The sequence below is a fragment of the Pelophylax lessonae genome (assembly GCF_965119305.1).
Source record: "Pelophylax lessonae genome assembly, chromosome: 3".
Classification (NCBI taxonomy): domain Eukaryota; kingdom Metazoa; phylum Chordata; class Amphibia; order Anura; family Ranidae; genus Pelophylax; species Pelophylax lessonae.
The window spans coordinates 53,758,339-53,830,427 of NC_138770.1; the positions used below are offsets into that span (position 1 = coordinate 53,758,339).

At 43.3% G+C, this 72,089-nt stretch overlaps 1 protein-coding gene across 1 annotated transcript; it reads right to left on the reverse strand.

Annotated features, from left to right (window-relative positions):
• Nucleotides 1-33,288: 33,288 nt before the first annotated feature.
• Nucleotides 33,289-58,341, reverse strand: LOC309550316 (integrator complex subunit 9-like; the record flags this gene model as incomplete). Its single annotated transcript, XM_082250713.1, has 5 exons — nucleotides 33,289-33,545; nucleotides 36,729-36,866; nucleotides 41,747-41,845; nucleotides 55,718-55,888; nucleotides 58,300-58,341. 5 exons carry the CDS (start codon nucleotides 58,339-58,341, stop codon nucleotides 33,369-33,371), a joined length of 627 nt encoding a protein of 208 aa, XP_082106839.1. The 3' UTR covers nucleotides 33,289-33,368.
• Between the last annotated feature and the right edge of the window lie 13,748 nt (nucleotides 58,342-72,089).

Genomic DNA, 72,089 nt, shown 5'->3' on the forward strand with positions numbered 1-72,089 from the left:
TATCCAATATATTTGTCATATATTTAGGCCAAAATATATTTAGCTACATGTCTTTGACAAAAAAATTCTCAATGAGCGTATTTTTATCCACATTAAGACCGGAAGATTTTACCCCATTCCTGACCAGGCTATATTTTGCCATTCGGCACTGCGTTACTTTAACGGACAATTGCGCGGTCGTGTGACGCTGTACCCAAATTAAATTTACGTCCTTTTTTTCCCACAAATCGAGCTTTCTTTTGGTGGTATTTGATCACCTGTGCGATTTTTAATTTTTGAAAAAAAAGAGCGACAATTTTGAAGAAAAAAAACAATATTTTTCACCTTCTGATATATAACATTCCCCAAAAAAGAATTTCAAAATCAAAATTTTTTAACATTTTAGGGCAATTTGTTTTCTGCTACATATTTCTTGTAAAAAATATCGCAATAAGCGTATTTTGATTGGTTTGTGCAAATGTTATCGCGTTTACTAACTACAGGAAAGATTTGTCATTTTTATTGTTTTTTTTTTTTTTTTTTACTTGTAATGGCGGCGATCTGCGATTTTTTTTTTTTTTTTGCGGAACTGTGACAGATCGGACCCCTAACTCACATTTTTGACACTTTTGGGGGTACCAGTGACATTACTACAGTAATCAGTGCTAAAAATATGCACTGTTACTATAATAATGACACTGGCAGGGAAGGGGTTAATACCGTTGGTGATCAAGGGGTTAAATGTATGCCTCATGCTTACTGACATGTGTGGGGGGAGGGGGTTCTGTGTACAGGAGTGACCCCAGTACATTGCAGAGTCTCAGATTATAAAGATAACACTGCAGGATGGGGGATGGTAATTTTAGAAAAATGTCAGTTATTTTCAGTTGAGTCCAGTGAGATTTGAAAATGAGACTCCCATAGCTTTGTGAATGTTGCCTAAAATAGTAATATGTTTCTATAATGTGTGTGTTCTCCATTGGGACACATAAATGACATGTTTGGTGACATTATATATAAATGATGTCAATTTCTGGTTTATTTTGTGTACAGATATTGTAATGGTAATGGTGGGGCTCAGTCAGTGGATGTCAGAGTTATTATTACATTTCACTCACCATCCTCACCTGTTGTAATTTCCTCCTTCTCTTTTTTCCCAAAACACGGGAAAACACATTTAAAAATTCTCCTTGCTCCGCGCTTAAACGCCCGCCACTTCCCCTTTTTTGGGGGGGTCGTAGCATTTGGCATTTCAGCGGGCTGGTGATCCTCTAACAAGGAATCAATTCTATCTGCAGGTTTCTCTTTGGTGATGTTCAGAGAAACCTTTTCTTCCTTCTCTATTCTGCGATAAAATGTCATTCTCCAATTCTGAGCGATATCAGATAATAGAAAACACGACACACAGCGATCGCTTCCTCTCTGATCACAAGACACAGAGTGAATGACCACCAGCTGCTGCGCAGCTCCTTATATAGACCCACAGTGCCAGTGGGAGGGGCTTAGTCACATGACCATGCAGTGGGCGGGCCTGTGCAGTGGGCGGGGCTTAAATTCACATTACCATGCAGGTACCTTGAGTGTGTAAACAAGTCTGTTAACAGACTCAATTCAAAATAGGCATAACATTGTTTTTTTTTTTTTTTAAACAATGTCAGTTATTTTGAGCTGGGGATTAAATCTGAAAATGACACATGGCTGAAAATTCAAATCTTTATATTTGTATAACAGCTCTATGAGTGTCTGCACATTGTATCTCTATTTAAAGTAATTTTACATTACTTTAACCTTAAAGTAAATTTTTTTTTTTTTTTAAATGATGACACCTCAATGCCATTTTTTGTACAATACATAGATTGGTGAAATGATGTACAATTGATATAAACAGATTTATTTATTCTTTTTGCCTATGGATATTTTAATGGTAATTATAATGGTGATTGGATGAGGAGGACTGGACTAATACACATACAGGGATCACTTCTATGTATACAATCAGGTCCATAAATATTGGGACGTCGACACAATTCTAATCTTTTTGGCTCTCTACACCACCACAATGGATTTGAAACGAAACAAACAAGATGTGATTTAACTGGAGATTCCAGCTTTAATTTGAGGGTATTTACATCCAAATCAGGCAAACGGTGTAGGAATTACAACAGTTTGTATATGTGCCTCACACTTTTTAAGGGACCAAAAGTAATGGGACAGATTAACAATCATAAATCAAACTTTCACTTTTTAATACTTGGTTGCAAATCCTTTGCAGCCAATTACAGCCTGAAGTCTGGAACGCATAGACATCACCAGACGCTGGGTTTCATCCCTGGTGATACTCTACCAGGCCTCTACTGCAACTGCCTTCAGTTCCTGCTTGTTCTTGGGGCATTTTCCCTTCAGTTTTGTCTTCAGCAAGTGAAATGCATGCTCAAATCAGATTCAGGTCAGGTGATTGACTTGGCCATTGCATAAAATTCCACTTCTTTCCCTTAAAAAACTCTTTGGTTGCTTTTGCGGTATGCTTCGGGTCATTGTCCATCTGCACTGTAAAGCGCCGTCCAATGAGTTCTGAAGCATTTAGCTGAATATGAGCAAATAATATTGCCCGAAACACTTCAGAATTCATCCTGCTGCTTTTGTCAGCAGTCACATCATCAATAAATACCAGAGTAACCAGTTCCATTGGCAGCCATACATGCCGACGCCATGACACTACCACCACCATGCTTCACTGATGAGGTGGTATGCTTTGGATCATGAGCAGTTCCTTTCCTTCTCCATACTCTTCTCTTCCCATCCCTCCTTCTCCATACTCTTCTCTTCCCATCACTCTGGTACAAGTTGATCTTGGTCTCATCTGTCCATAGGATGTTGTTCCAGAACTGTGAAGGCTTTTTTAGATGTTGTTTGGCAAACTCTAATCTGGCCTTCATGTTTTTGAGGCTCACCGATGGTTTACATCTTGTGGTGAACCCTCTGTATTCACTCTGGTGATGTCTTCTCTTGATTGTTGACTCTGACACACATACACCTACCTCCTGGAGAGTGTTCTTGATCTGGCCAACTGTTGTGAAGGATGTTTTCTTCACCAGGGAAAGAATTCTTCGGTCATCCACCACAGTTGTTTTCCGTGGTCTTCCGGGTCTTTTGGTGTTGCTGAGCTCACCGGTGAGTTCTTTCTTTTTAAGGATGTTCCAAACAGTTGATATGGCCACACCTAATGTTTTTGCTATCTCTCTGATGGGTTTGTTTTGTTTTTTCAGCCTAATGATGGCTTGCTTCACTGATAGTGACAGCTCTTTGGATCTCATATTGAGAGTTGACAGCAACAGATTCCAAATGCAAATAGCACACTTGAAATTAACTCTGGACCTTTTATCTGCTCCTTGTAAATGGGATAATGAGGGAATAACACACACCTGGCCATGGAACAGCTGAGCAGCCAATTGTCCCATTACTTTTGGTCCCTTAAAAAGTGGGAGGCACATTTATATCACCTGATTTGGATGTAAATACCCTCAAATTAAAGCTGAACGTCTGCAGTTAAACCACATCTTGTTTGTTTCATTTCAAATCCATTGTGGTGGTGTATAGAGCCAAAAAGATTAGAATTGTGTTGAAGTCCCAATATTTATGGACCTGACTGTATATACCAGGTCACTCATTAACCACTTTCAGACTGGAGGATTTAGCTGCTCAAAGACCAGACCCCTTTTTTCAACTTGGCACTGCGTGACTTTAACTGACAATTGCGCAGTCATGCAATACTGTACCCAAACAAAATTTACGTCCTTTTTTCCCCCACAAACAGAGGTTTCTTTTGGTGGTATTTGATCACCTCTGCACTTTTTATTTTTTGCGATATTAATAAAAAAAAAGCGAATAAATTAGAAAAAATTACATTTTCAACTTTGTCTTTTAAAAAATATCCAATATACTCCATTTATGTCATATATTTAGGCCAAAATATATTTATCTACATGTCTTTGACAAAAAAATTCTCAATGAGCGTATTTTTATCCACATTAAGACCGGAAGATTTTACCCCATTCCTGACCAGGCTATATTTTGCGATTCGGCACTGCGTTACTTTAACGGACAATTGCGCGGTCGTGTGACGCTGTACCCAAATTAAATTTACGTCCTTTTTTCCCACAAATCGAGCTTTCTTTTGGTGGTATTTGATCACCTGTGCGATTTTTAATTTTTGAAAAAAAGAGCGACAATTTTGAAAGAAAAAACAATATTTTTCACCTTCTGATATATAACATTCCCCAAAAAAGAATTTCAAAATCAAAATTTTTTAACATTTTAGGGCAATTTGTTTTCTGCTACATATTTCTTGTAAAAAATATCGCAATAAGCGTATTTTGATTGGTTTGTGCAAATGTTATCGCGTTTACTAACTACAGGAAAGATTTGTCATTTTTATTGTTTTTTTTTTTTTTTTTACTAGTAATGGCGGGGATCTGCGATTTTTTTTTTTTTTTTGCGGAACTGTGACAGATCGGACCCCTAACTCACATTTTTGACACTTTTGGGGGTACCAGTGACATTACTACAGTAATCAATGCTAAAAATATGCACTGTTACTGTTATAATGACACTGGCAGGGAAGGGGTTAATACCGTTGGTGATCAAGGGGTTAAATGTATGCCTCATGCTTACTGACATGTGTGGGGGGAGGGGGTTCTGTGTACAGGAGTGACCCCAGTACATTGCAGAGTCTCCGATTATAAAGATAACACAGCAGGATGGGGGATGGTAATTTTAGAAAAATGTCAGTTATTTTCAGTTGAGTCCAGTGAGATTTGAAAATGAGACTCCCATAGCTTTGTGAATGTTGCCTAAAATAGTAATATGTTTCTATAATGTGTGTGTTCTCCATTGGGACACATAAATGACATGTTTGGTGACATTATATATAAATGATGTACATTTCTGGTTTATTTTGTGTACAGATATTGTAATGGTAATGTTGGGGCTCAGTCAGTGGATGTCGGAGTGATTTACATCAGATTCCATTATTAGATTTCACTCACCATCCTCGCCTGTTGTAATTTCCTTCTTCTCTTTTTTCCCAAAACACGGGAAAACACATTTAAAAATTCTCCTTGCTCCGCGCTTAAACGCCCGCCACTTCCCCTTTTTTGGGGGGGTCGTAGCGTTTGGCATTTCAGCGGGCTGGTGATCCTCTAACAAGGAATCAATTCTATCTGCAGGTTTCTCTTTGGTGATGTTCAGAGAAACCTTTTCTTCCTTCTCTATTCTGTGATAAAATGTCATTCTCCAATTCTGAGCGATATCAGATAATAGAAAACACGACACACAGCGATCGCTTCCTCTCTGATCACAAGACACAGAGTGAATGACCACCAACTGACGCACAGCTCCTTATATAGACTCACAGTGCCAGTGGGCGGGGCTTAGTCACATGACCATGCAGTGGACGGGGATGTGCAGTGGGAGGGGCTTAAAGTCACATGACCATGCAGGTACCTTGAGTGTGTAAACAAGTCTGTCAACAGACTCAATTCAAAATAAGCATAACATTGTTTTTTTTTTTTTTTTTTTTTTAAACAATGTCAGTTATTTTGAGCTGGGGATTAAATCTGAAAATGACACATGGCTGAAAATTCAAATCTTTATATTTGTATAACAGCTCTATGAGTGTCTGCACATTGTATCTATATTTAAAGTAATTTTAAATTACTTTAACTTTAAAGTAAATTGTATTTTTTTTTTTAAATGATGACCCCTCAATGCCATTTTTGGTACAATACATAGATTGGTGAAATGATGTACAATTGATATAAACAGATTGATTTATTCTTTTTGCCTATGGATATTTTAAAGCGGTTGTACACCCTTAAAAAAAAAAAAAAAACCTGCAAGACAAAGGCATAATGAGCCGGGATGACGTCACTCCCGCGCATGCACGCGGGAGTGATTTTCCGGCAAGCTCCCAGCAAGCTCCCGGCAAACTAAATTGAAGGTCCCCCGGACCTTCAGAGCGCATGCGCCGCTCTCGCGAGCGGCTGCATGCACTGTAAATATCTCCTAAACTATGCCGGTTTAGGAGATATTATTTGTACCTACAGGTAAGCCTTAATATAGGCTTACCTGTAGGTAAAAGTGTCAAAAAGCGGGATACTACCACTTTAATGGTAATGATAATGGTGATTGGATGAGGAGGACTGGACTAATACACATACAGGGATCAGTGCTATGTATATATACCGGGTCACTCATTAAAGGCTCATTTACATCACAATTTCTGCATTTACTGTACCTTTCTGTATGCAGGTTTGCAGTGCTTTATAAGGAATAATTGATTTGTTTATTTTGATTTACCTTTTTTTTTTCTAAGTTACGTTTACATGTGTTTGTTCATGTGCACCATGTCTGCAGTTTCTGACCATCTCATATACCATTCAGGTATATTTTATATTATGTGGCTGGATTTTGGTTACCAAAAATATTTAGCAAAATGCAAATTGGCCAAAGAATTGGCCATACAAAGAAGAATGGCCTGGTCATTAAGGAGAAAATCCTTTCCGGGCCAGAAGTGGTTAAAATGCTGGTTATCTTATTATGCCAGTGCCAGTATGTTCCAACAAGTGCCGTTGTGCTCCCCCCCTTATGTGCCCTTACTCACCGACTAGTGATGGGTTAAACACCTGTGTTTAAAAAATAATCCTCCAGTGGCAAAAAAAATGTTTTTTCTTTCTTTTGTGACTCCAGGCAGGTTTACAGAACCTCATATGAGTGTAGGGAGATAGAATCAAGAGGAATCCGTAGTGTAATTCTGTTTTCTCTTACGTCCTCCGACAGTCGCCGCCACCTCTAAGTCATCACTGTTGGGTATTGACTTCCCATCCGCAGGAATAGCTAGGCATATAGACTTAGTCCAAAGACAAAAGGCATTAGCATATACACACCCATGGGGGCTGTCCCATCTGGTCAATACCCCCCCTGCATCACCACTCCCAACTTTTAATCTGCCTAGCGTCAGGAATAGTCAGGCTTCCCTTGTGCTGGGGCTTCAGTCTCAGCCTTCCTAATCTTTTATTTGATTTTCTTTGAAAATGTCAGTTTTTTCTCTTGCTTTACTAGCTGGTTATTTTGTCAGCTCTAGTGTTAGTCTTCTCTTTGGATGAAGATGGATCATGTGGTGCTGGGATTCGGACTGACCGCCCTGGTTTTCCAGGGCACAGAGGGTCAGATGGACCCCCAGCCCGCCATCGAGCGTTCAGCTATGGTTCGCCCTGGCATTATGAACGACCCATCCCTGTTCGCTACAGGGATGCAGCCGTGAGGTGGCTACCTCACAGGACTCGTCTGCGGTGCTGCAGCGTCATGTCCCTGGCTCACGGCACTCCCTGTCAGATGAGGACAGAGGTTTTCCGTGCATAGAGGCTCCCCCACGTCATCTGGTACAGGTAAGTACTTTTCTGTGTGGGGCCTCTGTCTGGGGTGGCAGTCTGTGTTGCTGTGTGTCCCCATGTCTGTGCCTGTGTGACTCCCTGCGCGGTCCACCATCTTTGCTATGGGCACACATGTGTAGCTCCTCTGGGGGCGCTCCTGCATGTCGTTTTGGCGCCATCCGCCGCCATTTTGTGGGCGGTGGAACGATCGGTCCGGCCTCATGTTGGCGGCCATTTTGGCGTGGCCTCCAATGCATCCCTATGGGGCAGCCATTTTCCCGGGGTCTGGCTTATAGTCCAGCCCTCTCCAGCAGCATTTCCATCAGCAGCAAGGACACTGGTAGCAACGCTCTGCGGGCTCTGCAGGTTATCACTCTCATATTTCCCTCTGTATATCGCTTCTGGCTCAGTTTTCTCTTCTCCTTTTGGGGGTCTTTCATCACTGTTGCAGTAGCTGTGGGCTGCGCACACCGCAGCGTTCTTAAAGGGGACAGTACACTGTTTTTTGCACTGTAGTTTGTCTGATAACTTGAGCCATGGATTCTCAGGAAAGCAGTTTCCTCCAGCTTTAATGGGGTGCCCCAGTTCTCCTGTGGCCCCGCTGCGCCCCGATCTGGCTGCTGTGGCGAATATGGAACTGCTGATGTCTGAACGGGCTGCGAGAAAGAGTCCCAGGTTGTCTCTCTCTTCTGATTCAGATGGCTGCTGCTGCTGCGAGCGTGCCCTTTTCAGGGTCCCGCTCATCTTTGGACCCCCCTGGGGTCTGAGGGGGAGGCTGAGATGGAAGGGGTTGATGCCCCCTCCCCGGGGTCACCTGAAGAACGGGCGACCATAGATGGGTTGATTGTGTCTGTTAAGGACACCTTACATTTGGAGGATGAGCCCTGTCCTCCGGGCGTTGTGTCCCCGTTTGGGACGCACAGGACCCGCAAGTCTGTGCAGGTTTTTCCCTGCCCAGAAGAATTCCATGACACTGTTAATGAACAGTGGCGCATGTTAAAACGTCCGTTCCTGGTACCTAGTCGGTTTAGGTTACTTTATCCTTTTGATCCGGCTACGGAATCACGATGGTGTGTGCCTCCACAGGTAGATCATTCAGGTATATTTTATATCATGTGGCTGGATTTTGTTTACCAAAAATATGTAGCAGAATGCAAATTGGCCAAAACGAATTAAAACATTTTTTTTTTTGGGGAATGTTATATAGCAGAAAGTAAAATATATTGTTTTTGTTTTTCGGAACTGTCGCTCTTTTTTTGCTTATAGTGCAAAAAATAAAAATCGCACAAATGATCAAATAACCACCAAAAGAAAGCTCTATTTGTGGGAAAAAAAGAACATCAAATATATTTGGGTACAGCGTCACACGACCACGCAATTTTCCATTAAAGGTCATCAAGGGGGCAATTCCTTCCGGTCCAGAAGTGGTTAAAGTGCTGGTTATCTTATTCTTCCAGTGCCAGTATGTTCCAGCAAGTGCCGTTGTGTCCCCCCCCCCCCTTATGTGCCCTTACTCACCGACTAGTGATGGGTTAAACATAATAAAATATTTACAAAAATGTGAGGGGTGTACTCACTTTTGTGAGATACTGTATATAGTAGGGATCCCAGTATGTGTAAATAGCAATGTTCCTGGTATGTGTATATAGCAGGGATCCAAGTATGTGTATATAGCAGTGATCCCGGTATGTGTATATAGCAGTGATCCCGGTATGTGTATATAGCAGTGATCCCGGTATGTGTATATAGCAAGGATACCAGTATGTGTATATAGCAGGGATACCAGTATGTGTATAGAACAGGAATCTTGGTATGAGTATATAGCAATGGTCCCAGTATGTGTACATAGCAGTAATCCCGGTATGTGTATGTGTATATAGCAGAGAACCCGGTATATGGCAGTGATCCCAGTATGTGTATATAGCAGTGTTTCCGGTATGTGTATATAGCAGTGTTTCCGGTATGTGTATATAGCAGAGAGCCCGGTATGTGTATATAGCAGTGATCCTGGTATGTGTATATAATAGGGATCCCAGTATGTGTATATAGCAGGGATCCTGGTATGTGTATATAAGAGTGTTCCCAGTATGTATATATAGCAATGATCCCGGTATGTGTATATAGCAGCGATCCCGGTATGTGTATATAACAGGAATCTTGGTATGTGTATATAGCAATGGTCTCACTATGTGTATATAAGAGTGTTCCCGGTATGTATATATAGCAATGATCCCGGTATGTGTATATAACAGAGAACCCGATATGTGTATATAGCAGGGATCCCGGTATGTGTATATAGCAGTGTTTCCGGTATGTGTATATAGCAGTGTTTCCGGTATGTGTATATAGCAGTGATCCCAGTATGTGTATATAGCAGGGATCCCGGTATGTGTATATAGCAGTGATCCCAGTATGTGTATATAGCAGTGTTTCCGGTATGTGTATATAGCAGTGATCCTGGTATGTGTATATTGCAGTGATCCTGGTATGTGTATATAGCAGTGATCCCGGTATGTGTATATAATAGGGATCCCAGTATGTGTATATAGCAGCGATCCCGGTATGTGTATATAACAGGAATCTTGGTATGTGTATATAGCAATGGTCTCACTATGTGTATATAAGAGTGTTCCCGGTATGTATATATAGCAATGATCCCGGTATGTGTATATAACAGAGAACCCGATATGTGTATATAGCAGGGATCCCGGTATGTGTATATAGCAGGGATCCCGGTATGTGTATATAGCAGGGATCCCGGTATGTGTATATAGCAGGGATCCCGGTATGTGTATATAACAGAGAACCCGATATGTGTATATAGCAGGGATCCCGGTATGTGTATATAACAGAGAACCCGATATGTGTATATAGCAGGGATCCCGGTATGTGTATATAACAGAGAACCCGATATGTGTATATATCAGGGATCCCGATGTGTGTATATAGCAGGGATCCCGGTATGTGTATATAGCAATGATCCTGGTATGTGTATATAGCAGTGATCCCGGTATGTGTATATAGCAGGGATCCCGGTATGTGTATATAGCAGGGATCCCGATATGTGTATATAGAAATTATCCCGGTATGTGTATATAGAAATGATCCCGGTATGTGTATATAGCAGTGATCCCGGTATGTGTATATAGAAATTATCCCGGTATATGTATATAGCAGGGATCCCGGTATGTTTATATATCAGGGATCCCGATGTGTGTATATAGCAGGGATCCCGGTATGTGTATATAACAGGGATCCTGGTATACATTATGTATGTGTAGCACCCTCCTTGGTAGGTGCTAGGAAACTGCATCAAGTGGTTTGTTCTGCTTATTAGGGGAGCCAGATCTGTTAGTTTTGCCTGTCACATATTTCCAGGTGTGATTTACTGGGTCTGGAGGAGTGTCCCCACTGTGTCCAATGAGGGATCTTGTTGGACAGTGGAGGAAACCTAACCAGTAGCACACCAGGGTTTATGGCTGTCTCAGTGGGAGGGCATTGCTGCAATGCATCCTGGGATTGGCAATAAATCCGGAGGGAGAATGTGACAGGGTGTCTTTTGGCGGGAACAAAGTCCCAGGAGGAGGTGGATGGCTGTCTCTCCTCCTGCAGGTGTTAGGAAGGTGGTTCAGGTGGTCGGCCTAGTAAACCAGGTGTGGGGCTGAGCTGCAGAAGGATGCAGAGTGCTGACAGTGGAGCTGCTGGCAGAGTCTTGTGGGAAAAACAGTATTGTGAGTACCACAGGATTTGCCTAAGGGTCTGCCTGAGAGAGGGGACCACTCCATAGAAGTCAGGGGATCAAGGAGCCAACTCACACAGGAAGTGTATCAGTAAAGGGGGTGCCGTGTAGTTGACCCTGAAGATTAGGAACAAAGAGGGGGTGCCAGGAAGGGCCCTGAAGTTGTTCAGCAGTACAGTACAGATTACCTTAGAAAGCTCATTCACTGATACTTCACAGCCAAGGGCAAAGTGAAGCAGCGGCCTAGCCGTGACTAGCGTTACTCAGCGTTACTCAGCATTTTCAAGACCTCCCAGCCAATTGTGCTGAGTTGTATAAAGTTGGAGTATCCCACTCATTCCCTTCTCCTATCCAAGTTCCAAATATAAACACAAAAACCAAAGCTACCGGACTGTTTCCTGACTGAGCTAAAACACTTGGGAAAATGTCAAACTCTCATGTTGTTGCTAATGGTAACCCAGGGGAACCCGTAATCAGCAGCTCCCATGGGAGTAGTGCTACATATATATAGCAATGTCCATGTTATGTATACAGGAGTGACCCCAATACATTGCAGAGTCTCCGATTATAAAGATAACACAGCAGAATGGGGGATGGTAATTTTAGAAAAATGTCAGTTATTTTCAGTTGAGTCCAGTGAGATTTGAAAATGAGACTCCCATAGCTTTGTGAATGTTGCCTAAAATAGTAATATGTTTCTATAATGTGTGTGTTCTCCATTGGGACACATAAATGACATGTTTGGTGACATTATATATAAATGATGTACATTTCTGGTTTATTTTGTGTACAGATATTGTAATGGTAATGGTGGGGCTCAGTCAGTGGATGTCGGAGTTATTATTAGATTTCACTCACCATCCTCGCCTGTTGTAATTTCCTCCTTCTCTTTTTTCCCAAAACACGGGAAAACACATTTAAAAATTCTCCTTGCTCCGCGCTTAAACGCCCGCCACTTCCCCTTTTTTGGGGGGGTCGTAGCGTTTGGCATTTCAGCGGGCTGGTGATCCTCTAACAAGGAATCAATTATATCTGCAGGTTTCTCTTTGGTGATGTTCAGAGAAACCTTTTCTTCCTTCTCTATTCTGCGATAAAATGTCATTCTCCAATTCTGAGCGATATCAGATAATAGAAAACACGACACACAGCGATCGCTTCCTCTCTGATCACAAGACACAGAGTGAATGACCACCAACTGCTGCGCAGCTCCTTATATAGACCCACAGTGCCAGTGGGTGGGGCTTAGTCACATGACCATGCAGTGTGTCGGGCTCTGTAGTGGGCAGGGCTTACAGTCACATGACCATGCAGGTACCTTGAGTGTGTAAACAAGTTTTTTTTTTTCTAAACAATGTCAGTTATTTTGAGCTGGGGATTAAATCTGAAAATAACACATGGCTGAAAATTCAAATCTTTATATTTGTATAACAGCTCTATGAGTGTCTGCACATTGTATCCATATTTAAAGTAATTTTACATTACTATAAAGTAAATTTTTTTTTTTTTTTTTTAAATGATGACACCTCAATGCCATTTTTTGCGGGGCTTAAAGTCACATGACAATGCAGTAGGTGGGGCTGTGCAGTGGGCGGGGCTTAAAGTCACATGACCATGCAGGAACCTTGAGTGAGTAAACAAGTCTAACAGACTCAATTCAAAACAAGCATAACATTGTTTTTTTTTTTTTTTGTTTTTTTTTTTTTCTTGTTTTGTTTTTTTTACAATACATAGATTGGTGAAATGATGTACAATTGATATAAAGAGATTTTTTTTTTTTGCCTAAAGTATTTTTTTTTTTTTTAACTCTTTTTATTGCAAGAGATAAAAATGCAGAATACAAAATCAAATAATGCTTAATTTCCATATAAGTTATTGCAATAACAAGGTAAGGTCTGAAAACGGTGCAACAATAAGTGTAAGCAATGAGTGCATACATGACATACAGTGACTATAGTTGGATCCTTTAAAACATCGAGTATTGAGCAAGAAAATTATAGATCATAACAAGTTAATCTATATAGTCAGAGTTGAAGAGGTCCATATTTCCCAAATTTTGTTGCATTTTTTTGGAAATCCCCATTGTTCGAACACCAATTTCTCATAGGGCAGAATTTGATTGACCGGTTGTATCCAGAGAATAAAATGGAGATGGTTGCAATATTTTTTATCACACTGTATTTGCGCATCGGTCTTACAAAACACATTTTTTTTGGAAAAATTGAATTTTTTTAAATTAAAAATCAAGAAAACAGTAAAGTTAGCCCATTTTTTTCTATAAAATGAAAGATAATGTTACGCCAAGTAAATAGATACCCAACATTTCATGCTTCAAAATTGCGCACGCTCGTGGAATGGCGACAAACATTGGTAGTTAAAAATCCCTATAGGCGACACTTTCTTCTACAGGTTACCATTTTAGAATTACAGAGGAGGTCTAGGGCTAGTATTTTTGCTCTGGCTCTAACGATCGCGGCGATACCTTACATGTGTGGTTTGAACACCATTTACATATGTGGGTGCAACTTGCCTATGCGTTTGCTTCTGCGCGCAAGCTAACGGGGACAGAGCTCTTTAATTATTATTTTTATTCTCTATTTTATTTTTCATTTTTAAACTATCCTTTAAAAAAAAAAAATTTTTGATCACTTTTATTCTTATTACAGGCGGGTGTGTTCATCGGGTGTTCATGTGTTCGGTGAACACACAAACAAATGGGGCCTTTCGCAGGTAATTCGCCCCGCCACCGCACCCGAAAAATAGAAAAGAGAAAAAAAATGCTCCCGCCACTTCAGACACCTCCGGCGTAATGAGCTGCTGGAGCTGTGACAGTTCTTTTAAAGGAAAGGGGAAGGGACACCATCCGGTGACACCGCCCCTTCTGAAGACGTCAGTAATTTATTCACTGCACCTGAGCAGTACATTATGGGGCGCTCGTGATGTCAGATTCCTATAAAAGAGCTGTCAAACCCAAACAGCTCATTACGCGGGAAGCGTCTGAAGAGGCAAGAGCTTCTTTTTTTTTCTTTCTATTTTTCGGGTGCAGCGGGCGGCGTGATTGATGATGGATTTACATCGGGGGGACACTATTTTAAATTTTTTTTAATAAAGGACTTGTCCTAAATTGGCTTTTGTCTTTAATTTTTATTGTACACTTTTTTGGTGAATGGGTAGGGGTTTGATGTACCCAAAATACATTCACATGGGGGTCCGGATCTGGGGGCCCCCTTTTTAAAGGGGGCTTCCAGATTCCGATAAGCCTTCCACCCGCAGACCCACACAACCACAGCCCAGGGTTGTCAGGAAGAGACCCTTGTCTCCATCAACATGGGGACAAGGTGCTTTGGGGGGCACCCCAAAGCGCCCTCCCCATGTTGAGGGCAAGTGGCCTGGTATTGGTATGGTTCAGAAGGGGGGGCGCTCGCTCGGCTCCCCCCCATCCTGTCCAGCCAGGCTGCTTGCTCAGATAAGGGTCTGGTATGGACTGGAAGGGGGGTATGGTATGGACCCAAAGGGTCTGCTATGGACTGGAAGGGGGGACCCCACGCCATTTTCATGCTTTTTTTATCTGTATTGCCAGGAGCCGACAATACATTACAGCCGCGAGCAAGTTTACATTTTTTCCTATAGAAATGTCAGTATTGCTGCAGCAGGCTACATACATCGTACAAATGCACCACTTTACAGGCACATTAAGGGGGCCCCCCAGGCACGATATTTAAAGAAATTTTTAATTTTTATTGTTTCACTTTAAACATCATTAAAATCACTGCTCCTGTAAAAATGATTGTTTTTTAAAAAAATGTTTGCATCGGTAAATATCTCCCAGGGCAGTACCCAGGTCCTCATACACTTTGTTTGGGCAATAACTTGCATTTAAGCCTTTAAAATTAGGACTTTTGATTTTTCATGTTCGAGTCCCATAGATTTTAATGGAGTTTGCATGTTCGTACAAACTTTTCCCCCGTTCGCGGTGCTCTGGTGCAAACCGAACCGGGGGGCGGGGGGGGGGGGCTGGGTGCGTTGTTCGGCTCATCACTAGTCTCCACAGAAGCTTTATCACTAATCTTTGTTTCCAGAACAACCCAAAATTTTCAAAATACAGTTGTGATGGGGACAGATAGTGAGGTGAAATCTTGTGAACAGGGGTACAGACAGCAAAACAAATGTTACAAGGGTTTTAACCCTTCCCTATGCTATCCAGAAAACTTAAAATGTATTCTTTTAGTTGGAGTTGCAATTAAAAAATGTACCTGTTCCGACTTACAAACAAATTCGACTTAAGAACAAACCTACAGACCCTATCTTGGTTGTAACCCGGGGACTGCCTGTACAAGTAATATAAACTTCCCTTGTAATGGAAATAAGAATGACAGGGCCTCTTTAATGTGAGATCTGGTGTCAAAAAGACCTCACATCTCACATCTACAGTTATTTTTTTTTTCATGATGAAAACAAAATGGGCTCTTTAAGGCAGTTGCTGGGAAGTGACATATGACATCGCTCCGGTCCTCCAAGGCCATAGAGTGGAGTGGGGGGCCAGCTTGCCCTCACTCGACTTTCTGCCTGAGAGGACAGCGGACAGGATCGTTTTCCCCGCTACCGACAACTCCAGTAAGCAGGGAAAACGACCGGGAAGCAGCGGGGGGGGGGGGGTGGACCCTCCCACCACCCATAAAGGTGATCCCACGGCAAATCTGCCGATGGGACCGCCCTTATGTTAAAGCTATCTGCTGCTATAACCCCGGTATTTAACATCAAAGTACCAACGTAAATACACGGTGGGCGGTCAATAGCGTTCCCATGTATCGTGGCCAGATCTCCTCATCAAGGATACCCAGGAGACAAACCTTCGGTGTTAGGGGCACTTGTATAGACAATACTGCAGATAGAGCCTCTACCACCTTTTGCCAGAACTTTGCAATAATTGGGCGCTGTCATATTACAGGAGCAAAGTCACCTCTAGGGCATTTGTATCTTGCACAATTTGATGAAGGTATGCGATGCGTTGCGTGTTGTCTAATTGGTGTTGGGTAAGATTGATGAAACATATGCATTTGGGTCAGCTTATAAATGATATGGATATTTTTAATGGTAATTATGTTGGTGATTGGATGAGGAGGACTAGACCAATACACATACAGGGATCAGTGCTATGTATATACAGTGAATCCGGAAAGTATTCACAGCGCTTCACTTTTCCCACATTTTGTTAATTTACAGCCTTATTCCAAACGGATTACATTCATTATTTTTCACAGCATTCTACAAACTATACCCCATAATGACAATGGTAAAGAAGTTTGTTTGAAATATTTGCAAATTTATTAAAAATAAAAAACAAAAAAATCACATGTACATAAGTATTCACATTGACACTCAAAATTGAGCTCAGGTGCATCCTGATTCCACTGATCATCTTTGAGATGTTTCTACAACTTGATTGGAGTCCCCCTGTGGTAATCTCAGTTGATTGGACACGATTTGGAAAGGCACACACCTGTCTATATTAGGTCCCACAGGTAACAGTGCATGTCAAAGCACAAACCAAGCCATGAAGTCCAAGGAATTGTCTGTAGACCTCTGAAACAGGATTGTATGGAGGCACAGATCAGGGGAAGGGTACAGAAACATTTCTGCAGCATTGAAGGTCCCAATGAGCATCACCTGTAAATGGGAGAAGTTTGGAACCACCAGGACTCTTGCTAGAGTGGGCCGCCCTGCCAAACTGTTTGGGATAGAAGGGCCTTAGTCAGGGAGATGAGCAAGAACCCAATTGTCACCTTGACAAAGCTCCAGCATTTCTCTTTGGAGAGAGGAGAACCTTACAGAAGAACAACCATTTCTGCAGGACTCCACCAATCAGGCCTGTATGGTAGGGTGGCCATATGGCAGCCTACCTGGAGTTTACCTAAAGGCACCTGAAGGCAGTGGCGGCTGGTGCTCAAAATTTTGGGGGGGGCGCAAAAAGAAAAAATGTAATAGGTATTGCTTTGCGGCAAAAAAGCGGTAAAAAAATGCGTGACTTTAAGGTCACACAAGTGTGAAAGGGGCCTTCAGTAATCAAGGAACAGTGCCTTGAAAAAGTATTCATAGTCACCCCTTGAAATAATCCACATTTTGTCATGTTATTTACAACTAAAAACTTAAATGTATTTTATGTGATAGACCGGCACAAAATTGTGAAGTGGAAGGAAAATGGAAGAAAAATGACAATGCAGATCTCTAGAGGGGGTCAGTGATTAGATAATCTGCAGACCATAAATCTAGATGGGACAGATAGATAGAAGAGAACTATATTGTGCCTATCTATTTATATGTTCGGCAGATTATCCCCATCACTTACCCCTCTACAGATCTGCAGAACATTGCTCTGTCCCATCTAGATTTATGGTCTGCAGATTATCTAATCACACAGACCCTTCTACAGATAGAAGAGAACTATATTGTGCCTATCTGTAGAAGGGTCTGTGTGATTAGATAATCTGCAGACCATAAATCTAGATGGGACAGAGGAATGTTCTGTAGAGGGGATATTCTGCCAAAAATATAAATGGAAGAATTATATTCTGCAGATCTCTAGAGGAGTAATTTGATGGGTAATCTGCAGAACATATATTTAGGTGGGACAGAGCAATGCTCATGCAGGGGTCATTGATGAAGAGAGCGTAATACACAGAGTGCTGGGCTAGGAGAGCGTAATACACAGAGCGCTGGGTTAGGAGAGCGTAATACACAGAGCGCTGGGTTAGGAGAGCGTAATACACAGAGTGCTGGGTTAGGAGAGCGTAATACACAGAGCGCTGGGTTAGGAGAGCGTAATACACAGAGTGCTGGGTTAGGAGAGCGTAATACACAGAGTGCTGGGTTAGGAGAGCGTAATACACAGAGCGCTGGGTTAGGAGAGCGTAATACACAGAGTGCTGGGTTAGGAGAGCGTAATACACAGAGTGCTGGGTTAGGAGAGTGTAATACACAGAGTGCTGGGTTAGGAGAGCGTAATACACAGAGCGCTGGGCTAGGAGAGCATAATACACAGAGTGCTGGGTTAGGAGAGCGTAATACACAGAGTGCTGGGTTAGGAGAGTGTAATACACAGAGTGCTGGGCTAGGAGAGCGTAATACATAGAGCGCTGGGTTAGGAGAGTGTAATACACAGAGTGCTGGGCTAGGAGAGCGTAATACACAGAGCGCTGGGTTAGGAGAGCGTAATACACAGAGTGCTGGGTTAGGAGAGCGTAATACACAGAGCGCTGGGTTAGGAGAGCGTAATACACAGAGTGCTGGGTTAGGAGAGCGTAATACACAGAGTGCTGGGTTAGGAGAGCGTAATACACAGAGCGCTGGGTTAGGAGAGCGTAATACACAGAGTGCTGGGTTAGGAGAGCGTAATACACAGAGTGCTGGGTTAGGAGAGTGTAATACACAGAGTGCTGGGCTAGGAGAGCGTAATACATAGAGCGCTGGGTTAGAAGAGTGTAATACACAGAGTGCTGGGCTAGGAGAGCGTAATACACAGAGCGCTGGGTTAGGAGAGTGTAATACACAGAGTGCTGGGTTAGGAGAGTGTATTACACAGAGTGCTGGGCTAGGAGAGTGTAATACACAGAGTGCTGGGCTAGGAGAGCGTAATACACAGAGCGCTGGGCTAGGAGAGCGTAATACACAGAGTGCTGGGTTAGGAGAGCGTAATACACAGAGCGCTGGGTTCAATACAGGATAATACACAGGAGGGCTATGCAAAGAGTGCACTTCTGCCCCCACATCCAAAGCTTACTCTGCACTAGGGATGATCGTACGGTTCGGGTCCACCATCGGTTCGGCCCGAACATTCGGTGTTCGAGGTTCGGCCGAATTTAGAACTTTTTGCCCAAAAAGTTCGGAATTCGGCAACCAGAACCGACCAAAATGCAATGCTTCAGGAAATGGGCTTTAAAAGCCCGTGATTGGACCAGAACCATTAGCAAAAGCCAATTGAGGGGGCAGGAGAATGCTAGGAATGTGATTGGATTGACTAGGGGGTCCCTAGACCAATCATTATTGAATACGCCCCCCAGTATATAAGATCGCCCCCGCCATATTCCTAGCATTGTTATACTGGACATGGAAGAGAGTGGAAGCAGTTCTGTTAATTTTACTTTAAAAGTGTCATTTAGCATTTATTAGTGTCAGGAAAGGGATATCTAGTGTAGTTAGAGTGCTCCTTTACACTTAAGTTAGCTTCAAAAATTTAGTTTCTGTAGGGAAAGTGTTAAGTGTCAGGGGACCGTAGTGTAGTGTAGGGTTAACTGGCAGTGACTGCTATGGCAGGGTGACAAAACCCTTCCATAGCAGGGTGACCGCTATAGAGAAATGATCATTTCTCTGAATTGCTTCGGCACACCAATATGGCTTCTCACCCACAAGCATTTTTTATGCTGCAGGGGCTGCCACTGCCAGTGCTTTTTTGAGGACATGTTTGATGTCAGACATGACATCTGAACATGTGTATAGGGGGTATATATAGACATATATGTCTGTATATATACCCCTAGACATATATAGGTGTGATAGTACCAGAAATAAATGCTTGCGCTAATGAAATCATTTACAGTAATATATTTCTGCTACTATCACACCTATATATGGCTAGGTGTCTATATACATATAATTATGTGTGTATATATACCACTATACACAAGTTCAGATGTTTTGCCTGCCTCAAAAGAACCCCAAAAAATGCCAAAAAAAACGCTAGCGTCAAAAATAAATGCCCAGGTGTGTTTTTGCTGGCATTTTTTGGGGGGTTTTGGAGGCAGGCAAAACATCTGAACTTGTGCACAGTACCACTATACACAAGTTCAGATGTTTTTCCTGACTGCAAAGAACCCAAAAAAATGCCTGCTTTGAAACCGGCAAGGTGTTACAGCAGAGAAGCCATATTCCAGAGCTGAAAGTTTTCTAATACATACAATCCTTTTTTTTTTCTGGTTCTGGATAGAGATGTATAGAACTGTTCGCCGGCGAACAGTTCCCGGCGAACTTCGCATGTTCGCGTTCGCCGCTGCGGGCGAACATATGCGATGTTCGGTCCGCCCCCCATAATACATCATTGAGGCAAACTTTGACCCTGAACCTCACAGTCAGCAGACACATTTCCAGCCAATCAGCATACCTCCCTCCCACACCCTCCCACCTCCTATAAATAAGCAAGGGCAGCATCCATCTTAGATCATTCTGAAGCAGTGTGTGTAGTGAGAGTAGGGAGAGCTGCTGCTGCTGCTGCTGTTAAGCTAGGGACAGTTAGTCAGTGTTCCTGGTCTTGCAGTGTTCTTGGTCCACTACTGCTGTAAGGACAGCACCCCAAAAAGCCCTTCTAAGGGCTGGTATTTGTGTAATTTTTTTTTTTTTTTTAATATATATATATATATATATATATATATATATATATATATATATATATATATATATCTAGCGTCCCCAAAAGCCCTTTTAAGGGCTGGTAATTGAGTTGTTTCTTCTTATATATATATATATATATATATATCTATCTAGTGTCCCCAAAAGCCCTTTTAAGGGCTGGTAATTGAGGTTTTTTTTTTTATTTATATATATACATATATATATATTTAGCGTCCCCAAAAGCCCTTTTAAGGGCTGGTAAGGTAATAGAGTTTTTTCTATATATATATATATATATATATATATTGTACACTGTGACTGCAGTTGCCTGCCCGCTGTGTGTGAGAGGCCACAGACCTACCACAGACTGTACTGTGTGCACACCACACTCATTTAGGGTGGCACAGGCACAGTACCTGGCATTTTAAAAAATATTTTTTTTTTCCTCTGTCATAATTGCAGTGAGTGCTGTGTCAGGTCCACAGAGTGCACTGTACCCACTGCAGTGCACTGCCCACCACTGATATACGGTGGCACAGCATCTTGTTGCAATAAATTGAAAAAAAAAAATATTTTTTATTATTGCAGTTGCCTGGGCTGCCAGTGACTGTCAGGTCCACAGAGTGTACTGTGCCCACTGCAGTGCCACTGTGTGCCCACCCACCACTGATATATAAGGTGGCACAGCAGCTTGCAAAGTAAAAAAAATATATATATTTTTTAAATTGCAGTTGCCTGGGTGCCAGTGACTGCTGTCAGGTCCACAGAGAGTGTACTGTGCCACTGCCCACCCACCACTGATATATAAGGTGGCACAGCAGCTTGCAAAGTAAAAAAAATATATATATATTTTTTAAATTGCAGTTGCCTGGGTGCCAGTGACTGCTGTCAGGTCCACAGAGAGTGTACTGTGCCACTGCCCACCCACCACTGATATATAAGGTGGCACAGCAGCTTGCAAAGTAAAAAAAAAATATATATTTTTTAAATTGCAGTTGCCTGGGTGCCAGTGACTGCTGTCAGGTCCACAGAGAGTGTACTGTGCCACTGCCCACCCACCACTGATATATAAGGTGGCACAGCAGCTTGCACTCATAGTACAACAGTAACAACACATTTAAAAAAATGACAGGCAGAGGCAGGCCACCCCGCAAGGGCCGTCGTGGTCGTGGTGCTGTGATTTCCTTAGGCCCTAGAATAATGCCCAGTGTTCAGAGGCCACCACAGACCCTGAACTCAAAAAATTCTGAGGCCATAGTTGACTGGCTTACACAGGACACCCAATCGTCTACAGCTTCCGCTCGGAACCTTAATGTACCATCCTCCTCCAGCTCAGCTTCGGGCACCTCTCAATTTACCACTCGCCAGCCCGCCGGCACCACCACCAACACTAGCACCACAGCCACTTCACTTGATCCATCAGAGGAGTTATTTTCACATGAGTTGGAAGAAATAAGTGATGCGCAACTATTAGTGCCAGAGGATGTAGATAACGGGGATATGTCTCAGTCAGGCAGCATTATACACATGGACGTACATTGTGATGATGATGATGATGATGTTGTACCTGCTGCTGCTGCCTTTGCTGAGTTGTCAAGTGAAGCGGCTGATGATGACGATGTGTCTGTGGATGTCACCTGGGTGCCTGCTCGAAGAGCAGAAGAAGAGGGGGAAAGTTCAGATGGGGAGACAGAGAGGAGGAGGAGACGAGTTGGAAGCAGGGGGAGGAGGTCATCGCAAGGAGCTAGTGGCGCAGTAAGGCAGCATGTAGATTCGGCACCCGGGGTCAGCCAGACAGCACGCCAATCAACGCAAGCTGTTGCCACCACCAGAATGCCGTCCTTGCAAAGCTCAGCAGTGTGGCATTTTTTTTGTGTGTCTGCCTCTGATATCAGCGATGCCATTTGTAACCTGTGCCAAAAGAAACTGAGTCGTGGGAAGTCCAACACCCACCTAGGTACAACTGCTTTGCGAAGGCACATGATCTCACATCACAAACGCCTATGGGATCAACACATGAGTAAAAGCAGCACACAAACTGAAAGCCACCATCCTCCTCCTGGTCCAGCATCTTCAGCCACGTCAACCACTGCTGTCCTCCATGCCCCCTATCAACAACCCGCCCCTCCGCCTCTCACCTTCAGCAGTTCCTGCTCACCTGCCCACAGTCAGGTGTCTGTCAAGGAAATGTTTGAGCGTAAGAAGCCAATCTCACAGAGTCACCCCCTTGCCCGGCGTCTGACAGCTGGCTTGTCGGAACTCTTAGCCCACCAGCTTTTACCATACAGGCTGGTGGAGTCTGAGGCCTTCAAAAAATTTGTCGCTATTGGGACACCGCAGTGGAAGGTACCCGGCCGAAATTATTTTTCACAAAAGGCAATCCCCAACCTGTACTCTATTGTGGAAAAGGAAATCATGTCCCGTCTGGCACACAGTGTTGGGGCAAGGGTCCATCTGACCACTGATAGCTGGTCTGCAAAGCACGGTCAGGGCAGGTATATAACTTACACTGCGCATTGGGTAAACCTGCTGGCGGCTGCCAGGCATGGAATGCATGGCTCTGCTGCAGAGGAGTTGGTGACACCGCCACGACTTGCAGGCAGGCCTGCTGCCACCTCCTCTACTCCTCCTACTCCATCCTCTTTGCTAACCTCCTCGGCTGAGTCCTCTTCTGCTGTTGCGTCTTGCTCCACACCAACTGCACCCCCCCAGCTCCCCAGGGGCTATTCCACATGCCGGATACGACAGTGTCACGCTGTCTTGGGGTTGACTTGCCTGAAAGCAGAGAGTCACACCGGACCAGCACTACTGTCCGCCCTGAACGCACAGGTGGATCAGTGGCTGACCCCGCACCAACTGGAGATCGGCAAAGTGGTGTGTGACAACGGCAGCAATTTGTTGGCGGCATTGAATTTGGGCAAGTTGACACATGTGCCGTGCATGGCACATGTGTTGAATCTGATTGTGCAACATTTTGTGCAGAAGTACCCAGGCTTACAGGACGTCCTCAAGCAGGCCAGGAAGGTGTGTGGCCATTTCAGGCGTTCCTACACGGCCATGGCGCACTTTGCAGATATTCAGCGGCGAAACAACATGCCAGTGAGGCGCTTGATTTGCGACAGCCCGACACGTTGGAATTCAACACTGCTAATGTTCGACCGCCTGCTCCAACAAGAAAAAGCGGTCAACGAGTATTTGTATGACCGGGGTGCTAGGACAGCCTCTGCGGAGCTGGGTATTGTTTTGCCACGTTACTGGACGCTCATGCGCAATGCCTGTAGGCTCATGCGTCCTTTTGAGGAGGTGACAAACCTAGTGAGTCGCACCGAAGGCACCATCAGCGACATCATCCCATATGTTTTTTTCCTGGAGCGTGCCCTGCGAAGAGTGCTGGATCAGGCCGTAGATGAGCGTGAAGAGGAAGAGGAAGAGTTGTGGTCACCATCACCACCACCAGAAACAGCCTTACCATCGATTGCTGGACCTGCGGCAACACTGGAAGAGGAGTGTGAGGAAGAGGAGTCAGAGGAGGAATGTGGCTTTGAGGAGGAGGAACACCAACCACAGCAGGCATCCCAGGGTGCTCGTTGTCACCTATCTGGTACCCGTGGTGTTGTACGTGGCTGGGGGGGAAGAACACACCTTCAATGACATCAGTGAGGACGAGGAATTGGACATGAGTAGCTCGGCATCCAACCTTGTGCAAATGGGGTCTTTCATGCTGTCATGCCTGTTGAGGGACCCTCGTATAAAAAGGCTGAAGGAGAACGACCTGTACTGGGTGGCCACGCTACTAGACCCCCGGTATAAGCAGAAAGTCTGTGATATGTTACCCAATTACCGGCAGTTGCAAAGGATGCAGCAGCTACAAAATAAGTTAAAAAGTATGCTTTACACAGCATATAAGGGTGATGTCACAGCACAACGGGAATCCAACAGGGGAAGAGGTGAAAGTAATCCTCCTCCTACCACCACAACCACGCCGGCAAGGACAGGACGCTTTACAGACGTCTTGTTGATGGAGGACATGCGGAGCTTTTTTAGTCCTATGCATCGCCACAGCCCTTCGGGGTTCACCCTCAGAGAACGACTCGACCGACAGGTAGCAGACTACCTTGCCTTAACTGCAGATATCGACACTCTGAGGAGCGATGAACCCCTTGACTACTGGGTGTGCAGGCTTGACCTGTGGCCTGAGCTATCCCAATTTGCCATTGAACTTCTGGCCTGCCCCGCTTCAAGTGTGCTGTCAGAAAGGACCTTCAGCGCAGCAGGAGGTATTGTCACTGAGAAGAGAAGTCGCCTAGGTCAAAAAAGTCTTGATTACCTCACGTTTATTAAGATGAATGAGGCATGGATCCCGAAGGGACTGACAGTGGGGGATGCATTTGACTAAAAAAGGCCTGGTGATGACTGAGATGCCTTGGCCTAAAAATGGTCCACACGCTGCTGTATATAATCATTCTCTGCATGCCGGATGACTTACGTGACGTCTCCGCCACCAACTACGGTTCAAGCCGCAATGTTTTAGTGCACTTTCTGCCTTAAAACCTCAATTTTTCAGGCCGCTGCTACAGCAGCGGCTGCAACAATACCTGCTTTTTCATGCATGTGTACATGCCTAATTTTTCTGGCCTCTGGTGCTACACTGTGGCTGCAAAAAAAACAAAAAACAAAAAAAAAGGCACATACATGTGTCAATTCCCCTTCGTGATCGTTACCTTGTCGTGGTGAAGGGGCTTGCGTATCACAATGAAGCGATCACCTCTAGGATTGTGTTGGCACACCCCAGATGATAAGGTCGTTGCTTCATTGTGTACAGACCAAAAGCGATCCGCAGGATAATTTTTCATAGAAAAAACATTCATTTTCTTTCATTCTTTCTGCGGAGCTGGGTATTTTTTGGCCGCGTTACTGAATGCTCATGAACAATGGCTGTAGGCTCATGCGTCCTTTTGCGGAGGTGACAACCCTGGTGGTCAGTCGAACCCAAGGCAACATCATCGACCTCATCCCATATGCGTTTTTTCTGGAGCGTGCCCTGCGAAGAGTACTGGATCAGGCTGTAGATGAGCATGAAGAGGAAGAGTTGTGGTCCCCATCACCATCAGAAGCAGCCTTGTCGTTGTCAATTGCTGGACCTGTGGCAACGCAGAGAGAGGAGTCTGAAGAAGAGAAGTCAGAGGAGGATGTTGGCTTTGAGGAGGTGGAATACCAGCCACAGCAGGCGTCCCAGGGGGCTTGTTCTCACCTTTCGGGGACCCTTGGTGTTGTACGTGGCTGGGTGGAGGAAGAGACCTTCAATGATGTCAGTGAGGACAAGGAACGGGACATGGCTAGCTTGGTATCCAACCTTGTGCAAATGGGGAGTTTGCGGTTGTGCAAATGGACTGACTGACTGTTAAACGGGGAGTTTGGTCTGTCAGAGTTTGGTCTGTCACTGTGAAGCGGGCGACGGGCGTAACCCTTACACTACTTGACCGATAAAACATCATACCTGATCGTATTCACACACTGGATGTTTTAGTGCTGGTTTACACTGCCGCTACCACTAAAGTAGCGTCGCTTCCAGTGCGACTTTGGCGCGACTTAGCGCGACTTTGGCGCGACCTCATCGCGAGGCGACTTTTTATTTGGCCAATCACAATATCATGTTTTGTGACCGTCACCTAATTTCCTTTTCCTGTTTTTTGTTTTACATATTTCCCCATGTGTGCAGTGTTGTCTGTGTCATAGCTCAACTGATAGGCATGTTTGCCTTGGCATATCATATTTCAGCTTGCCAGAAAGAAAAAAAGACAGCTGGAAAGACACTGCATTAGTTTTCTACTAAAAATTATAAGAAAAATGCTGTTTTTTTGGGGTTCTGGACATACTACAGAGCTGAAACTTGACAGGTACACTTTTTAGACCCCCCAGACACTAAATACAAAAAATGACATGCCTGCCTAAAAAAATGCCCGATAAATGCCTGCAAGAAAAAAAGCCAGCCGCAGAGAAGCCATATTCCTGAAAATATAAGAAAAACGCTGTTTTTTTGGGGTTCTGGACATACTACAGAGCTGAAACTTGACAGGTACACTTTTTAGACCCCCCAGACACGAAATACAAAAAATGACATGCCTGCCTAAAAAAATGCCCGATAAATGCCTGCAAGAAAAAAAGCCAGCCGCAGAGAAGCCATATTCCTGAAAATATAAGAAAAATGCTGTTTTTTAGGGGTTCTGGACATGCTACAGAGCTGAAACTTGACAGGTACACTTTTTAGACCCCCCAGACACTAAATACAAAAAATGACATGCCTGCCTAAAAAAATGCCCGCTAAATGCATGCAAGAGAAAAAGCCAGCCGCAGAGAAGCCGTATTCCTGAAAATATAAGAAAAATGCTGTTTTTTAGGGGTTCTGGACATGCTACAGAGCTGAAACTTGACAGGTACACTTTTTAGACCCCTCAGACACTAAATACAAAAAATGACATGCCTGCCTAAAAAAATGCCCGCTAAATGCCTGCAAGAGAAAAAGCCAATTGCAGAGAAGCCGTATTCCTGAAAATATAAGAAAAATGCTGTTTTTTAGAGGTTCTGGACATGCTACAGAGCTGAAACTTGACAGGTACACTTTTTAGACCCCCCAGACACTAAATACAAAAAATGACATGCCTGCCTAAAAAAATGCCCGATAAATGCCTGCAAGAGAAAAAGCCAGCCGCAGAGAAGCCGTATTACTGAAAATATAATAAAAATGCTGTTTTTTAGGGGTTCTGGACATGCTACAGAGCTGAAACTTGACAGGTACACTTTTTAGACCCCTCAGACACTAAATACAAAAAATGACATGCCTGCCTAAAAAAATGCCCGCTAAATGCCTGCAAGAGAAAAAGCCAATTGCAGAGAAGCCGTATTCCTGAAAATATAAGAAAAATGCTGTTTTTTAGAGGTTCTGGACATGCTACAGAGCTGAAACTTGACAGGTACACTTTTTAGACCCCCCAGACACTAAATACAAAAAATGACATGCCTGCCTAAAAAAATGCCCGATAAATGCCTGCAAGAGAAAAAGCCAGCCGCAGAGAAGCCGTATTACTGAAAATATAATAAAAATGCTGTTTTTTAGGGGTTCTGGACATGCTACAGAGCTGAAACTTGACAGGTACACTTTTTAGACCCCCCAGACACTAAATACAAAAAATGACATGCCTGCCTAAAAAAATGCCCGATAAATGCCTGCAAGAAAAAAAGCCAGCCACAGAGAAGCCATATTCCTGAAAATATAAGAAAAACGCTGTTTTTTTTGGGGTTCTGGACATACTACAGAGCTGAAACTTGACAGGTACACTTTTTAGACCCCCCAGACACTAAATACAAAAAATGACATGCCTGCCTAAAAAAATGCCCGCTAAATGCATGCAAGAGAAAAAGCCAGCCGCAGAGAAGCCGTATTCCTGAAAATATAAGAAAAATGCTGTTTTTTAGGGGTTCTGGACATGCTACAGAGCTGAAACTTGACAGGTACACTTTTTAGACCCCTCAGACACTAAATACAAAAAATGACATGCCTGCCTAAAAAAATGCCCGCTAAATGCCTGCAAGAGAAAAAGCCAATTGCAGAGAAGCCGTATTCCTGAAAATATAAGAAAAATGCTGTTTTTTAGAGGTTCTGGACATGCTACAGAGCTGAAACTTGACAGGTACACTTTTTAGACCCCCCAGACACTAAATACAAAAAATGACATGCCTGCCTAAAAAAATGCCCGATAAATGCCTGCAAGAGAAAAAGCCAGCCGCAGAGAAGCCGTATTACTGAAAATATAATAAAAATGCTGTTTTTTAGGGGTTCTGGACATGCTACAGAGCTGAAACTTGACAGGTACACTTTTTAGACCCCCCAGACACAGAATACAAAAAATGACATGCCTGCCTAAAAAAATGCCCGCTAAATGCCTGCAAGAGAAAAAGCCAGCCGCAGAGAAGCCGTATTGCTGAAAATATAAGAAAAATGCTGTTTTTTAGGGGTTCTGGACATGCTACAGTGCTGAAACTTGACAGGTACACTTTTTAGACCCCCCAGACACTAAATACAAAAAATGACATGCCTGCCTAAAAAAATGCCCGCTAAATGCCTGCAAGAGCAAAAGCCAGCCGCAGAGAAGCCGTATTCCTGAAAATATAAGAAAAATGCTGTTTTTTAGGGGTTCTGGACATGCTACAGAGCTGAAACTTGACAGGTACACTTTTTAGACCCCCCAGATGCTAAATCCAAAGAAATTTTTTATTTTTATTTTTTTTTAATTTTTCCAATAATTGGCTCTCTATCAAAAAATTATAATTTTTAAGAACTTTTTTTTGCGTGATCCCTCTCCGGCATGCCACAGTCCAGGTGTTAGTCCCCTTGAAACAACTTTTCCATCACTATTGTGGCCAGAAAGAGTCCCTGTGTGTTTTAAAATTCGCCTGCCTATTGAAGTCTATGGCGGTTCGCCCGGTTCGCCGGTTCGCGAACATTTGCCGATGTTCGCGTTCGCCGTTAGCGAACGGCGAATTTTAGGTTAGCGACATCACTATCACAGACCCCTTTTTGGAAAGAAGACAATTCAAGGTATTTAGTAAGTAAACATGGCGAGTTTTTAGAAGTTGTATTATTTTGGCACAATTTTTTGAAAAATGAAGAAATGTAAAAAAAATGTTTTTTTTACTATTTCTTTTTTTTTTTTTTACATACTGTCACCAGTGAAGTATAATGTCACCATAACTGTTGTGGCGGTGATCAGGGACACTGACTGGTGACAGTATTTCTTTCTTTTTATTACATTTTTTTTATTATTTTTTTTACAATTTTACAATTTCTTTTTAACATACTTTGACCAGAGCAAACCAGTGTTACCATAGTAACATTGCACTACTCTAGAGAAGTGGTCAGGATTTTTTTTTTTTTTTTTTACACACTAGGATTGCTTATACTAGTGAGTTTTACTGTCATAAGCAACCATTTTTACTGAATGAAATTGATTCATTATTTTTTTATTATTATTGTATTTAGCTGTGAATGGCCACAGCTAATCACATGGTACAGATGGGTTGTGATTGGCCCTGCTGGTACCATGTGATCACCATGACTAATCACAGAGATCAACACAATAGTACACAATGGATGGCATGAATGAAAGCCATCCATTGTGTACAATTGTAATGTGATCTGCTGTGATTGGTCAGAGCGATCATATGATGCCAGCAGTGGCTGGTACACTGATCACACTGCAGTGCGGCCCGTGGGGCGCATATGAGGTGTGTTCCGGGAAGGACGTCATAGGATGTCCACCCGGAACAGGACGTGTCCTGCCCAGGGAACTGGATTTGTATACTACAACCATCCAATCCAAATAAAAAAAAAATCACTGGAATCAAAATAATTTATTTATTGAAAAAAGAAAAAAACTCATAAAAAAAAAAATCACAAAACACATGTCAAAAAATTCTGTCTCTGACCATCTCCTGCATTATGCTTGGAGCCACTAACCATCTCCTGTACCATGTTTCTGACCATGTTTGAAGTCTCTTGCCATCTCATACACCACACCTCCAGTGTCTGATAACCTATTGTATCACATCTGCAGTCTCTGACCATCTCCTGTACCATGTTCGCAGTCTCTGACCACCTCTTGTATCATGTCTGCAGTCTCTGATCATCTCCGGTATCATGACCGCAGTCTCTGACCATTTCTTGTATCATGGTTTGCAATCTGTTAAAAGTCACTTCACTGGGCTTTGGCTGCCCCGTGTTACCAGTCTAAGGTGTAACTGACTGTACCACTTTGATGACTTAACCAGCTTTTTTTTTTTTACTTTACCAGCTTTTATGGAGCACTGCAAGTTGTCTGGCTTTTTGTTGATATTTTGAGGAACAGGTCCTCTGGTGGCATCACTGCTAATCACAACCTGGGCTGGGGTTTTACTTCTCTTCTCAGTTATAGTGTTCAGGTTGCTACTAGCCAATTGGTTAGTGGGTCTGCTTCTCTGGTCAGTTATGGTATTTGTGCTGTTGGAAACCTGGTTAGCAGGTCTAATTCTTGGTTCAGTTAAGGCCTTTTGTCCGTTACTAGTATCCAGCATGGTTTCCAAAGAGGAGACATGGATTGCGACTGCCTATGATTGCCACTGATGTTTGCTGGGATTCGTTTCATATTTGCCACCTTGGTTTGGACTGTGTAAAGTTGCTGCCGCTGTATTGCCTCTGTGAATAGTGTGTCCTGGTAGAATCTCTGGCTTTCCATGCAAAATGTTAGGGGACTTTGGATCTCCTGACCTACGATAGTCATCAAATTGTGGGGACAACAGGATCATTGCTGGGTTCCCTTGAACATTAACTGGGGGTCACATGGCTTGAGGAAGGGCTCGCTAAACACTTGTTTTGAAATACCGTATTTTCCGGCGTATAAGACGACCCCCCTAATTTTCAAGTTAAAACATAGGTTTTGGGCTATACTCGCCGTATAAGATTACCTCCCCCTTCTGAAGCAAGGCAACACCATTGAAAAACATCAGATTTCTCATAGATCTCCAAGGTACCCCAAGTACTGTAATACATGTAATCTCTCATAATATCTCCAAGGTACCCTAAGTATTACCAGTAGATGAAATCTCAAGACGCTGGCTGTGCGGGAATCCTGTACAGGTATACCGTATGTACCGTAGCTTCAGTATACATACTCTCCCTGATTGGCTCAGCGCTACACTGTATGTAGCCGAAGCTACGGTACATACGGTATACCGGTACAGGATTTCCACATAGCCAGCATCTTGAGAGATTACATCTACCGGTAATGCTTATACTTAGGTTACCTTGGAGATATTATACTCGGCGTATAAGACGACCCCCCATTTTTGGGGGATTTTTTTGATGTTCAAAAGTAGTCTTATATGCCAGAAAATACAAATTGTGTAAATGTAATAAGATTAATGTATTGTAAAATTACAACTCCCAGTATTGATTAGGATCCATGAAGAAGCTACAAGCGAAAAAGGGGAATGATCCTGCAATTTGTGAAGATACCCGTGGAACCTAGAGAATTTCATCTCTATTTTACGATATTCATATACACTACGGGTATTTTCATATAGGCTCTCTCCTGCATCCCTTGTGATGCAGGAGAGAGCCTGTTATATTATTTAATATGAGGAGATATTGTATCTGTTTTTTTTTTATTGATTTTATATAATCTTTTAAATTCGTCTAAATAAAATGTATATTTATTATACAAACACTTGAGTCTATTTCTCCCGGGGGTTATGAGTGGCTACCTTAAAAGTCCCAATCTCTTTCTCTATTCTTCATTTTACTCAATCTATATGGGGATGTGGAGCCACTAATTATTGAGTCTTGTCTCATATTTTCTTGGGTCCCTGGTGAGGTCAGTGGCAGTCAGTTCCCCCCCACTGCCAGCTAGTGTCAGATTGCCCGCAGCACTATCACAGTCCAATTATATGTTGCTGACAGCCACTAGTATAAAAAAAAAAAAAATTCCTGTATACATACCATAGTTTGTGGACTCTATAACTGTCGCGCAAACCAACCCATATACAACTTATTGGGATTTTTTTTTTTTTTTTTTACCAAAAACATGCAGCAGAATACATTTTGGTCAAAATTTATGAAGAAATTCGATTTTTTTTATTAGATATGTTTTATAACAGAAAGTAAAAAATATATATTTTTTTTCTTTTATATAATAAAAAAAATTAAAAACCCAGTGGTGATCTAATACCACCAAAAAAAAGCTCTATTTGTGGGGGAAAAAAATGATATACATTTAATTTCAGTACAGTGTTACATGACTGCGCAATTACCAGTTAAAGTAGTGCAGTGCTAAATCACAACAAAAAATGCCCTGCTCATGAAGGGGCTAAAACCTTCCAGAGCTAAAGTGGTTAAAGGCTAAGTTCACTTTTCCAAAAAAAAACAAATGTGCAGAATTTTCAGGAAAAAAAAAGGAGTGCAATTTTTGGTTTTTATATTGTAATATAGGACCCTGCAGAGCATTGTGCCCATAATCAGTGGATCGCAGATACAACGTCAGGCTCCTGCACATACTGCCTAGAGCTCTCCATATGCGCAGACAGTTCCTGAGCTGTAGGCAGTGTGAATGAACTACAAGCGTGCTGATCCGCTCTCGCTGGTAGTTCATTGATACCTGCCTGGTGGGGGATGGGACTTGTAGTTTATTCATTCACAGACCCATGTGAATGAATGTTGCGCCATTTATAAAATGTAACTGCAGGTTTGGGAAGAAGAACCCCCACTCACTGTCATGGTGGGGATGGGGGGAGTGAGCAGGGGTGCTGAACTGGTAACATGGTATAGGTCAGGGATCCTCAAACTACGGCCCTCCAGCTGTTTCGGAACTACACATCCCATGAGGCATTGTAAAACTCTGACATTCACAGACATGACAAGGCATGATGGGAATTGTAGTTCCTGAACAACTGGAGTGCCGTAGTTTGAAGACCCCTGGTATAGGTTATACCCTAAATATGGCGTAATATGTAACATGTTGGTCAAGGTGATCCCATCCTTAACAATGAGGATATTTAAAAAAAAAAAAAAAAAACCACAACAGGCGACATCTTGAGATAAAAAATACATGTAATTATATAAATCTGTACAAGTGTGCACATTTACAAAGGTTTAAAGATCCTCTTAAAGGACAATTTACTATGAACACCATTGGTCTGTCCATTAAATAGACAGCAGCTGGAAATTCAAGCTCCCCCTGGATGCCAAATTTGGGAATTCAGTCCAATGTTCAACAAATCTCCCTTCTCTGAAGATCCGAAAACGGCAAGCCAGTCTAAAACTTCTGCAAGAATTTCAGCACCATGTCCCTAAGTCGCACCCGAAGTCGCTCATCGTGCTCGCAGATGATATGGGTGGAGTCTTCCTCAAACTGGATGAGAGTATCGGCCTCCTGCAAGTGGACGATGTGACCCTTGGCGGTGTCCTCTATCTTCACATCGCTGAATCCGTGCTGTAATTGGAGGAGGGCAAATCAGTACATCAGACAGACTATTGGAGGAAGGAATTTACCAGCATCCAATAATGTTACCCTCCACCACAGACCAAACAAATATAGAATGTTCTTAAAAATTCAGTTCCTTGTACTTTTCTATGTTTAGGTCTATTTTTTTTTCTGTTACTGTGATGTCATATGTTGTATACATTTTTTTTTTTCAAATTTAAACAAAAAAAATAAATAAATCAATCACTTTCTCTGATCTGGAATAGCTTACTTAACCCTTTCCTACTGTTGCCCCATGAATCTTTAGGAAAAGTGCTGGGAGGTGAAGACAGGAATTATGATCATGTGACCGCTGTGATTGGCTGTTAAATGGTCGTAAAGCTCCTGATAACATATACAGTATCTCGATGCAAAAATCCTGAGGTAGATAAAGGGGGATAAAAGGTACCAACATATACACCAAGATATACAGTATCTCACAAAAGTAAGTACACCCCTCACATTTTTGTAAATATTTTATTCTATCTTTTCATGTGACAACACTGAAGAAATGACACTTTACTACAATGTAAAGTAGTGAGTGTACAGCTTGTATAACAGTGTAAATTTGCTGTCCCCTCAAAATAACTCAACACACAGCCAATAATGTCTAAACCGCTGGAAACAAAAGTGAGTACACCCCTAAGTGACAATGTCCAAATTGGGCCCAAAGTGTCAATATTTTGTGTGGCCACCATTATTTTCCAGCACTGCCTTAACCCTCTTGGGCATGGAGTTCACCAGAGCTTCACAGGTTGCCACTGGAGTCTTCTTCCACTCCTCCATGACATCACAGAGCTGGTGGATGTTAGAGATAGGGATGCACCGATCCGATATTCGGATCGGATATCGGCACCGATATGGCCATTTTAGATGGATCGGGGAATCGGTAACATTGCCTGATCCACTGGCCGATCCGGTTTTTGCTTGGTAATGGCTCAGCCATCCCTTACTAGGTGCAGTAGTAGTATGGGATGGGAGCCGCTACTTCCTGTATAGGCCCGGATCACAGGCGGAGTGATATCAGATGCACTCCGCCTGTGAATGGAGGAGCCGTACATATGAAGCAGCGGCTTTGCTCTGTACTGCAGCCACTTGCTTTGTGTGTAGCTCAGGATCGGTTCCGGTATCGGCATTTTCACAACGCCAAATATCGGTATCGGGTCCAAAAAAGTCAGATCGGTGCATCCCTAGTTAGAGAACTTGTGCGCCTCCACTATCCGTTTGAGGATGTCCCACAGATGCTCAATAGGGTTTAGGTCTGGAGACATGCTTGGCCAGTCCATCACCTTTACTCTCAGCTTCTTTAGCAAGGCAGTGGTCGTCTTGCAGGTGTGTTTGGGGTCGTTATGTTGGAATACTGCCCTGCGGCTGTCTATGAAGGGAGGGGATCATGCTCTGCTTCAGTATGTCACAGTACATATAGGCATTCATGGTTCCCTCAATGAACTGTAGCTCCCCAGTGCCGCCAGCACTCATGCAGTGACTTGCCTCATTTAAAGTCCCATGACCATTCTAGTTCTGTTTGTCTCCATCCCCACATTCCTCCTGTCACCCCTGCGGATCAGGGACCAGAACGTCTCCGGTCATCTTTAGGCCCCATTCACACCTGACAGTTCACATCTCCACTCCAAGTTGCCTGAAGCCAAACTCCTGAAGCTCAAAAAAGTTCTGGGGCTTTATTTGTAGCTCCAATCGGGCAGATTTGGGCGTTTTTGGCGCCTTTTTATTCCCATAGAAGCACACAAAATGCACAATTCGCGTGTTTTTATGTAGTATTGCGCGTTTTGTCGCGCGACTTGGCGCGTTTTTCTGACCCAGGAAGTGGATGAATAACATAGCAACAAACGATGAAACAGATGATCTTTTATCTATTGGCTAATAAAAAAATGCCCAAGAGCAAAAATGCTGCAAAAAACGCACATTAAAAAGTGCCAAAATCGATCATAAAAACACGCCAAAATTGATCATAAAAACGCCCAAAGACGCTACGCTCAGGTGTGAATGCAGCCTTATGGTATAAGAAACCAGAAGCGACAATTATTTAGTCACTAATGCTTTCAGCCGGTTGTTTACTGGCCATTATGGCAAAGGGAAAGCTTCGGATCAAATCGATTCAGGTTTCATCTGAATCTTTCAAGTGCATAGGAGAGACTTGCTGATCTAATAGACCTCAGATCTCTCGGTAAAGATGACCTGTCACTGCCTATTTTGCCCCTTTTACACATGTGCGACCTAAAGGTCACGTGATTTTTTTTGCCACGATTTTGACTGGAATTGAAGCAATGCCTGTGTAATCTTGGGCAATGGACCTCAAAACGCATCAAAGTCGAACCGCAGGGACTACTTTGAAGTCGCTCCGACTTGAAGTCGCACAGATATGAACGGTACTCATTGGAAATCATGAAACTTTGCAGTCCCAAGTCGCAGGACAAGTCGCCCAAGTGTGAAAGGGACCTTTCTATCACAAGAGAGGTTTACATTCCTTGTGACAAGAGAAAACACATTCTAGGGACAGTGTAAAAATATAAACAAATGTATAAAATACATTTAAAAAGGAAAGATATTTTTTACACTAATGCAGAGAATGCATTAAAGTAATAAAACTTTAAAGCAGTAGTAACGCCCCCCCCCCCCCCCCCCCAAAAGAAAAAAGAAAAAATGGGCCCCTGCAGGATAAGGCCATAATGTGCAAACGTACGCCCCATATTTGCACATTATGACAGACTTATCTTAAAATGAACCCTCCAGCACGGTCACTGCTGCAGGGCTTCCATCTTCACCCGTTCTTCCTTCCTGGGTTTCGCAGGCTTAGGCTGTTTGAGTGGCCGAGCCGCAATGACCCCATTCCTGTGCACATGACCGCTGCACAGTGCTCTGAATGAGCGGCACCCTCCATTCAGAGTGCAAAGCGCAAGTGTCAGTGACCTCACCGGCTTCTACTAAAGTAAATATCTTCTAAATGTCGCACATTTAGAAGATATTTACTGTACCTACAGTTAAGCCTGATTATAAGCGTACCTGTATGTATAAATCAAAAAGCAAACTTTACTACCACTTTAAACCCTTACAACAATTGTAAAATACAGCTGCTGAGAAACACCAGGCTGGGAAGGAAGGCACACAGAATACAACTGTGGGTATTCCACTTACCTTCTCCAGGGTCTGTACAAATTGCTCCATGGGAATGGTTCCGCTCAGTAGAGCTTTGAACGGCTGGCTCTCTGGACTCTCCTCCGTGGCTCGCTTCCTCTTCTTACCTGACGGAGGTGGCACGGTCTTCGGAGGAGGCTGAGCAAGAAACCAAAGAAACTTCCATTATAATAGTGCATGGAGGTTCATTTTTTCCTCTACAGACTCCGTACAAGTGTAGAGTCCTACTTATAATGTCCTACTATGCAGGCCATGAGGCCAAAGCCATTCTATTCTGTATGCTGTGCTGTACTTTACATACTCCACACCACTCACCTCTACTGTACGTTATATACTCCATGCCACTCACCTCTACTGTACGTTATATATTCCATACCACTCACCTCTACTGTACGTTATATACTCCATGCCACTCACCTCTACTGTACGTTATATACTCCATGCCACTCACCTCTACTGTACGTTATATACTCCATGCCACTCACCTCTACTGTACGTTATATACTCCCCACCACTCACCTCTACTGTACGTTATATACTCCATACCACTCACCTCTACTGTACGTTATATACTCCATGCCACTCACCTCTACTGTACGTTATATACTCCACACCACTCACCTCTACTGTACGTTATATACTCCATGCCACTCACCTCTACTGTACGTTATATACTCCATACCACTCACCTCTACTGTACGTTATATACTCCACACCACTCACCTCTACTGTACGTTATATACTCCATATCACTCACCTCTACTATACGTTATATACTCCACACCACTCACCTCTACTGTACGTTATATACTCTATACCACTCACCTCTACTGTATAACAATTGCCTTGATAATGTGCCCAAACCCCTATTATTGTGTAATAGAAAGATGGGGCTTTGTATGGGCAATTGGAGAGAGGAGGACCACAATTATCACACCATATAATTAATTAAAATTGCTCTCTTTATTGAACAGACACACACATATATATATATATATATATATATATATATATATATATAGACAAAAAACGAAATATACAAACCCAAATCCAAAAAAGTTGGGACACTGTACAAATTGTGAGTAAAAAAGGAATGGACTAATTTACAAATCTCGTAAACTTATATTTTATTCACAATATAATATAGATAACATATCAAATGTTGAAAGTGAGACATTTTGAAATGTCATGCCAAATATTGTCTCATTTTGGATTTCATGAGAGCTACACATTCCAAAAAAGTTGGGACAGGTAGCAATAAGAGGCCAGAAAAGTTAAATGCACATATAAGGAACAGCTGGAGGACCAATTTGCAACTTATTGGGTCAATTGGCAACATGATTGGGTATAAAAAGAGCCTCTCAGAGTGGCAGTGTCTCTCAGAAGTCAAGATGGGCAGAGGATCACCAATTCCCCCAATGCTGCGGCGAAAAATAGTGGAGCAATATCAGAAAGGAGTTTCTCAGAGAAAAATTGCAAAGAGTTTGAAGTTATCATCTACAGTACATAATATCATCCAAAGATTCAGAGAATCTGGAACAATCTCTGTGTGAAAGGGTCAAGGCCGGAAAACCATACTGGATGGCGGTGATCTTCGGGCCCTTAGACGGCACTGCATCACATACAGGAATGATACTGTAATGGAAATCACAACATGGGCTCAGGAATACTTCCAGAAATCATTGTTGGTGAACACAATCCACCGTGCCATTCGCCGTTGCCGGCTAAAACTCGATAGGCCAAAAAAGAAGCCAAATCTAAACATGATCCAGAAGCGCAGGCATTTTCTCCGGGCCAAGGCTCATTTACAATGGACTGTGGCAAAGTGGAAAACTGTTCTGTGGTCAGACGATTCAAAATTTGAAGTTCTTTTTGGAAAACTGGGACACCATGTCATCCGGACTAAAGAGGACAAGGACAACCCAAGTTGTTATCAGCGCTCAGTTCAGAAGCCTGCATCTCTGATGGTATGAGTGGCATGAGTGTGTGTGGCATGGGCAGCTTACACATCTGGAAAGACACCATCAATGCTGAAAGGTATATCCGAGTTCTAGAACAACATATGCTCCCATCCAGACATTGTCTCTTTCAGGGAAGACCTTGCATTTTCCAAGGATCCGGGTACTGAAATGGCCAGCCTGCAGTCCAGATCTTTCACCCATAGAAAACATTTGACGCCTCATAAAGAAGATGCAACAAAGAAGACCTAAGACAGTTGAGCAACTAGAAACCTGTATTAGACAAGAATGGGACAACATTCCTATTCCTAAACTTGAGCAACTTGTCTCCTCAGTCCCCAGACGTTTGCAGGCTGTTATAAAAAGAAGAGGGGAGGCCACACAGTGGTAAACATGGCCTTGTCCCAACTTTTTTGAGATGTATTGATACCATGAAATTTAAAATCAACTTATTTTTCCCTTAAAATTATTCATTTTCTCAGTTTAAACACCTGATATGTCATCTATGTTGTATTCTGAATAAAATATTGAAATGTGAAACTTCCACATCATTGCATTCCGTTTTTATTCACAATGTGTACAGTGTCCCAACTTTTTTGGAACCGGGTTTGTACTATAACTACATAGAAAGACTGGCTAAAAGAAAAACGCATATGTAGAAATATATTCCCAAGGGGAATGCCGATACAGTGTATCTCATTAGATGTTACGGTCTCTAGATAGCACGGTCTAGGGTCCCCAGCAAGCCGACGCGTTTTGCAACAGGGCTTCCTCAGGGCTAGAGAGACCAAGGCAGACCGATATTTCCAGCTGCGATAGAGACCTTGGCAGACACATGCGTTGAGGAGCAGATCAGTGCAGGCAGATATATGCAAGAGGTTATATGCAATGATGTTTACATGAGCTTTTACGTAGGAGTTAGTGCCGGTTCACACTATAGCGATGATAGACATCGCATGTGATTTGCAGAGCAGTGCTGTGCGAATCATATGCAATGTCTATCACAGCACTGCTCTGCAAATCACATGCGATGTCTGTACGATGCAAATTCAGTCATACAGATTGTATGGCTGAATTTGCATCACACTCGGACCAAAGTCATGCAGGAGACTTTTTTTGGTCCACACCAGAATCGGATCACATGGGGGTGTTCATGCGATCTGATTCCTGTTCGAACTGACAGTTTTCACTGCGATATGCGAACTAATCTGGGGGTGTCATTAACTTTGTATTGACACTCCCAGCGATTCGCATATGGCAGTGTGAACTGCCTGCGAGTCGGGTGCGATGCAGTGGTTTGCAGGGTTCCAGCATCGCACCAATATGAACCGCCACCTAAAGGTAAACCAAGGAAAGCCGGCACAAAGCAGCAAGTTCTAGCAAATTATTATTTCAAAGTGAGCCAACAGCTCTGGACAATCCTGCTGCTGTGTTTCAGCCTACGGACACAGAGGCCTTAGTCCTAGCTGACTGCTAATACCACATACTCAGTATGACTAAAGCTGAACATAGATAGACTGAATTTTGGCCAGTTCAGCAGGGACTGGTCGAGATTCGATCCATGTATAGGCAGGCTGGTTGTTCTGAAGTTTATCCATCGATCGACTTCAATACAATCAGCCGGTCAGATTTTTTGCCGTCGGCTATCATTATGTTCTGCTGACAGGGAAGGCTACTTGCCAGCAGAACCCAATAGTTCTGTGGGAGGGATTTCTCCAACACCACTGACTGTGTTGATGGGGGAATAGAGCGGTTTTCTTTTCTGTAACCTGTGGCTGCCGGAAAGAAAATTGAATCATCTATGGCCTGCTTAAGTCCTCTTTGTAGGCAGAACTTGTTCATTTTTACATAAACATTTGCAAGGACTTGCTGCTATGTACCTTCTTTCATAATTTTACTCTATGGTTTACGCTCAGACAGGATCCTAGGCTTCTGAGTAGTCCATTAAGATGGGGAGGTAAAGCAATATCCCCCACAGCTATTGCCTTTTGTATCAATTGACCCTCCTTTTTAGATTGTAAGCTCTAACGAGCAGGGCCCTCTGATTCCTTTTGTTCCAAATTGTATTGTAACTGTAATGTCTGCCTTCATTTTGTTAAGTGCTGCGCAAACTGTTGGCGCTATATAAATCCTGTATAATAATAATAATACTTGGTTAAAGGTACACACCAGTGAAAGAAAAAAGACTTTGTGCAACAAATAGGCAATTCGATCTAGAAATTTGGTTTTCCATCCTTCTATTGCTGCTGTGCCAGGATGCCCTATCTGCAGCCATTATAAAGTGTGGATTGGACAATTCCATCCGCATGGCACTCTGTATCATGGCATGTGATGGTATCCTGGCCCCCAACAACCCCTGGTCTTCTCCCCCTGAGTGGGTCAGGCTCTCATCCAATCAAGTGGCCAGATGTCACTGACACCTCCAGCACAATGACTGGCTGTGTAGCCCTAGTGTGCGGCTGCAACTCCTTAAGAACCCCTAGCACATGGGGCCATCTAGATGCAGTGCACCTGGGAGAGATAGGTGCAGTGTCCAGCTGTCAAAGTCTATGGCAGGCTGCGGCTATGAGACTGAATGCCGTTCGGACTTTAGGGATGAAGGACCACAACAAAGGTCTTCTTCACCACGTAGTACAGTGTTCACCCTCGTCCATCCACAGCCTGCCAAAGACTTTCACAGACTGCAGGCATCAGGGCTGGAGGCTGTAGCTGCCAATCTTGGATGCACTAAAACTCCAAGTGGGAAGCACTTCACCTAGACAGCCCTGTGTGCAGGCGGCCTTAACAACCCTGTGAAGACACTGAGAGGAAACAAACTGGGTTGGTATTCGAGAAAACTCAGGTTAGGGTCAGCTGTGTTGACTTTCTGGATTTTAACCAAAACAGTACCCAACTGGGGCATACAATGCTGTAATCTGTCACATGGCTTACATATATCAGCCGGCTTTAATTTGTGGAGGGCCTGTGACTGAGCACCTGCAGAAGACACCATTAGGGCATCCAGGTAACTGGCTTCTTCACCCATACCTGAACTCCCTTGCCCCAGGCCCAGTCACTCACCTGCAGGACATGCTTGTTATCTTTCGTATACAGAACGGCAGACACAGTCGCCAAGGAGACGCCAGGTTTAATTTCCATCGGCACCAAAGACTCGGCCAACTACACAAGAAAAGGAAAAAAATACAATGGAGAATATACAAATATACAATAAAAAATATAAAAATATGCAATGGACAATATAAAAACGTATACATCCTGGACCCCACTGCATGATTTCTAATGGGACAAAATAAATCATGGCATTTTTTAGAAACAGAAGAGTCTGTTATTACTAATAGAGTAGTTATTTTTGGACTATTATTAAAGCTGAATTCATGGATGATTTTAAAAATCTCTCCTTAAGGTGATCCTAAACCCTCTATGGGGAAGTGTATTAAATCTAGAGTAGCTGTACATAGCAACCAATCAGCTTCTTTCTTCCGCTTGTTCAGTTGAAGCCCAACTCTGGGTCCATTTTTAAAAAAAAGGTTTACCCATGTAGTGGTGCTGTGTCCGCACTGCATTGGTTAACGGCTTGTTTTGTCTAGCGGTGAACAAAGAGCCTATACTCACCTGATCCTTCAGAATATGGTGCTCCCCCACGTCCAGAGGTGGTCTGTTCCCAACGTATTCACATCCAGAGCCTTTCTATGGGTGTGATGTCAGGAACATTCCACCGCACAAGACTGCGGGCGAGGGGTGGTCCAGGAGCTGCAGGAAACGATCTTGAGCTGGGAGGATTGGAGGATTAGGGGAGTATATCTCATATCTCCAATCCCCTAGACCAGTGGTCTCCAAACTGTGGCCCTTTGCTTGCCTTTATCTGGCCCTTGAGACATAATTCCTGCCACTGACACCAACAGTGGGGCACTAATCCTCCCACTGACAACAAAAATGGGGCACTTTTCCTTTCATTGACACCATTGATAGGCCACTATTTCTTTCACTGACACCAGCGACTGGGCACTATTCCTTCCACTGACACCAACGACTGGGCACTATTCCTCCCACTTATACCAATGATGGGGCACTATTCCTCCCACTTATACCAATGATGGGGCACTATTCCTCCCACTTATACCAATGATGGGGCACTATTCCTCCCACTGATACCAATGATGGGGCACTATTCCTCCTACTGACACCAATGATGGGGCACTATTCCTCCCACTGATACCAATGATGGGGGGCACTATTCCTTCCACTGACACCAATGATGGGGCACTATTGCTTCCATTGACACCAATGATGGGGCACTATTCCTCCAACTGATACCAATGATGGAGCACTATTCCTCCCACTGAAACCAATGATGGGACACTATTCCTCCAACTGATAACAATGATGGAGCACTATTCCTCCCACTGAAACCAATGATGGGGCACTATTCCTCCCACTGACACCAATGATGGGGCACTATTCCTCCAACTGATACCAATGATGGAGCACTATTCCTCCCACTGACACCAATGATGGGGCACTATTCCTCCCACTGACACCAATGATGGGGCACTATTCCTCCCACTGACACCAATGATGGGGCACTATTCCTCCCACTGACACCAATGATGGGGCACTATTCCTCCCACTTATACCAATGATGAGGCACTATTCCTCCCACTGACACCAATGATGGGACACTATTCCTCCCACTGACACAAATGATGGGGCACTATTCCTCCAACTGATACCAATGATGGGGCACTATTCCTCCCACTGATACCAATGATGGGACACTATTCCTCCCACTGATACCAATGATGGGACACTATTACTCCCACTAACACCAATGATGGGACACTATTACTCCCACTAACACCAATGATGGGACACTATTACTCCCACTAACACCAATGATGGGACACTATTCCTCCCACTGATACCAATGATGAGGCACTATTCCTCCCACTGACACCAATGATGGGACACTATTCCTCCCACTGACACCAATGATGGGGCACTATTCCTCCCACTGACACCAATGATGGGACACTATTCCTTCCACTGATACCAATGATGGGGCCAGAGGCGTACCTAGGGTCTCCAATGCCCTTGGCGAGAAGCTGTATCGGCGCCCCCTCCCCATCATTAAAGAGTTAGATATTCTGTTTGTCTTTTTACATCAATTTCTATTAATTTTTAATCGTCTGCATATCCATTGAAGATAATGTTTAGGTTATACAGTCCTTTTTCAATTGTTTTGACTCAGAAACAGATATTGCATATAAGCATAGTAGTCAGATGAGATTTAGGCTAAACATGTGATATCACATTCAGAAGAAATATAATATATTAATAGGTTTTATATTTTTTTCTGATATAACTAATTTTACATTTTTAAAAGGTGCTATGCTATAATAAAAGATAAGAATCTGTATTCAAATTATATGAAAACAATATTTTTTTTTATAAATTCTTTATAGGTATGCCAAGAACAGTTACAACAAATAAGCCATAATACAGGATCAAAACCAACAATAAACATAGAATGCAACAATTAACCCTGATGTGAGACGGCCTATGGTGGCCAAAGGTGCCCCAAAAAACAGGATAGAAAGGGGGGGGGAGGTAGGGAAGCGGAATGGTCGGAAGGGGCATGCCCTCCAAGCAGCACGAGACAGGGGGAGGGTTAGATCCCATGGTCCGCAGAGCTGGGCACAGGCCATCAGCAGTCAGTAACAAGCTAGGTACATCAGTCTAGCAACCGTCGATAGTCCTCTGAGAAAACAAATTAGTGCCAGGACAAAATGTTTTTTAACCACTTGCCGTCTGCTCACTTGAGCACTACTGCGGCAAAGTGGTTGGTTATAGTCTGGCGACGTAGAGTCACAGCGGGAGTCGGGCCAGGGGAGGAGCAGCGGCGATCGCCGCTGCTCTTCCCCGATCGTCGGGGAATCGAGTGCGGAGATCCGCCCGCTTGTGTAAACACAAGCGGGCGGATCTCCTAAGTGACAGGCAGGGTCAGATTGCAGGGTTCAGCATAGCATAGCATCTGTCCTTGTGTCACACAGTCCCCTCCCCCCACACACGTTAGTAAGCACCAGGCATACATTAACCCCTCCCTCTCCAATAAAATTAACCCCTTCCCTGCCAGTGTCATTTTTACAGTAACAGTGCATATTTATAGCACTGATTACTGTAGTAATGTCACTGGTACCCCCAAAAGTGTCAAAAATGTCAGTCAGGGGTCCGATCTGTCCGCCACAATGTCGCAGTCCCGCAAAAAAAAAAAAAAAGTAACGCAGATCGCCGCCAATACTCATTAAAAAAAAAAAACACCAAAAATGACAGAAATCTTTCCCTTAGTTAGTAAACGCAATAACCTTTGTGCAAACCAATCAAAATACGCTTATTGTGATTTTTTTTTTAACCAAACATAGGTAGCAGAAAACAAATTGGCCAAAAATTTAAAAAAAATTTAGATTTTTACATTTTTTGGGGGGGAATTTCATATAAAAAAAAATGTCAAAAATATTGTTATTTTTTCAAAAATTACGCTCTTTTTTTGTTTATAGCGCAAAAAGTAAAAATCGCACAGGTGATCAAATACCACCAAAAGAAAGCTCTGTTTGTGGAAAAAAATGGACGTAAATTTTGTTTGGGTATGGCGTCGCACGACCGCGCAATTGCCAGTTAAATTCGCACAGTGCCGAATCGCAAAAAGTGGCTCAGACGTAAGACAGCATAATCCTCTAGTGGTAAAGTGGTTAATGTTATGCTTTTTTATCAATTATGGATAACTCTCCAAGTAAAAAGAAAAGCTGCCTCTGTGCTTAGCTTGGCTATCTAAAATTTCACTTTTCTCGCTTTGACTGTAGCAAAATCGTCTACTATGGCATCTACATTAATCTGTGAAACCATTTTATGTTCGATTGATAATAAGGCAAGGCTGGTTAATCTTTCTTGGCTCATTGTAGAACGTAGATAATTCTTTATCAACTTGAGTTTGCTAAAGCTGCGTTCACAAGACGCCACGGTCACTGGTAAGGTTAAATAAATTCGAAGTGCTGTTTTGATGTTTGGATAGATATCACCCAGACAGTACTCTTGTATACACTTCAATAAATCAATGGGAGTTGCTGACTCTAATTCCTTGATCAGCTCCTGCACTTGTTCTTTGAAGACTTCTAATTCGGAAACAAGCTCCACGATGTCTACGTCCGATGAGTAGCGAAGTCCGAAGTCAGTGGAATGTTTTTTCAGCTCACTGAAACTCTTATTCTTCAAGTTATTACCACACAAAAAGGAAAATTCTGAAGCTATAGCTGACATGGCCTCATATCGTGACTTCATTTCGGTTACAATTCTGTCATAAACTGTATTTATTTCTCTTCTAAAGTTTTGTTCGGGGGAAAGATGGGGGTCTTTGTCAGAAGCACTATCGTGAAACAATTTCACTTTCTTCACCCTCACATTAGGAAAGTCGCCTTCTAAATCCATTTCTGAGGATTTCTCTTTGGCAAACATTATGCCTGGTTCCGTTCCATCATCTCGCATTTTCTGCAATGATTCTGTGAGACCCTTTAACATTTTGTTTGCTACATCAAGAGAAATAGCCTTGCTTTGAAGAGACTGGTTGACCTTGTCAATGCAACACAGTATTCTTTCCCATATGTGAAGAAGGCAAAGAAATCTGAAGTCTATTTGTCTAATCAAAGTTTCTGCTCCAAATGCGGTTTCCTCATTATAATTTGTGCGATCTGACATGTCATTCAGTACATCAAAAACAGATTTTACAGACTTTTTTAAGGCGCTAACTGCCCTCTGTTTGGATGACCACCTCGTATCGCTGTGACCTTTTAAACTAACTTCAAGTTTCTGCATTAAAACTTGCCATCTTCCTGTGGAACCACTGAAAAAATTGAAGATTTGCTGTACAGTTCCAAAAAACGTTAACATCATCGGTGAAACACTTTCAGCATGGGAGCCAACAAGATTTAAACTGTGGGCAGCACAGGGTATATATCTTGCCAATTCATTAACCTGAGATAATCTTGCTTGTACTCCGCTATATTTTCCAGCCATATGGCTTCCATTATCGTATGCTTGACCATGGCAGTCATCGATTTTCAGACCGTCTGCCTGCAGTTTTAATAAAATAGTATTTGAAAGGCCCTTTCCTGTTTTTTCATCTGTATTAATAAAATCAAAGAAACTTTCCTCAGTTTGACAAAGGCCATCCGAGAGGTCTACAAACCGTATCACTTGACTCATCTGCTCCATCCGAGCACTATCTGGGGTGCAGTCAAATATGATAGAAAAATATTTTGCTGCTTTAATTTTTTTCAGTATCTCCTCTTTTACTTTTCTGGCTATTAACACAATTAACTCATTTTGAATTTTCGGTGAAAAATAACTCACAGCGTGTTTGTTTTCTTTCATGTAGGTCATGTGAGCTGCTAGCTGAGGGTGATAATGGCTTAACAATTCCAAGGTACTGAGGAATATACCACATTCCGGCTCCCCTGCGATTCCCTTCCAATTGCTTCCACTAAATGCCAAATTGTTTTTGGCACAAAACAAAATGACGTCAACAACAACTTTTAAAATATTGCGCCATTTCTCCTTTTCTTTTTGACGTCTGCTTTGTATTTCAGCATCCACATTTTGACCAATTTTTAATCCCCTTTCAAAGTCTTTACACGTCATGTAGCAATCTCTGTGATGGGATGAGTTTTCATGAATTTGAAGAGACGGATTTAAGTGTTTCCAAAAAGGCTGTGAGTTTGGGGCTCTTGGAAAACAGTAAACATGGAAAACAAAAAAGAGCATCTTTAGATTCGCTGTAAATCATCCATTGTCTTCTGACACGTTCCCCATTTTTAAGATTCTTATAAAACCATTTGGCGTCAAGATGTCTTCCGTCATCGGAGGTTGGAAATTTAAATTTGGATATATCGACTGTTTCAGGGCCATGGTCAACAACAAGCTGTGTACGAACACTATCGGTGATCTCAGGAATTCCTGGCCACTTGGCTGGATCTTCATAAGCAATCACTTTTAGTTGTACTTGGTTACAGTTGCCATTTGAATCTTGTTCTTCGTCGTTCACACCTGTTATAGGCTCACTGCTCTTTGTCTCTGTAGATGTGCATGAAGAAGAAGCCACAGCGAAGTCTTCAACCTGTGGAATCACAGAATCATATTCATTTCCTATAGGTTCTGTAAAAGACATTTCAGCTTCATGGCTCTGACAGTTGCTTGCTTCTTTTTCTGTCAAAGGATGTTGATTAGCTCCGTCTGCATCTGTATTACAACCACTAGCATATCCCTCGTTGTTTGGGTGCAGCCAGTTATTAAAGCGGAGTTCCACCCAGTGGATACTTTTTTAATAAAAATACCCCCGGGACAGTCAGGGCTAGTACATTCCACAATGGCTAGCCTCTGATCTGTCCCGGGTTGCACTTACCTTTTAGGAGAAATACTTACCTTGAAAAAGTATTCTCCAGCTCTGCCATCTCAGGTGTGGGCAGCTTGAAGCCAGCGCGAACCTCTTCGGCGTCCTCTTCCTTCTTCTTCGGTCCCACAATGCACTGCACCGGCCCCGCCGTCACTTCCGGTGCGCGCGCGTTGTCCCTCCACAGCTTCTGGGCATGCCCAGACGCTGTTTAGAAGGGAATGACGCGCGCGCACCGGAACTGACGTCAGGGCCGGTGCAGGCGCATTGATTCCTGGGAGCGATGACGTTCAGCTCCCAGGAATCATTGCAAAGCGGAAGTGACGAATCGCCGTGGCCGCCGAGGGGAGGAAGAAGGAAGTAAGGTAAGTATATTTTCTCTACAAGGTAAGTAAAAAAAAAAAAAAAATTGCGATTATCCATTTGTTTTTCAGGTGACCCGGAGCGAGAAGATGGAGGCAAGTATCAATTTAGGGTGGAACTCCGCTTTAAGACCTCCAGATAAAGAAGCAACTTTTTTTTCTCTTTCTCTTTTCAGCTTTCTAAATGCACTACCAGATGGCTTTTTAGGTCCCATGTTGCAGGCACTGTTTTGCCCCTCAACTTCAAAGAAGTACAGGGAAAACCTCTGCAGACAGTCAGATAATTAACCACTTGCCTACCGGGCACTTTCACCCCCTTCCTGCCCAGGCCAAATGTTCAGCTTTCAGCGCTCTCACGCTTTGAATGACAATTGCGCGGTCATGCTACACTGTACCCATATAACATTTTTATCATTTTTTTCACACAAATAGAGCTTTCTTTTGGTGGTATTTAATCCTCTCTGGGTTTTTTTATTTCTTACAAAAAAAAAGAAAAAAGACAGAAAATTTTGAAAAAATAAAAAGTTTTTCTTATTTTCTGCGAGTAAATTTTGAAAATAAATAAATGTTTCTCCTTCACTGATGAGACGGCACTGATGGGCACTGATAGGCTGCACTGATGAGGTGGCACTTATGGGCACTGATGAGGAGGTACTAATATGCCGCACTGATGAGCACTGATAGGCGGCACGGATAGGAGGCACTGATGAGCACTGATGAGCACTGATAGGTGGCACTGATGAGCACTGAGAGGTGTCACTGCTGAGCACTGAGAGGTGTCACTGCTGAGCACTGAGAGGCGGCACTGATGGGCACTGACGGGTGGCGCTGTTACTGGGAGGCCGTTTAAAGACGGCCTCCCGGGAAATTCGAGTCCGCGCTGTAGCCGTACTTCGGCTATAGCACGGACCGGAAGTGGTTAATCTATGTTAAATGGGCACAAAAAAAAAAAACGTATGTTTAATTGAAATATTGAATCAAGTGTATTATTGCAATAAATGATTGCTAATAAAATGCTTAAACTTGATGCAATATTTCCATTAAAAATACCATTCAACACAACAGCACTCACCTGTCTACTTCGTACAAGGTATTGGACACCCCTGGGTCATTAACCACTTGCGACCGCCGCACGACTATTTACGCCGGCAGTCAGCCCCTCACAGGCAAAGTGACATAGTACTACATCGCTATCCTGTGAGGCTCTAGGGGGCAAGCGCACGCCGCCGGAGGCGCGCTCCCGCCCCCGCTCGTTCACGGATCCCCCCCCCCGCGCGTGTGACCGGCGGACCCGATATCCGCCGGTCACTCGCGGCGATCGTCTGTTACAGAGGTAGAAAGGCAGGCGGCTAATGTAAACAAAGCCGCCTGTCATTCTCCCTTGAGTAAAAGCAGAGATCATACGATCCTGCTATGTAGGATCGTAGATCTCTGCTGTTACATGAAAAGCCACATCCCTGCACGCCCCTAGGGACACACTTAGCCACTGCATCACTAATAAAGTTAACCCCTTCCCTGCCATTTTTACAGTAACAGTGCATATGTATAGCACTGATTACTGTAGTAATGTCACTAGTACCCCCAAAAGTGTCAAAAATGTCAGTCAAGGGTCCCGATCTGTCCGCCGCAATGTCGCAGTCCCGCAAAAAAAAAAACGCAGATTGCCTCCATTACTCGTTAAAAAAAAAAAAATAAAATAAAAATGACATAAATTTCCCGTAGTTAGTAAACAAAATAACTTTTGCGCAAACAAATCAAAATACGCTTATTGGGATTTTTTTTACCAAACATATGTAGCAGAAAATAAATTGGCCTAAAATGTTAAAAAATTTTGATTTTTACATTTTTTTTGGGGGGAATTTCATACAAAAAAAATGTGAAAAATATTGTTATTGGATAAAATGTTTCTTACACTCCCAAAATGAGGCGAGGTATATGCAGCATACCTGGTTGATGAGCGGCGTGGCGTTGAGGTCTAGGAACTTAAGATAACCAGTTGGTTTGCTCTCTAGTGGGAATACCACAGCTCACCTCCTTTCTCCTATTCTTATTGAATTGTATGGCCATATGATCTACATAATCTTCTGAGGTCACGTTCTATATCTATCATAAGGGACCCTATGCTTATCCTAGCAATTCCCTGTGGCCTAATACTGTCATAGCTATTCTATGGTTATATACATGCTATGTCCCGTATGCTGCATATACCTCGTCTCATTTTGGGAGTGTAAGAAACATTTTATGCAGATATCTTTGGACCTCCTAAATCCTCTTTTCGACCCACACCTTGTCTCTTACTTTTTCTTATCAAGAAATCATTGATTAATTCCTCTTGAACAGAAATCCTGAAGAAGCGGATTCCCCGCAAAACATGTAGAGTAAGATTGAAGATTTTTTTTTCTGAGTGGTCCCCCTGTGTGGGTAGATGCACTAATATCCTATCTACACCAGAGGAATTTCTCATTGAATCATTACTTTTGGGTTTTGTTCATCTTCAATGGCTTATGCGCCGTTAGTGGACCATTATACTATTATGAGTGTTGTTTACTTTCCTCCCTGTATGGGCGGCTTCTTTTAATATTTGTGTTAGCAATAAAATTTGTTATTTTTATATAATCACTGTGTTGTAAGTCTTTGAGGTACCATGAAAGTCCTCAGTGCCTCAACTCTATTTCCAAACCTGTATATGAATCTTTAGGACCTAGGTACAATCTTAATTATATTATCTATGTAGCATATACTATTTGTCATAGTTTCATATTAGGTAAGGTTGAATAACCACTTCCCACCCAACAATGTCATATGATGCTGTGGACTGAGTTGGGATATCTGAATGATGGGTGCAGCTGCAGGCATCATCCAGATATCTTTTTTTTTTTTCTGCCGACGATTCCCTTCACAGTAAAAACAATCATAGCGGCTGTTCAGCAACTTGATTGTTTTTACAGGCAAAGAGAGGGAACATCCCCCCCTCCCGCCACCTCCTCTGGTGCTTCTACAGGCTCGCCTGTATAATTGGTAAACCGGAGAATGAACCGTCTGGCGGCGGCCATTTACCATAGAGATGACCCAGGACTAGATGGTCCCCGGTCATCTCTATGACCTTCGGAGGCTGGGCGTGACGTTTTGACATCACGCTCAGCCTCTGCAGTTGTAAACGCTGCCTTAGCCTCGGCTGGGAAGCCAAGATTGTTTTTTTTTTTTTTTAGGCTTTCCAACCTAGAGGCGAGATCTGGGGAATAGACCTCAGATCTCGTTATAAAGGGAACCTGTCATGCCCTATTTCTATTAAAATGGATGCATTCCTTGTAGTAAGTATAAGGGCTCTTTCACACGGGCGTTCCATATGTCCGTTTTTCATCCCATCCATTTGCGGATGAAAAACGGACATAATGTATCTCTATGTAAATACGGATGTCAGCGGATGATCATCCGCTGACATCCGTTTTTTGTCAGTTCAGTTCAGTTTTTTTGAATGGAGGAGAACCCTATTTTTTCCTCCTTTCAAAAAACGGAACGGACGCAAAAACGGATGTCAGTTGTGTCATCCGCTGACATCCGTATTTACATAGACATGCATTATGTCAGTTTTTCATCCGCAAACGGATGGGATGAAAAACGGACATACGGACCGGATGACACAAGTGTCATCCGTGTCCGTTACAAAAAAAAAAAAAAAAGGACCTGATCGGGCAAAAAAAAAAAAAGGAACGCCTGTGTGAAAGAGCCCTAAAAGTGATAAAAAAAAATGTAAAAGTAAAATAAACAAAAAAAATTTAAAGCGCTCCTGGTCCCCACACGCAGAAGTGGACACATACGTACGTATGTAAACGGCATTCAAACCATGAGAGGTATCGCTGCGAGCATTAGCGCGAGAGCAATAATTCTAGCACAAGACTTCCTATGTAACTCTAAACTGGTAACCCGAAAAAGATTTTTAAAGTGTCACCTATCGAGATTTTTTAAGTACCGAATTTTGGTGCATTTCCAATTGTGTACAATTTTAAAGCATGACATGTTAAGTATCTATCAACTTGGCGTAACACCATTCACATTATGCAAAAAAAAAAAAAATCAGGCTAACTTCAGTTTTTTTTTCTTTGATCCATAAAACAATTTTTTTGCCCGAAAAAAAAAAAAAAACATGTTTGAAAGAGCTGCGCAAATACCGTGCGACATAAAAAGTTGCAACGACCACCATTTAATTTCCTAGTGACTCGCCTAAAAAACATATATAATTTTGGGAGGTTATGAGTAATTTTCTAGCAAATAAATGATTTTTACATGTAGGAGAGAATTGTCAGAAATGGCCTGGGTGGCAAGTGGATAAAGACAATAGTCCATTAAGTTCAACCTGTGTAGGTGTGTGTGTGTCAGTGTCGATAATCATTTCCCATATCCTCCATGTTGTGTTCACTAAGATGCATGTGCAAGAGTCTTAAAAATACCAATACTCCCTGCTGACACCACCAATTGTGGAAGAAAGATCCACATGCTTATCGCTCTGACAGTATAAAAGTTATACAAGTACTGGGACTTTTTTTATCTTAATATTGTGAATGCATTAAAAAAAAAAAAAAAAAAGTGTAGACCTTAGAACTACTTTAAATTTCCTTTCCTAGTTTATCTTTTCTTCTTTACCAAACTGCTAAAACCATTTTTTAAACCCCATGACATCATCATTGCTACAACCACCATCTAGGAATATTTGTCCTTTGGAAAGAGATGGCATTGGAGTGCCCAACATCACATCCTGTGCCTATTCCAGTTTCCTCTGTGTCCCAGAATGCTTTGGGACATTAGCAACGGTGTTGGGCAGGATTGTGGGTAGAGACGGCATTGTGGACGGGAGGTCCTTTGCATGGCTGTCAGGAAAATCATGTAAGTGTGGATGGGCAGAACAGACAGGGTAGTGAAATAAGTTGTCAGCTAACGGATGCAGCACGGATGTGTGCAGGGCCACTGATAAGGCAGTACAGCCAGCACTCCTGGGGCCCAGACCACATCAGTTCAAAAGGGGGGCCCGGGCCCCTGCTGAGTCCGGCTGTACTATATTATTACAGACCCCGATCCTCTTCTGTCTCCCCTTGCAGCTCTGCCAACTTCTCCTCCTCTCCCTCCCTCTGGCTGCACTGCAATGGGAATTGGATCTAGCACATGCATCCCTTCTATCTGCTGTCTGGACCCCCTTTGTGCTGCTTTCCCCCATAGTGCTGACGGCTTCACTAATCTCCCACCGGAAGCTGCTGTGGGCACAGAAGGGGATGTCATTTACTTCCCCCTTCCTTTCCTGAATAAACACAGTGAGTGATCGGTTCCAAACACTCCTGTGTCCATTCATCACTGAAGTCTACTATGCTTCAGTATGTGAATGAGCAGGAGGCCTCAGAGTGCTTCCTGTTCATTTATCTGTGCAGCTGAGGCTGTAGAGAAAGGGACTGATAAATCTATGTCCTCAGTCGCTTTCGGCAGGGGGGGTCCTCTCAGGTAGGCTGTATGGGGCCCTGTGATTGCTAACAGCAGCCCTGGATATGTGGGAAGGACCCAACCTAGACAGTGGTGATGCCATTATGCCACGGCAAAGGAGAACAAACTAAACAAGGGCAGTTAGATGAGTGGTGGCCCCTCTCAATGAAGAGAGTTAAGTGACCACCGGTCTTAGAAACACGATAACAGCGCAATGAGCCCTTTAATGGGTCTTTTACAGACTAATTACTCAGTGACTGCTTGTCTATAAAACAGAAAGAATACTGCTGAAAGGTTAGAGAAGACTGCAACAAAAGTGCTTTCATATTCCTGACCGGAGTTCAGCTTTAACCACTTGCCGCCAAATCATGTACATGTATGCTATTGTGTTCAAGTGGTTACACCGGGGCCATGGCTGCAGCGGTCAGCAATAACCCGGTATCGAAATTTGCAGCCAGCGATTCCCTACCCTATAAAAAGTGACCTGAGCGGCTGATTAGCCGATGATCCAGTTTGGCTATTTTTTTTATTTTTCCGCATACAAATAAAATTTTTAATTTTTGGCAATAAAAATAATTAAACCACCAGAACATTATATATTTTCTGAAAGCAGAGGCCATGTAGAACAAAAAAGAGTGATAGTTGCAAATTGTTTGTTTCGCATGATATTTGCGCAACTGTTAATTAAACGCAAACTGTCAGGAATAAAAGATAATAAAATAAATTTTAGTGCAAAACCACACCATATAATACCCATTTTTGGGTAAAATATAAAAGATGAGGTTGCACTGAGTAAATAGATCCCAAACATTCCATGTCTTAAAATTGAGTGTGACCACAATATCGCCAAAAACGATGGTGCCCAAAAATCCCCATAGATGACGCTTTAAAAGCCTTTACAGCTGATCAGTTTAGAGTTAACTAATAGCTCTTGTGCTAGAATTATTGTTCTCACTCTGACGTTCGCAGGGATACCTCACACGTGTGGTGCGACTGCGGTTTACATGCGCGTGCACACCCTGAGCAGGTGTGCGGGGCTACAGGGGTTGTCGCCATTTCTTTTTTTTTTTTTATATAGTATTTTTTTTTTTTTAAACTTAATTCTTTTTTTATATTTATTTTTACTTGATTGCTATCACAAGCGGTTAATAAACCCCTATGTGTTAGCATTGGGCAGGTGAAGGGTACTCTTTATGGAGACATAAGGGGTCTAATAGGCCCCAATGTCTCCCCTCCCCTTCACACCATCTAACCAAGCACAGATCAGCTTGGTTAGATGCGTCTGATGGCTGTACTGGCCAGGAAATGGTGAATCTGAAACCGGAAGTGACATCACTTCCTGTTTCACTGTTTGCATGTGAGATCCAGGCATGGATTTGCCTCGGTCTCACTGAAATCTCTCTCCCCTCGCCACCGGTCGTGTTCCAGGACATTGCATGCGAGATCGAGACATGGATTTGCCTCGGTCTCACTGAAATCTCTCTCCCCCTGGCCACCGGCCATGTTCCAGGGCAAGGGTGAACAGGGGACAGCCCGGGAACCATGGGGGGAGGAGGAAAGGGGGGCACTGAGCTGCTGGCTCAGCTATCGGCAGCTATGGAGCTGCTGCATCACTTTCACCTTGAAGCCGAGACCTGGCTCTACAAAACACATTAAACTTTCACTCTTTGGACATACATAGTACGCCCAAAGAGCTGAATTGGTTACAAGGAGAGATTATTCGTCTTGTTTACAAAAATCATGCAAATACAAATGTGTGGCACTCACCTCTGGCATGACCTCGATCTTCTCATAGCGTCTCTTGAAGGGAAGGGCGAGCACCTCAGCGCGGCGGTATGACATGGGGGGAGGCTGGCAGTCTATCATGAGGTCGGAGCGGTGGGACTGGGCAGCTGGTGGCTGTGTGTACTGCTCTGGACACACTACATGCAGAGGCTGCTGAACAAAGCCAACACAATAGAAGTTAGAGAGCAGTTTTTCGATTAGGTAAAATGGTCAATTCATCCAAAGCTCATACTTCACATGGGGGGCAGAAAGCAGGCCATAGATGATGCGATTTTCTTTCTTTCAACCACAGTCAGTGTTGATGGGGAAATCCCTTCTGTGGAACTACTGTATTCTCCCCGCAGGGGAAGGGGGGGGGGGGCTGTCCCTGCCGGGAGAATACAGTGATTATTGCTAGCTGCTAGCGGCTCTAGCCACTGGCAATAATGGCATGTAAAAATCTGACATGCTGGTAAGTTGATCAATTGATTGACTGGGATACAATCAGCCTGTCCATAGATGGTTTTGAATCTCAGCCGGTCCCTGCTGAACCGGTCAAGATTCAAACCATCTATGTGGCCCGGCTTAAAGTGATTGTAAATTCTCGCTTAAAAAAAATAAAATAGCAAACACGTTATGCTTACCTGCTCTGTGCAGTAGGTTTTGCACAGAGTAGCGCGGATCCTCCTCTTCTTGGGTCCCTCTTCTGTGCTCCTGGCCCCTCTCTCCTGTTAAGTTCCCCACGGCAAGCAGCTTGCTATGGGGGGGCACCCAAGCCAAGTGACAGCTCCTTGCGTCCGTTCAGACGCGGAGCTGCGACCTACCCCCACTCCCCCACTCTACTGATTGGCTGACTGACAGTGACAGCAGCGGGAGCCAATCGCACCACGCTGCTGTCCCAGCCAATGAGAAGGGGAATCCCGGGCAGCTGAGAAACTCCTGCAACATTGCTGGATAAGGACAGGCTCAGGTAAGTATTAGGGGGGCTGCTGCACACAGAAGGTTTTTTTTATCTAAAAAATAAAAACCTTCTGCCTTTACAATCCCATTAAGTCTACACAGTTGCTGGAGCCAATACAAGGATGTCATTCTATTCCTATTAGACTTCCTATTAGACTTTTATTTATTTCTTTATTTGACAATGCAACAGAAATCGCCTATTAAAGTAAATCTAGCTCATTCAATGGCGATGCGGTAATCATCTGCGCTGTGTTACTGTTTTCTGACAGTGGGGAGACTCCCCCTGCCGTCAGAATACACTGATCAGAAATGGCTGCATGTGCTGATCGAAAACAAAATTTTACAGCAGGACCATTCATGAGAAGTCAATTCATAGTTGGGAATGTCCAGAGATCGAAATCGGTCTGCTGCCTGCTCAACCAGCCAAATATAAATCCATCTATGGCCAGCTTAAGACTACAAGGACAAAAAGTTTTGGGAACTATGGAGGAACTCCTACCAAAGGAACAAGAATGGGTAACTTGTAGGGCTGCAACTAATGATTATTTTAATAATCGATTAGTTGCCGATTATTTTTTCGATTAATCGATTAATCGGATAAAATAATAAAAAAAACTCAATATGCCTTTTTTTTCATTTATTTAAAATAATAATGAGCAAACAGAGTGTAAGTGCCGGTTCACACTTGTGCGATGCTGGAAGGCTGCGTATTCGCAGCCTGTTCCCGCATCGCATCCGCACAAGAGGCAGTTCACACTGCCATATGCGATACGCAGGGGTGTCAATTAAATGTTAACGACACTCCCAGTTTGATCGCATATCGCAGTGCGATCTGACAGTTAGCACAGGATCGGATCGCACAAGTGTGAACCACTGCGCGATCCGATCCTGATGCTGCTGAAAAAAAGGGTCATGTGCGACTTTTGTGCGGGTGCAGTGCGAATCAGCGCACCCGCAGTAGTGTGAACCAGCACTTAGTGCCGGTTCACACTTGTGCGGTTTGCGAGATCGCATGTAATTCGGAGCGCACTGCTCCTAAATTACATGCGATCTCCTGTGCGGATGCGAGTTCAGCCATACACTTTGTATGGCTGAATTCGCAGCGCATCCGCAGCAAACTCGCACATGAGGCATTTTTTGAGCCGCCTCAGGATCGGATCGTGTAAAGCGTGTTGATGATCGTGTAAAGCGACCCCACATCAGCAGTCACCAGGATGCAATCTGAAATCTCTGTTAGGTCGTCCAGAAGGGTTATGGCATGTTTTGTATCCCTAAGGTATGCGTATGTTTCACACACCAAGGGCTGCAAGTAATGGTCGTTGTATTGACCGAGCCTTGCTGTTACTGACTCAATGCCATTTACGATCGGTCGACCTGGGGGGCAAGTCTGATGCTTATGGATTTTAGGGAGAAAATAAATTATAGGGGTCCTACAAAACAAAGGGTTAAGGTACTGAGCCTCCTTTGAGCTCAAAATCCCTTGTTTCTCTCCTCTGTCAATCAAACCCCCAAGTTCTTTTTTGAACTTGATCATCGGATTTCCAGGAAGAGGGGAATAAGTGTCCCTATCACTCAACAATCTCTGCATCTCTTGGCGATAGTAATTGCCACTCATCACAACCAACCCTCCTCCCTTGTCCGCTGGGCGTTACACGATCATCAACCATGAAGATGCTCTGAGCTCAGTAAAATGGGCACTAAATAAGTCAGATTTGCCATTGAAACATCGGAGATTTTTGGTAGAGTGTTTAGATTTCTGTCTGCTAAAGAACTATTTTTGGTATGACAAGAAATATTTCCTACAAGTAAAAGGAGTGGCGATGGGGGGGACGGTTTGCCCCCAGTGTGGCTAACTTGTTTATGTCACACTGGGAGGAAGAGGTCATCTTTACAAACCGTCCTCCCCCGCTGAGCTGCTGCCGTCGTTTTATCGATGACCTTCTGCTGATATGGAAAGGGGACATGACCAGTTTACAACATTTCATGGATCGACTCAATTCCAACACTCGGAATATTGAGTTGACATGGAATATAAATACTGAGAGTATTGTTTTCCTTGACTTGGAGATTTTTAAAAAAGATGGTAGCTTGAAAACTCGAACATACTTCAAGCCGACCAATAGAAATTCTTATATACCCACAGGCAGTTGCCACCATAACCTGTGGTTGTATAATATCCCAAGAGGGCAGTTCCTGAGGATGAAAAGGAACTGCTCCTTGGAAGAGGATTTCCAGTCCCAATCTAAAAAATTGGCATCAAGATTTCTGGAAAAAGGGTATGACCCTGAACATATTGAGAGAGAACTTTCTAGAGTTAGCACCACCGCAAGGGAAACTACACTAGTGCCTTCTAGAAAAACTACCTCCAGTAATGAATTTTGCTTTTTGCTGGATTACAATATCCAGTACAGAAAGTTTGAAAAAATTGTGGCCAAGTATTGGCCTATTCTACAGCATAACAGGATATTGGGCCCTGCACTCCCGGCTAAGCCGAGGTTTGTGTATCGGAGGGCACCCACACTCAGAGACCGGCTAGCCCCCGGAGTGGTTGACCCACCTGTTAAATCTGGTAATGCGCTCATTCCCTCTTTAAAGGGATTCTATGCCTGTGGCAACTGTGCGGCCTGTAAGACCTCTAAAGGTAATATTAAGCAAAGGAAAGAATTCGTGGCCACAGCCACACAAGAGGTGCACATCCTCAAAGATTTCATCACATATGAAACAAAAGGGGTTGTGTACATGCTTGAATGTAAGTGTGGTTACCAGTATGTGGGCAGGACCACAAGGGCCTTACATGTAAGAGTAGGAGAGCACATAAATAGAATCCAGAAAGGTAAAGATAAGCATAATGTCCCCAAACACTTCAAAAAATACCATCAGTGTGTAATGTTCTGTTACCTCTGGTACCCCTATTCCACTTTCCACTTCAGTGTATGCGTCCCACCATTCTCTTCTGGTAGGTGCGCATACACCTTTAAGACCGATGCTGTCATCACTGAGCGCCGCAGAGCGGCTATTTCAACCGCCGGCGTTCTCACTCACATGTTCGTTCAATGTGCCTTGTTGCTGACCTTCCTTGAAGCTCATATGCTTGCAAGCGTACCTCGCTGTCGGAACCTCGCTACTGATCCCTGTATCCCGCTACCGGATCACTCGCTAATACCGAACCTCTCTACTACTGCTTGCTATTAGTGATAAGTACACCGCAGGGGAATCCTCCATAACCTTCCTACTAAGCTTACACTATCTAGATCTGCATATTAAGGATTGTTACTATCATCTGCACTAATTAGATTGCTAGCTCTTGAGCCTACTAACATCTATCCTTGCACTGGGTTAGTCTCTCCTGTATGTCATCTGCTATCCTACCACCTACTACTATACATGATTGCTAACCTATCTGCATCCTACCTGTTACCATCTATGCTCTCATGAACATTTCTCTCAAGTGCTGTTCACCTATTGTCACTGTTCATACCTGTCTCTTCAGCTCATCACCACTATACTGCTATATACATCTATCACTCCAGGAACATCTTATCGAGTGTGTATATTTGTATGCTGAATCAGACAGACCACAGTGATGAGTCTTGGGAGTTGGAATTGGTGTTTCAACGTATCTCTACATGACTGCTGAGTGGAGTTTTTCTGCAGCTGCAAATCCATCTTGTTTCAGAAAACGCAGGAGCGTTACAGATTGAACGAACCTAAAATGGATTCAGCAGATTTACCCACTCAAGTGACACAATTAAAACAACAAGTGACTGCGTTAATACACGCTCTTACTGAATTAAAAGAAGACAATCAGGCTCTGAAGCAGCAGGTAACCCGTCTATCACAACTTGCCGCTGCTCAGCCCCCTGAACCCAAAATAAATCCTCCTCTAGTGTTTACAGGTGATCGCAAAAAATTTTGTGAATTCAAAAACGCCTGTGAGTTACTTTTCTTGCTAAAACCTCGTACCTACCTTACTGATCATATCAAAGTCTGTACTATTATTTCATACCTAATGGGTGATCCACGGGCCTGGGCAGACTCTCTCTTTGAGAAAAATGATCAGCTTCTCAACTCCTATGCTTTATTCCTAGCGGAACTCGCTAGTCTATATGATGACCCCAATAGGCAGAGTACTGCCGATATTCAATTGAGGTCCTTGAAACAAGGTAGGAGACCTGTAGAAGACTTTGTAGCAGAGTTCAAAAGATGGACCCTTGATTCAGGGTGGAATGATACATCTCTGAGAACTCAATTTAGACTCGGCCTATCAGAAGCCGTTAAAGACGAGCTCGCCCGAGCGGATTTACCGGACACCCTGGATGCTTTGATACAACTCAGTATCAACATAGACAGGAGGCTGCGAGAAAGAAAGGCTGAAAAAATGGGAATGCCATTGTCCAGTCCTTCTCGGATTTCGGCCGTTGACCCTACTCCTATGGAGGTAGGAACCATACGCCCACCTTTATCAACTACTGAAAGAGCCAGGAGACGATCCAGTAATCTTTGCTTGTACTGCGCATCCCCGGATCACATGATAAGCGTCTGTCCCCTTGTCCGCAAAAAAGAGGGTGAGTGTTTACATGTCCTCCTAGGGGGATTGACAACTTCATTTACTAACCCTTATCTTTTTGTTCGTTTGACATTGCAGTGGGACCAGACTAGGATTACCACTAAAGCCATGATCGACACAGGATCTTGCGGAAATTATATCGATATACGTTTTGCTACTTTAAATAAAGTACCTATTATTTCAAAACCTAAGCCTGTCTCTGTGAGTCTTATTAACGGTATTCCGTTATCTTCTGGCCCAATCACAAATCAGACACAAGCACTCCTAGTCACCACTAACGAGTCTCATACGGAGACCACTACCTTCGACCTATTATCTTCGCCCCATTTTCCCATTGTTTTGGGACTTCCCTGGTTACACACACATCAACCAACCATAGATTGGAAGAAACGGACCCTAACCTTCCTCTCTTACTATTGCGAGAGTACATGTAACCTCCCGTCTTAGGGAAAGATCCGGTCTGTGGTGTCAGATGAGATTGCACCACTATGCTATCAGGATCTGTCCGAAGTTTTTCTTGAGAAAAATGCTCAAGTACTGCCTCCCCATAGGGATTATGATTGCACTATTGATCTACTCCCAAATAGTAAATTGCCTTTTGGTCATGTTTATCCTCTTTCACAGGATGAACTTTCCCATCTCAAGGAATACTTGGATGAGAATTTGACAAAAGGTTTTATTAGACCTTCCACTTCTTCCACAGCTGCAGGACTTTTTTTTGTCCGCAATAAAGACTCAAGTCTCAGGCCTATTATCGACTATAGGCAATTGAACGCCATTACAGTAAAAGATCGCTATCCTTTGCCTCTTATCCCTGAACTCATTGAACAAGTGCGTGGAGCTACCTACTTTTCAAAATTGGACCTGAAAGGGGCATACAATCTAATCCGAATCCGTGATGGAGATGAGTGGAAGACAGCATTCAGAACCAGATACGGATTGTTCGAATATCTTGTAATGCCATTTGGGCTATGTAACTCTCCCGCAGCCTTCCAACGATTCCTAAACAATATCTTTAGATACTTACTTGATGTCTGTGTTGTGGTATATCTGGACGATATACTTATTTATTCACGATCCTTGTCTGAACATATAAAACATGTAAGACTTGTGTTATCCAGATTACTCACACACAATCTATACGTGAAACTAAAAACATGCTTATTTCATAAAGAAGAAGTATTATTCCTAGGATACATCATATCCAAAACAGGAATCAAGATGGATATGAGTAAGATATCCTGTATTCAGGATTGGCCTATACCAACCACCGGCAAAGCACTACAGCGATTCCTTGGATTTTCAAACTTCTATAGAAAGTTCATCAGGAACTTCTCTGCCATTGTGAGACCTCTCACACAACTCACAAGTATTAAGAAACCATTCAAATGGTCAGATGAAGCAAATGAAGCTTTTCGCTTGTTAAAAACAAGCTTTACCTCTGCTCCCATTCTACGCCATCCAGACCCATCCCTCCAATACATTCTGGAAGTAGATGCGTCAAATATGGCAGTAGGAGCAGTACTCTCCCAACGACCAACGAATACTTCACCACTCCATCCAGTCGCCTTCTTCTCTAAATCTCTAAGCAGCCCAGAGGTGAATTACCCAGTGGGTGAAAAGGAACTGCTTGCTATAAAACTGGCTCTGGAGAATTGGCAACATCTACTTGAAGGCACCCGATTACCAATACTCATATATACAGATCATAAAAATCTTCAATATCTTCAGACTAACAAAACCCTCTCCCACCGGCAGGTACGATGGTCACTATTCTTCCTAAGATTTAACTTCCTGGTGACCTACACACCTGCAGACAAGAATAAAAAAGCGGATGTGCTATCACGATTAACTGAAGATAATTGCTCCGAAATCCCTTCCGTTCCTATAATACCCTACAAGCGTATTATTGGGGTTGTCCGTTCCTTGAAGGAAGAGATTCTACACAGTATAGGTTTGGATTCACCTCCACCACAACTAAGTGCTGATGCAGAAGGCTTCCTCTACTACAACGACAAACTCTACATACCCCCTACTATGCGCACCAAGATCTTGGAATTGTCACATGATGTGCCTATGGCAGGACATATGGGTATGACAAAGACCCTTAATTTGCTTACCAGGCAGACATCTATACAAAAATTTGTCTCTTCATGCAACGTCTGTGCCAGGTCCAAAATTGACACTACAAAACCATCCGGTCTACTATGCAGTCTACCAATACCCCAGACTCCATGGGAAGTTGTGTCCTTGGACTTTATAGTAGAACTACCACCTTCCAAAGGATTTAATACCATTTTAGTGTCAGTGGACCATCTGACAAAGATGGCATATTTCGTTGCTATTCGCAGACTACCTTCATCCAAACAGCGGAACTACTGATGAAACATGTCTTTAAGTTACATGGAATTCCAAAAACTCTTTTGTCTGACCGTGGATCACAATTCATCTCCAAGTTTTGGCAAGAACTATGTCACATACTACGAATTGAGCGAAAGCTCACTTCTCCCTACCATCCTCAGACCAACGGACAGACTGAAAGAGTCAACCAGTGCATCGAGCAATATTTACGTTGCTACACATCATACCTACAGGATGATTGGGTGGATCTCCTCCCTCTGGCAGAATTTGCCTACAACAATGCAACCCACAGTATGACCAAACAGAGTCCGTTCTATTTGAACTATGGGTTTCATCCCACTATTCTTCCACCACGCATCCTTCCATCAAGTAACCCAGTAGCCTCAGACTATCTTACCCAAATAAAAGACTCTCTGGGTTTTCTTAATACTACCATCTCACACGCTCATAGTCAACAAAAAAAGTACTATGACCTTCGTAGAAGACCTTCTCCTCAGTATGCTATTGGGGACCTCGTTTGGCTATCAACAAAAAACTTAAGATTAAAGATCCCTAGCAAAAAGCTTGGGCCTCTGTTCTTGGGACCCTTCCCAATCAGGAAACTTATTGGAAAGGCTGCAGTACAGCTCACATTACCAACAGACCTCAAGATACATCCCATCTTCCATGTGTCGCTACTGAAGCCCCATGTTCCTGACCAAGGAATAAGGCCTACCATCCCACCTCCACCTCCTGTACAAGTTGAAGGCGGAGAAGAATATGAGATAAAGGAGATTCTGGATTCTCGTATCCACAGAAGAAGACTCCAATATCTAGTACGATGGAAGAACTATGGGCCCCAAGACGACACCTGGCTGGATACCTCTGATATACATGCCCCTAGGCTGATTCGCAATTTTCATGCGAAATACCCAGAAAAAAACAGTTCTAGAGGCCATCCGGAGCCGGCCTTAAGGGGGGGGGGGTACTGTAATGTTCTGGTACCTCTGGTACCCCTATTCCACTTTCCACTTCAGTGTATGCGTCCCACCATTCTCTTCTGGTAGGTGCGCATACACCTTTAAGACCGAGGCTGTCATCACTGAGCGCCGCAGAGCGGCTATTTCAACCGCCGGCGTTCTCACTCACATGTTCGTTCAATGTGCCTTGTTGCTGACCTGCCTTGAAGCTCATATGCTTGCAAGCGTACCTCGCTGTCGGAACCTCGCTACTGATCCCTGTATCCCGCTACCGGATCACTCGCTAATACCGAACCTCTCTACTACTGCTTGCTATTAGTGATAAGTACCCCGCAGGGGAATCCTCCATAACCTTCCTACTAAGCTTACACTATCTAGCTCTGCATATTAAGGACTGTTACTATCATCTGCACTAATTAGATTGCTAGCTCTAGAGCCTACTAACATCTATCCTTGCACTGGGTTAGTCTCTCCTGTATGTCATCTGCTATCCTACCACCTACTACCATACATGATTGCTAACCTATCTGCATCCTAGCTGTTACCATGTATGCTCTCATGAACATTTCTCTCAACTGCTGTTCACCTATTGTCACTGTTCATACCTGTCTCTTCAGCTCATCACCACTATACTGCTATATACATCTATCACTCCAGGAACATCTTATTGAGTGTGTATATTTGTATGCTGAATCAGACAGACCACAGTGATGAGTCTTGGGAGTTGGAATTGGTGTTTCAACGTATCTCTACATGACTGCTGAGTGGAGTTTTTCTGCAGCTGCAAATCCATCTTGTTTCAGAAAACGCAGGAGCGTTACACGGTGTGACCCTACGGGTTTGAAGTTTTGGGGCATTGAGAAAACCACACGTCACTGGAGAGGAGGCAATTTTGTGAGGCAATTAAGCCGCAGGGAATCATTCTGGATTTTTCAGACTAAAGTTTTAGTACCTGGCGGGCTTAATATTGAGTTTGATCTAAATTGTTTTATTTCTAATAGATAATGGATGTGGTTTATTTTGATTTTGTTTGTTTTTTAACATGTATATGTTTTAATTTCTGATGTATATTTAATGGTGCTCTTTTTATGTATGTGGACCTCTCGGAGCCTCGTGGGTATACGCCACTATTGATTGAAAGCAGATTGATTTTTCTGCTTCTTACAATAACGTTTAGGTCATGTGCTATTTTTAATATAGTGTTTTACTAATTGAAATTTGTGCAGCATTTGTACCGGTGCATTTGTGGACCGGGAGTGTTTCAGTTCCGTGTTATGAACGCTCCAAGTATCGGTCTATATTATGCTACTTATAGCCACCCGGAAGTAGGGAGTTTTTCCCTCATCAAAGATGGAGATTGGCGATATGTCATTTCCGCTTTGAGAATTAGCGTCCGGTTGCTAGGCATCTATTTAAGGCGTGCTGGTGCCGCCCGCTCCGTACCCCTGCTGAAGAAGTCAACGCCCACTGACGCAACGCGTACGGGGGAGGAGCTGTGACGTCACCCACGACGCTCTGAGAGGACCGCACGTTCGAGCACATCGATCAGATGTTTGACATGCTGTTCCCGATGCACTAGGAATAGTGCTATGTTTGTGAGTAACCAGTTTTTATTTTGAATAAATATATCCAATTTTAAACGGAGAGCACTAGATGTCCTTTGTTATCCTTTCATGTGGAATCTTTATGCTGACCTGCTGAGGGGCTGTGGTTTCCATGATCTTAAGACTGGGACAGGAGAAGTTCACCAGAGTCTATGATAAAGCGCAATGGCCCTTGTGGTCAGTGCATGGAGGTGAGAGGCTGGCATTAACTGTGGTGGTGGAATCACGCATGTTTGGTGTTTTGTCTACTTCTATACACGGGTCACCTTTACCTCAAGCCTGGCTTTGGATTTATGAACATTCCCAGATCATTATGGACATTGTTACTGTTTATTGGTTTTAACATTTTAGCGCTGCACCATTTTTTACCTTTATCTCCTGTATCATGTCTGCAGTCTCTGACCATCTGTTGTATTATGTCTGCAGTCTCTGAGCATCTCCTGTATCATGTCTGCAGTATCTGACCATCTACTGTATCATGTCTGCAGTCTCTGACCATCTACTGTACTAATGTCTGCAGTCTCTGAACATCTCCTGTATCACGTCTGCAGTCTCTGACCATCTACTGTATCACGTCTGCAGTCTCTGACCATCTACTGTATCATGTCTGCAGTTTCTGAGCATCTCCTGTATCATGTCTGCAGTCTCTGACCATCTACTGTATCATGTCTGCAGTCTCTGGCCATCTCTTGTATCATGTCCGCAGTCTCTGACCATCTACTGTATCATGTCTGCAGTCTCTGACCATCTACTGTATCATGTCTGCAGTCTCTGACTATCTCCTGTATCATGTCTGCAGTCTCTGACCATCTCCTGTATCATGTCTGCAGTCTCTGACCATCTCCTGTATCATGTCTGTAGTCTCTGACCATCTACTGTATCATGTCTTCAGTCTCTGATCATCTACTGTATCATGTCCTCAGTCTCTGACCATCTCCTGTATCATGTCTGCAGTCTCTGACCATCTCCTGTATCATGTCTGCAGTCTCTGGCCATCTTCTGTATCATGTCTGCAGTCTCTGAGCATCTCCTGTATCACGTCTGCAGTCTCAGACCAATCTACTGTATCATGTCTGCAGTCTCTGAGCACCTCCTGTATAATGTCTGCAGTCTCTGACCATCTGTTGTATTATGTCTGCAGTCTCTGAGCATCTCCTGTATCATGTCTGCAGTCTCTGACCATCTACTGTATCATGTCTGCAGTCTCTGACCATCTACTATACTAATGTCTGCAGTCTCTGACCATCTCCTGTATCACGTCTGCAGTCTCTGACCATCTACTGTATCATGTCTGCAGTCTCTGACCATCTACTGTATCATGTCTGCAGTTTTTGAGCATCTACTGTATCATCTGCAGTCTCTGACCATCTCCTGTAACATGTCTGCAGTCTCTGACCATCTACTGTATCATGTCTTCAGTCTCTGATCATCTACTGTATCATGTCCTCAGTCTCTGACCATCTCCTGTATCATGTCCGCAGTCTCTGACCATCTCTTGTATCATGTCCTCAGTCTCTGACCATCTACTGTATCATGTCCTCAGTCTCTGACTATCTCCTGTATCATGTCTGCAGTCTCTGACCATCTCCTGCATCATGTCTGCAGTCTCTGACCATCTCCTGTATCATGTCTGTAGTCTCTGACCATCTACTGTATCATGTCTTCAGTCTCTGATCATCTACTGTATCATGTCCTCAGTCTCTGACCATCTCCTGTATCATGTCTGCAGTCTCTGACCATCTCCTGTATCATGTCTGCAGTCTCTGGCCATCTTCTGTATCATGTCTGCAGTCTCTGACCATCTCCTGTATCACGTCTGCAGTCTCTGACCATCTACTGTATCATGTCCTCAGTCTCTGAGCATCTCCTGTATCATGTCTGCAGTCTCTGACCATCTGTTGTATTATGTCTGCAGTCTCTGACCATCTACTGTATCATGTCTGCAGTCTCTGACCATCTACTGTATCATGTCTGCAGTCTCTGACCATCTACTGTACTAATGAATGACTGAGGGACCTTGCGCTTATGGATTAAAGTGAGATAAGTGTATAAAAAATGTGCATATAAAGCTGCTAGCAGCAGTGAAAAAGTGCTAGTGCTCTTTTAAAAATGTAAAAATGTGGATGCAGCGCTGCTTTTAAAATAGGTAAATATAAATATTGATGTTTCTTCTTAAATATAAGTGATAATATATGAAGATTAAGAAATCATAAAAAACATTATGAACTTCCCAAAATCAAATGATTAAACACATTGTGCTATAAATAAATGTCCATTAGTGCATCCTTCCAAGGTGCTGTGGTTTTCCCAATTATTCATAAAGTGCTTGAGTGCTTCAACTGTGCTGTGCGCGGGGTTTCCCCCTTAAGATGTCTACTTACCACCAAGTAGATATAATCAGGCATGTAAAAGGATTAACACTCAGCTTCTTCAATTGGTCAATCAAGAAGGAATATTGCTGGAAGGTCAAGATTCATCACCCGTATCCTCAGAAAAAGAAGCTTTTCATAGTGAAGTTCGTTTAAACAACACATTTATTGGGTGTACAACGGGGGTTTATACTCACAAACATCACAATAAAGCATGCAAAAAATGAATGGAGCGGCTCGGTGGTGTGCTGCTCCCGAAGACATGTCTTCAGTCTCTGACCATCTCCTGTATCATGCCCTTAGTCTCTGACCATCTCCTGTATCATGTCTGCAGTCTCTGACCATCTCCTGTATCATGTCTATAGTCTCTGAATATCTCCTTTAGCAAGTCTCCAATCTCTTACTCAAACTTAAACACATTGCTAATAATATTAGCTATCTATTTATGCTGAAGGTAGGACTGTGCAGGGGAGGCAGAGAGTGCAAAAGGGGGAACTGTGATTAGAGAGGCGGAGTGCAGACTGCAAGGGGCACTGTGTTGGGGGGGCTGTGAAATTTGTGCAAAAAATATTCTTGAACACATTACAATTTTTTGTGGGTGTTTTTACATTTTAAAGTTGGGGGGGGGGGGGTGCCAGATATAGGATCCGCCCCTGTAGTGCATTTGCACATCTTTCCCAGCAAGGAGTATTATCTCCAAGGGTTAGAAAGGCTGGATTCATCTCTTTTTCATGGATAGTGTAGGACCCACTGATAATGGGGTACTTTGACGCAGTGGTGGGCTTGAGCACTATATGGCCATATGGTGGGACCAAATCCCCATTTTTATTTATGGATTGTCTCCATATTTGATAGTCATTTCTTTTGCATATGTGTGCTATTCTTTTTTAATATACATGTCTCTTGGTTCATAGCTGCACCAGCTTTAGAAATACATGGGTATGCTCCCCCAAATTTTTTGCTTGTTTATTATGTATTCAGTCTGACCAGACTACCGAGGTTGAGCACCCCACCCCCCACACAAACCTGTACTCTATCAGTGTCCACTATCAAGTAGATATAGGAGGAGTCCCCTGTAGTGCATTTGCACATTTTTCCCAGCAAGGAGTATTATCTCCAAGGGTTAGAAAGGCTGGATTCATCTCTTTTTCATGGATAGTGTAGGACCCACTGATAATGGGGTACTTTGACGCAGTGGTGGGCTTGAGCACTATATGGCCATATGGTGGGACCAAATCCCCATTTTTATTTATGGATTGTCTTCAAATTTGGTAGTTTCTTTTGCATGTGTGCGCTATTCTTTTTTAATATACATGTCCCCCATCTGACCCTGCTGGGGAGCCAATGATGGACTTTAAGGGTGTTAATGGTGTTGTCTTGTGCCTCTCTACCCGGGGTAAATCCCATTTAGTCCACAGAGATCAAATGAAGTAGTAAAGGAAGGAGTCCGTTTGTGAGAATTTTTGCATATTTCTTCAAGTTGATGTTAAGCAATAATATCAGTCTGTAATTGGTGACTTGGGTAGGGTCTTTGTCCTTCTTGGGAATCATGATTATGTGGGCTTCTAGAGGTTGGGTTGGAATGACACTGCTTGCAGCGACCAACTTAAATGCTGCCAGGAAATGTGGGGCTAGGATCTCTAGAAAGCCTTTATATTGGTTGGTAAGGCCATCTGATCCGGCGCTCTTGCCAGGTTTCATTTGTTTGAGTGCCTGGCCAAGTTCCTCAGGGGTAAGAGGATCCTCCATGGTAGAAATGAAAGTGCTACGGTAATATGGGCATGGTGTTGTTGGAGAGATACTTGAAAATCAGATATTGGCGATTGGCCTTGCTCTGTTCCAAGGGATTGGTAGGGCTGATCTTATAAAGCAACCTATAATAGACAGTGATTTGCTTTGTGGTATCAACTGCCGTGTATTAAGTTTTACCAGTGTATCATGGATAGAATGTATATCTATCTCAGCTCATTTACCTTGAGCCATTTTTGCAAGAAGCCTGCCACTTTTATGTGCATGCTCATAAAAGAGCTTGTGACTCAGAAGCATACCTACATAAGGTTTGCATACCCCGCACCTCCTGGAGAGCTTTTCAGGGCTATGTCAAAGCTGTCAGAGTGTGTGCCGCTGGGGAGCATTTATGCACTGCTTTTGGATCCATGTAAGCAGAGTAGTAACGTGGGCTTGGCGGGCCTTATTCATTTTGGTCACATTTGTGAGCCTTCCACCTAATCAGCGGAGAGATGTCAGAGGCAGTGTTATGCCAAAAGTAGTCAATGAGGGCTTGAAACAAGGACTGACGTGCAACAGGGTCATTCAGGAGCGACGGATTGAAACGGCATGTTTTAGAAAAATAGATGACGTCAGAAAGGTGAGGCGTGAGAGTAATGGGGTGATGGTCAGATAAAAACAATGACTCAATACTCACTTTCCGAACACAAGATAGGTAAGTCTGTGAGATGAAGAAGTACAGTGAGAGAGAGAAAAGTAAATTAAATCTTTTGATGTTCGATAGAGGAAGCACCATGTGTCATAAAGCATAAGTGACTGAAGCTGTCCTTTTATAACCCGTAGGCCTTGTAGGGAATGGAGGTGGCCCCATTGGACGTGTCCAACAGGGGGTTGAGCGGGACATTCAGGTCGCCCTCAAGAATCACCATGCTTGACGCGAAAAAGGCCAGCAGTCTTTCAACTCAGCGATAGAATGCGATGTGTTTGGTATTAGGACTGTAAATACTTGCCAGTGTAACAGGTTTTATTATCCAAGGTGCCTTTCGAGAACATGCGGTCAGGTAACTGCATCTGGATTTGGGCTTTGGGCCACTGCACCTTCTGGATACAAAAGAGCTGTGAGGATTGTTTCCTGAAATTTTAGGAAGGATCCAGTTCTTCCAGTCGGTTTGCAAATAACAAAAGCATTATATAGAGCCAACTGAAATAAATATATAGATACTTTCTTGTACCGGTGTCTAGCTCTGCAGAACGCTAAATACGGCTCCATCATTTGGTTGTTAAAGTCTACTACTCCCATATAAGGACTATATTTGTGGGCAGAGAGAGGCTTTTCAGCAACAGCAGATGCTGTGCTAGTTGGGCCGTTGTTTCTTGATGAATGGAATACGGGATGAATACATCCTGTTTGTTCTTCCACTTCACTGTGAGTAGTTCATCATTCCGCAAGCAGGCTTTCTCCCCCTTTCTAAGTTGGGTATTTACAAGCCGCTGGGGGAAGCCCCTGTGACTGGGTCATATAGGGCCACAGCAGTGAATTGCTTTAATGAACAAATGTCAAAAAAGTGGCAAGCTTGCATAAAAGTTGTCCACGTACAAATGATACCACTTTAGGAACAAGGGTGATACCGAGTCCCATACTTTCTTGCCACTGCTCCTCATGTAGTCTGGGCATCCAGGGGGGTCCAGCTGATTCTTTTCCCTTGAATATTCTAAAATAATATGTATAGCCTGGGTATCTTTCACAGAGCTTATACAGTTTGACCCCATATCTGGCACGCTTACTGGGGAGATATTGCTTAACCACTTGACCTCTGGAAGATTTCA